Genomic DNA, 72,089 nt, shown 5'->3' with positions numbered 1-72,089 from the left:
TGAAACCAAGTATAATTCCAACGCAAGTTTCTCAGGTTGACATGAGGTCGAATACGGGAATTGTTGTTGTTTAGATGCGATACTAATGTGGTAAATGAAACCAGTTATCATAAAGAATAAATAATTGTTGGTTTGTGTAGAAAATGTAAATTGTGATGAAACGTAAAATACGTTAAAGTAAATTGCATTGATAAAATATATGTCTAAACTACTAATGATACAGGGTGAGGACTGGCTGTGAAGTTGTACAAAAGAATCTAATGAATGTGGTGGCAAGTCTTGTGAATGAATCAGAAAAAAGAATGAGTTGAGGGCAAGGACATCACAAGTTCATTAATCTTGTTAAGAACGCAACTAAGGTTCTGCTTTCCCTTGGCATATTACATCTTTTAGTGATCGGCCGCGTTCCCATATGTCTATGGTGAAACAGAGATGAATATAATGAACGTAATGTTATTTCCATCTCTGGAAATACTTCTCGCTTTAGTTAAAACATTCTTCCAACCTTCTCTCGATAGGCGGAATAACATCTTCACTTCTGCTCTCACAGGTGAAGATGTCGTCAAAACATGCTTTAGCTAAACTTGGCCGATTACCTTAACAAGGATTAACTCGCTCGCTTAATCCTTCCCCTTTACCCAGGGGATTAAGAACACATGATGGAGAAAATGGATGATAAATGTGTGGAAAGGAGTAGAGAGATGATAATGATGACGATAATGGTATTTAAATCTAAAGATCAGTGTTTGGTACATGATTTGTGAATGAAAGATTAAAGAAGATGAACATAGTAGATGAATTAAAGAATAGAAAAAAATATGGAAAGAGTGTCAATGTCTTGACATAGATCCCGATCGGAGACATTGTGCTTGCTGATGATGGAGTGGAAAGCTTCCCTCTCAGGCTTGGTTTCCAGATCGAAGTGACCTCTTGCACAGAGCTTCTGCTTCGAGAATTGGAAGAATTTCTTGCTCAGAGACTCACCTTTCAACCTTGTCTTGTCGTTCTCCCGGATTTTCTCTGTAAAGTCTCTTTAGACCAGCCTTCTTTGCAATGAATTCAAGGAAGCTATTTATAGACCTCGGCTCTTGTATTGGTAGTCCCTTTGTGTAATTCTGATAATTCCTGCCATGGCGTAATGGAAAAGTCCTCTTCTCCACGATCAATTTGTCAAAATCGTACAACCGAAAAGCTGTACACTTGTCAGAATCGCCCGCGAATTCGTTGCTCTTCACATCTTCGATCAAACGCTGCATGCGGTGTAATTTTTTTTATTACTGCATACGGTGGAAATGCGTTGATTGCTAGAATCCATGATTGATTGTTAGATGCGCTGCAATTGCGTTAATCTTTCTTCGTTCTTGATCGATTGGCGCATGCTGTGTTGATGCTTGTACATTTTGTCCTCGAGCAATTAACGCATGCTGTGACCGATTTCCATCAAAATAAAGACTTGGACATTCCATTTCGCCATCACAATGGGATTAGTGGGTGTGTTCATGACACTTTATAATTTTGATATTTCTAAGCCACTTATACTATCGACGCAACTTTTCCTTCTTTTTGCCGCATAATCTAAATAAAACAACATAAATAACTTGTATTTCTACAAGTTTTCATCCTACCTCGCTGAGGCATCATTGCAAACTAGAAGTCTTATCACTTAGGGTACTTGGAGACTGTTTTACTAAAACTAATTAGTTAAAATGTGGTTGAGCAAAGTCTTATAAAAGTTTGTTCGTGTTTCAGCAACAAGTTTTAAAATGGCTACAGCCACAATCGCTTTACTTAGCATCGAAAAACTTACTTGCGGCAACTATTCCAGTTGGAAACATATGATCACGACGATACTCATCCTCGAGGATTTGATGTTGGCCCTTACGGAGGTCTGTCCTCCTATTCTAGCTCCCAATGCCACTTAAAATGTACGGGAGGAATATGATGCGTTATTTTATTGAATGTAAATACGGATGATTTGCATTGATGGATTGCGTTGTGTACTCAAGTTTCCCCAGCGGAGTTCAAGTGTAAATTCCCCTGAGTTTCCTGGTAAGTCTAGGGTCGAACACAGGAACTTGTGAAAATAGTTGCATTGGTAATGTTTATGAAAATTTGTGGTAACCAAGTAAATAAATAAGTGTTTGGTGTTTATTTGCGTTGATGAAAATGAAGTAAGTAAAGGCGGTGGATTTGAGAAAGATAGTTGCGTTGATAGATGCAATGAGTATGTATTGAATGGGTTAAGAAGATCTTTAGCTAGCATTACTCGGGAATGCGTAAAACTATGTGATCATGCTACAACCATGCACAACAAGTCATTTCCCAATGTAAAAGCGATGCTCCTAAGTCTAGGACGCATGTGTTGAATGCAAAATGTCCATAGAGCTTATCCCTAAGTCTCTACTCTTATCCTATGCTTTGATGCAAAATGCATGAAAGTAAGGTGACTGCATACAATCATATCTTATCGCTAAGATACATGTGATGCGTTAATAAAAAATAGTGCTCATTCCTAAGCTCCCATCTCTCGTTTATGCGTTCTAATCTGGTCCTTCCAAACCTAGATTCTGACTTGACCTTCCCACATCTAGATCCTGTCCTTAGACTACCCTCCCGAGTATCTCTAATAGACGAATGAAGTATTCATATACAAGACAATCGCAAGAATGAAGATTCCCTCGTTATGCTAGCTAATTGCTTCTCAACCCATTCAACTAATTTAGCTACTCATGCGTGAACAATAGAAAGTGAACAGATATAGAGAAAGAAATTCCATTCTTATAAATAAGTTGAATACAAAATGACAATGGAAAGTGAAGGTAGAGAGCCTGGTAGCAATTCCTTGTTGATCGAGGCTTTTTACACTGAATCTCTATTCTAAACTAAAGATGTTCCCGCTTTCGCAGGCGTCGACCTTCTCTCTGTCTTGGAGCTTCCGGTGCTCTCCCAAGCTTACCGGAACGATCTACCGGCACACTTTCTTCCTCGTGTCCACCTTAAAATGAAAGAAAACTATGGACAGAAGCATGAACTCGTAAAGTGGTGAATTAATCGACTGCTTAACCCCTTCTCTGAAGAATGCACTTGGTATTTATAGAGCTTCCATGGTGAAAGGCGGCTTCTCTCTCCTGGTTGTTCAAATGGGACAGCTTTAATTCCTGACTGATGCGCCGGATAATTGTCACCGATAAAGCTGAATGTACTTTGTGACCATTATCGGCTGTCAACTTAATTTGGATACGACTGTCATCAGCTTTCTGTCCCATCGCTCTTAATTATCCTTTCATGTGCCCACCATGTTGCACTGACCAAGTTGCGACGATCCTTTTCGGGCGAATGTGCGCGAGCACGATCACCGCAAAGCCTTGCGGTGAAGTTGCGCTCGACCAATGAATTCCTATGATCGCAATCTTTGCATTGCATTAACGCATATTCTGCACAAAAATATAAAGATCAACTGTTCTAATGCATTGGACGCATGCGACCGCAATATTATAGATTTTATGCTTAATGGACGCAATTTATCATATTTCATCAACGCAATCCAACATTGTTTAAGAACTTAGCACTATGATAACGTGCATTTCTATCCATTATCAGCATACGAGCGATGGACACGGGCAAATGAGAAGGCCTGAGCCTATATCTTTGTCAGTCTGAGTGACTCGTTTGCCAGGAAGCATGGGCCTATGGTCTCAGCGCGTGAGATCATGGATTCCCTGCAGGTGATATTTGGACAACCGTCTGAACAGCTCATGCACGAGGCTCTGAAATACATCTTCAACTCCAAAATGGAGGAAGGCACCTCTGTTCGTGAACATGTGCTTAACATGATGGTCCACTTCAATGTGGCAGAGATGAATGGGTCTAGAATCGATGAGGCAATCAGGTTAGCATAATCCGGCATTCATTGCCGGAGACCTTCCTCCAGTTTGTTAGTAATGTGATTCTTAACAAAGTGGAATGTACCCTTATAACTCTCATCAACGAGTTGCAGACATACCAATCTTTACTAAAAAGTAAGGAGAGGAAAAGAGGTGAGGAATATGTTGCTTCATCTTCTAGGACGTTCCATCGAGGTTCGACCTCAGGAACGAAGTCTACACCTTCTACTTCTAACTCTGCAAAGGGGAAGAAGAAGAAAGGTGTTAAGGGGAAAGGGAAAGTACCTGTTACCTGCCAGCTGTCACCTCAAGAAGGCGTCCGCCGCCGGTTGAAAAAGGAAAATGTTTCCACTACAACCAAGGACATTGGAAGAGGAATTGTCCTTGCTGGCTGAAGGAAAGAAAGGCCGCCAAGGCTAAGGCCAAGGTAGACAAAGGTAAATATGATTTACTTATGTAGAACATGTTTAGTGGGGAATGATGATTCGACCTGGATAATTTATTCGGGCGCCACTAATCATGTTTATTCTTCTTTTTAGGGGATTAGATCCTGACGACAGTTGGAGGCTAGTGAGATGTCGATGCGAGTAGGCATCGGGTACGTCGTCTTAGTTGTGGTGGTGGGAGGCATCCAATTATCTTTACAGAATAGGTTTATATTTTTAAAAGATGTTTATATAGTTCCTGAACTTAAAAGGAACCTTATTTCTGTAAAGTGTCATACGCTTTCTTTTAATGTGGATAAAGTGTTTATTCATAAAGATGGTGTTAAAATTTGTACAGCTAAACTGGAAAACAACTTGTATGTGCTAAGATCGTTAGCCTTAAGTTCCCTCCATAACACAGAGTTGTTTAAATCTACCATAACTCAATCTAAACGTCAACGAATTTCTCCAAAATAAAATACCCAACTTTGGCACCTTCAATTAGGGCACATCAATCTCAATAGAATTGAGAGATTGATGAAGAATGACCTTCTAAAAGAGTTAAACGAAAATTATTTACCGGTGTGCGAATCATGCCTTGAGGTTAAGATGACTAAAAGACCTTTTACTGGAAAAGGTCATCGAGCCAAAGAGCATCTTGAGTTAGTACATTCTAACCTTTATGGTCCTATGAATGTGCGAGCCTGAGGTGGCTATGGGTATTTTATCAGTTTCACTGACAATTACTCTAGGTATGGGTATGTTTATCTAATGCAATGGAAGTCTGAATCCTTTGAAAAGTTCAAAGAGTTCAAGGCTAAGTTCCAAGACTATTTGATAGAACATGGAATCCTAACTCTCAGCACCGGGTACACCTCAGCAGAATGTTGTAGTAGAGAGGAGAAATAGAACCTTGTTGGACATGGTTCGTTTGATGATGAGTTACGCTTCCTTACTGGACTTATTTTGAGGCTTCACAGTGGAGATTGCGGTATACATACTCAACTTTGTTCCTTCCAAGAGTGTTACAAGAACACCTCTGGAGTTTTGGAATGGGCTTAAAGCTACTTTACGTAACTTCCGCAGTTGGGGTTGCCCGACACATGTGTTTGAGGCGAATCCTAAGAAGTTGGAACCACAGTCGAGGTTATGCCTCTTTGTAGGCTACCCCAAAGGTACACGAGGGGGTTATTTTTATGATCCATCAGAAAATAGGGTGTTTGTTTCCACAAACGCTACTTTCCTGGAGGAGGATCATATAAGAGAGCACAGTTCATGTAATAAAGTCGTGTTATGTGAGCTTTCCAACGAAACTACTGAAACTTCAACAAGAGTTGTTGAAGGGCCTGCATCATCAACAAGAGTTATTGATGATAGTTCATCTAGTAGGTCAGTTCCACTTTCAAAGTTGAGGGAACCTCGACGCAGTGGGAGGGTTGCGAACCTGCCCATTTTCTATCTGGGTTTCACGAAAATCCTTGCTATAGTAGCAGACGGCGTTGTTGAGGATCCATTGTCTTATTAGAAGGCAATGGACGATATAGAACGACATGAATTGGTCAAAGCCATGGATCTTGAGATGGAGTCGATGTACTTCAACTTAGTATGGGATCTTGTAGATCAGCTTGATGGGGTAAGACCTATAGGTTGTAAATGGATCTACAAGTGCAAATGGGGTGCTGATGGGAAGGTGCAAACCTTCAAGGCTCGACTTGTGGCAAACAGTTATACCCAGGTAGAAGGAGTCGACTATGAGGAGACTTTCTCGCCTATTTCCATGTTAAAGTCGATCCGCATCTTCCTGTCCATTGCAGCTTATTATAATTATGAGATCTAGAAAATGGATTTCAAGACAGACTTTTTGAATGGCAATCTTGAGGAGACCATTTACATGGTGCAACCCGAGGGATTCATTGCCCAAAGTCAAGAGAAAAAAGTATGCAAATTGAATCGGTCCATTTATAGGCTGAAACAGGCGTCTCGATCTTGAAACATTCGGTTTGATACTGCGATCAAATTGTATGGCTTTGACCAGAACGTTGATGAACCTTGTGTGTACAAGAAAATCATCAACAGTTCAGTAGTTTTCTTAGTGTTGTAGATATACTACTCATTGGGAATGATGTAGGTCTATTGACTGCAGTTAAGAACTGGCTAGCGACCCAATTCCAAATGAAAGATTTGGGAGAGACTCAGTTTGTTTTGGGAATACATGTCTTTTAGGATCATAAGAACAAAGTGCTAGCACTGTCTTAAGCATTGTACATTGACAAGATATTCTTCCTCATTCCTAATGAGTAGAATATCATCAACATACAACACCAGAAAAGCGACAGTTTTGTTAACGATTTTCTTGTATACACAGGGTTCGTCAACATTTTTTTTAAAGCCATAAGATTTGATCACAATGTCAAATCTCATATTCCAGGATCTAGAAGTTTGTTTCAATCCGTAAATGGATCGATTAAGTTTGTAAACCTTTTGCTATTGATCCTACTATATAAACCCTTCTGGTTGAGACATATAGATACTCTCTTCAAGATAACCATTAAAAAAAGTTGTCTTGACATCCATTTGTCATATTTCATAATCATAAAATGTAGCTATGGATAAGAGTATTCTAATTGACTTTATTATGGCAACTGGAGAGAAGGTTTCTTCATAATCTACCCCCTCTCTTTGGGTAAACCCTTTTACCACAAGTCTCGCTTTGTAGGTCTGTACCTTACCAAATTGGTCTCGTTTTCTCTTGTGTACATCCATTTGCAACCGATGGGTTTTACCCCTTCAGGTTGATCTACAAGATCCTAAACAGATTTGAAATACATAGATTCCATTTCAAGGTCCATAGATTTAATCCATTGGTCTTTATCTACATCATTCATTGCTTGGTTAAAAGACAATGGATTCTCTAAACCATCATCTGGTATAATGACTTGAGTTTCAGTTAAACCCATGTATCGATCAGGCTGTTGCACAACCTTCCCACTACGACGAGGTATTCTCAACTCTTGATAAGGAGTTTCAGTTAAACCCTTATCTTCATGAGGATCATAAAAGAAACCACCTTTTGTTTCATTTGGGTAGCCTACAAATAGGTACACTTTTGAACGGTGCTCCACATGTGTTGGACAACCTCAAATTCTGAAGTGACATAAATTTCCTTTACGTCATCTCTAGAGCTCGTAAAGCATTTCAGAAACACTTTTTGAGGGAACCATGTTCAAAATATACACCGCGGTCCCAACTGCATGTCCCCAAAAAAGAATTTGGTAACTGAGCGTAACTCATAATAGAACGAACCATGTCCAACAAGGTTCTGTTTCTCCTTTCTACCACACCATTTTGCTAAGTTGTGCCAAGGACTATGAATGAGTTGAGACTGAATTCCATGTTCTATCAAATAGTTTTGGATTGCAAGTCCATATACTCACCACCTCGACTCGATCGAAGCGTTTTAATCTTTTTACCTAATTGGTTTTCAACCCTAGCCTTATACTCTTTGAACTTTTCAAAAGTTTCAGACTTTCGGTGCATTAGGTAAACATGCCCATACCTCATCTATAAACCGAATGAAATACTCATAACCTCCTCTCGCTCTAACATTTGGAGGCCCACAAAGGTCTGAGTGAATCAACTCTAAGAGTTCTTTGGCTCTAAGACCTTTTCCAGAAAAAGATATTTTTGTCATTTTACCTTCAAGACAGGACTCACATGGTGGTAATGAATTGTCTTCCAACTTACTTAGATGACCCCTCTTAACCAATCTCTCAATCTTGTTGACATTTATGTGACCCAGTCTCCAGTGCCAAAGATAGGGATTTAGAAAAATCTTTCTTTTCTTATGAGTCTCAGCAGTTTTAAATATCTCTATGTTTAATAAGGCTTTAACCTCAATTGGTTTTAACATATACAAGTTATTTTCTAATTTTGCAGAGCAAATCTGTTTACTTCCTGTATTGATGAATACTTCATCATTTTCGAAATAATATAATTTTGTTCTAGCAAACAAGAGATAGATATTAGAAACCTTTTCATAGAAGGAATATAATATACATTTTTCAAATAAATGTACTTATCTCCTATGAATAACTTCATATCTCCCACTACTTTAGCTCAAATAATCTCCTCGGTCCCTACCTTAAAGATTGTTTCACCTTCTGTCAACTGTCTCCAGGAACTTGTTTCCTGTGAGATAGTACAACCATGATTAGCGGCACCTGAATCAATTATCCAGATTTTATCGTTTTCCATTAAACATGCTTCGATAATAAGTAAATCATATTTATCTTGTTGTTCGAATTCTGCACTCTCATCTACATAATTCAAAATTTCAGATGAGTTGGGAGATAGAGGACAATCCTCTGTTAAAACTCTTTTAGTGTAATCAACCGCTAGTAATTTGTTTGTTGATTTGATTTTACTATTATTTAATTCGAAAGTGAGTATTCTAGAAGAATTCGATATGCTGATAAAATTCAAACAAATTCTAATTAGAAAATTGTAACTAAATCCAAAATCAAGTTTTAGAAAAAAGTAATAATGTACCCATAACCATTATTTATTTGCAACGATACTTTAGTGAGTCAGAATATGTGCTACCGAGGGGCAGTCAGATACTCCTTCACTAAAGCAAACAATTTTGACCAAACACTATCTCTGGAATAACTCTTATTCTTATTGTCTCCAGAATAACTCTTATTTCTATAGTCGTTTAGTTATCATTTCGGTCAAGATATTTACTAACAATTAGTAATTCTTGTAAGTGTGACCCACCATTTTCAGATCTTATAGGACGGTATGAATATGCCTCCAAAATTGAAGACAATATCCAAGACGAAACTATAAGACCCTTTTCATCTTACTGAAGCCTGGGTTGTTCCGAATCCTATGTTACAACCCTTCGAGGGGATCATCGTGGTTAACGACTAGCTAGTTCTGCTTAAAAACGACAGCAGGCGCAACATAGGAATCTCACGATTCAAACTAATAGAGGAGACCGTAGGATATGTTGAAACATTTCCTTCACCCACTTACTATGGACTACTTCCCCTGTTCACCTTAGTATTGACTCATACATCCACTTTCCGAATGGAGATCACTTTTAGGGTGACACGAAGTGTCATATGAATCTCACAGTGTGAACTATGTGGAGACGTGGTAGTTGAAATCATACACTTGATTTCTATTCGAACAACTTCCCCTTATTCACCAGAATTTAGATTTAAGCTAAAAAAAAATACTTTCCGAATGGAGGTCACTTCCAAGGTGACACGAAGTACCGCTTAAATCCAGACTGTGAACTCTTAGGGATACGAGAGCTAAGAATAACATATCGTATATGTTATTAATCTCCCATTGAAGTTTTCTAATAACTTTATCATATAGAAGTTATTGACTACCACTGAAGTGTTCTATTGGGTAGATTTATACTTAGGTTCTTTTTGGCTAATAAAACAACCCTAAGTCTATGTTGTTTATACAAGTATAACTCTTATAATTGAATTTTTAACCTACGATGTCTAGGTGATAAACCCTTCTATTACCTCACATCACTCACGTATGCTCATAAAACCGGTTACCAACGCTCAATAATTCGGTCATAATCCCCAGATAGAAGGTGTTACGTAAACCGTCAACTTAAGTACCCCCAGCCTTAGATAGGATAATATACCCGTTGAGTTTGTAACCTGGGTTTTATAAGTTTTAACTATTAAAACAGGTGGTCAACCTACGTGAGCATGCAGCTGTTGTTTATGGATTTTAAACGTTTAACCCAATTTTATAACAACTTATAAAACTTTAGACATACTAAACATCCATAACATACATAAAGGCATTCAATATTTAAAATAACACTTATATTAAATACAAGAAACTCTAACATGCATACTATATATTATAGATTATAACATACTTTCAATGCATGTAACATGCTTCTTATGGTGGGATTTTAAATCTAAATGGCATACTGTATGCACATACAAGATTTCTGTAATTATAACATACATCAAATGCATAAATAATTAAACAAAGACTGATATGGCTTTAGTTTTGGCATAAACAAGCAAACAGAAGCCTAACTATTACAAAATGCTTTAAAAACCGTCTTTGAACCACTCGAACCGCTCCAAATCGAACCCAAGCATCTTGAACCGGACTGGATGATTCTGAACCGGACCAACAAAATCTGAACTGCAGCCAAAAACCCTTTGAGGGTTAACTGGATTGGACCTCGAGAAAATCGATCAAACCGGCTGCTCTCGGTCCAAACTCAAAATCTCGGTAAGGCTGATCATGTAATGCTGAAGGCTATCATCTAGCACTATCGCCTTGTGTTGTGAACAGGTACATGATTGCTTAGTGTCTTCTGTCTATCACATAGAGTAATAGTTTAGCTCTCGGGTAGAACTAAACAATTGCTTAATACCATTGCTTAGCACTTCATGTCATCATTTAGTGTCTGCCGTAGCTAAATGATCGCTTAGTTCTATCACATAAAACATCATCGCGTCGTTCAACGTCGTAGCTACACGATCGTTTAGTTCCATCGCATACAATTTGAATGCAACGCTTAGCGTTGCAGCTAGACGACCGCTTAGCGCTATCACTTAACACTTCATTGCATCGCTTAGCGAGCAGCTAGGCAATTGCTTAGTACTATCGCTTAGCACTTCATCGCATCGTTTAGCGCGCGTCGCAGCTACACAATTTTGTAGTGCCATCATATAGCACTTCCAACACATCGTTTAGATCCCATGCAAAAACTAAACGATCTCGTCTTGCTATCGTAGAGCATATCAACACATCATCTAGCTCCCGTAGGTACACGATCGCTTAGCGTCCAACATCACAATGATCAGCGCCCATTGCTATACGATCATCTAGCTTTTCTTCACATCGTGTAATGCCTGAAACGAGACGATCGTTTAGCAACTTAACCTTAACAACGATTTTGAGCAGAAGCTGAAAAACTAGTACAACAGCTCGACCATCTTCACTTGTTTCTTCAATTACATCTTAATTTCAACTCTAATGACTCCAAATAAATTACAGATTTTTGAGAACACCTATAAGCTCATCAAACAAGAGCCAATTACAAATTTAGATGAGAAATCAAAGAGAAATTAATATAAACATAACTTGTCTTACAGTGCATAAACTCAACTATGGGTCTATAGTGATTTGCCCTATAGTTAATGAATGAAGATTAATTTAATTAAAGAGTTTAATTAATTAATCTTGGATCATTGAAGCTTACAATCCATAGGCTCATAAGGTCCCTTGCTAGATCACCATGGACCAACACCGGGATCAAATATGTTGAAAGAAAATTTGAAATGATCAAATTTTATAAGGGAAAATATTAAACGTATTGGATACAATTAATTATATGATTTATTATAAAGTTTATTCGAATGAGATTCAAATTATAACTTTATAATATGAAGAATTAATTTATTTGAATATGATTCAAATAATTAATTATAGATCAAATAAATAATAAATGATTTAATTTGAATAAGATTCGAATTACATAGATGACGGGAGAATTAATTTATTTGAATCCGATTCAAATAATTAACTATTTAATTTGGATGAGATTCAAATTAAAGATCGTGTATAGAATAAATATTTAAATATAATTTAAAATATTTTAAACCATTTAATATGAGATATTATTTGGATAGATATTTATTAATAATATTATTAAATATTTAATTTAAAATCTTTATAGAAGGGTTGCCCAATAGGATTAGGAATAACCCATAGAGTTATATAAATAGGATCCTTGGGAACATTCATAAAATTTACTCTCTACAATAATAATCTCTACGATTACTCTTAAACTCTCTCTCTAGAGTCATATCAATGAAGACCTTGTGGAATTAGAAGAATTCAAGAAGGAGACTATCGGTTCGAGAAGAAATTTTTTGCTGCATTTATAGATCAACAAAAGTATGATGCTTAACTTTTTTTTTGATTATTTATATTTTTAATTTGTTCAAGAAATCAAAGATTGCGATCACATACTATTGCCAGAATTCCATGCCCTTCAATATTATACTTGAAAATTTGTTTAGAATGAATATTAATATACTACTGATATACTGACGATGTAGTCGAAATTAGTTATTAATGAGTATTGATACAATATAGATACACTCATTTATACTTTAAATAAATTTTGAATGAGTGTTTATAGACCACTAATTCAATAATAATATACTTGAAATTGAATTTTGAATAATGCTAATATATTACTAAACTATTGAATATACTTAATTACATTTTGAACATTTGAGTATTAATATACTATTGGTATGCCAATATTATACTAGAAGTGGATTTAGAATAAGTGTTGTCATACTATTGGTACACTAACAATATACTTGTAATTAATTTTTAATGATTACTAACATACTATAATCAATGTTCTATTTTAAATGAATTTTGAATGAGTGTTGATAAACTACTGACATACCAATGTTATACTTAGTTATCGTATTTTGAACACTTAGTTATCGTATTTTGAATGAATTATGATATACTTTTAATATACTAATGATCTACTTGAAATTCATTTTGAATTTGGCAGTAATATACAATTGAAATACGAATGTGATACTTTAAATATTATTATGAATGATATACTTCATATTTGACATATCAACCATATAATTTATATGGTTTTCTCTCTTTCTAAATCAAGTATATCAGTCTACCGATATACGATATATCAAATGCATATGTCATACAATTAATATACTAAATAAAATGTAACTTATATTCTCAAAATCATATAAAAAATTCAACAATAGAATAGATTAATTAATACAATCTATATTTAGTAGTCGACAAAATTAAAGCAATGAAGATATACCATCAAAATCAATTTTGAAAACATACACCATAATCTAAACCAGATCATTGAAATTGAAATAATCAAATGAAAATAAATCTATATCAAAACAAAACAAAAAATAAAATAACATAAAAAACAATATTCACCATAGTCGATCAAACAACACCCATCACAATACAATAAAGTCATGGTAAATAAGATGTTATGTAAAGTGTATTAGCTAATTGATATTCAAGTATATCAGTTAACTGATACATTAAAATATAAAGTATATCAAATATATTGTTGATTCACAAATGAGGGTAAAATCAAGATAATAAAAAGATGAAAATCAACCTTTTTTTATAATTTTAGACAATCATTGCTAAATTTGTAAATATCTTTATGTTTTTTCACTACCCATTACAACTTTTATTAGATTGTCTCTAAGGTTTAGAATTGTTAAAACTTGAGTAACATATATAAATATTCAAAATTTCTAATGTCATAAAAATCATGTAGCTATTGTAGAATGTTTGTTTTAGCATGTGAAAGATATGAGGATCGGTACCTTGCATCTTCAATTTTTTAAAATATATGTTTGTCCTTAATTTTAAATTTAATTATTAACACCTCGTTTGATAAATATTTGTTTAATTTTTTAAAATTTTAAAACTAAGCTTGTAATCACACTTTCATTTTTTGTTTACATCACATATGAATGATTAATTTTGTAATGAGGATGTAGTTTAGATGGTACATCACTCGCTTAGCATGCGAGAAGTACGGGGATCGATATCTTGTATCTCCAATTTTTTAAAATGTATGTTCTTAATTTTTAAATTTAATCATTAAAACCTCATTTGATAATCATGTTTTAATATACTTTCATTTACATTATATTCGAATTACTAATGCCATAAGGAAGATGTAGTTCAGATGGTAAAGTGCTCACTTATCATGCGGCATGCATGGGAATCGATAGCTTGCATCTCCAAGTTTATAAATATATGTTTGTTCTTGATTTTGAATTTAATTATTATGATCCCGTTTAACAAATATTTGTTTAATTTATTTTAAAACTAAGCTTGTAAATACTATTTTAACTTGGTTTTTTTTTTTTATTTGTAATCACTGCACTTAGTTATTATTAATATATTGGGGATGTAGCTCAGATGGTAGAGTGCTCGCTTAGCATGCGAGAGATATATGGGGATTGATACCCTGCATCTCCAACTATTTTCTTTTTGTTAATGATTTTTTTTAAGAAAAATTCATTGAGTCTCAAGGGCAACTGGACAAGTACATATTATTTTGAGCCAAAGAAACGACACAATTCGGAAAACTACACCAAACACCTAAAATTTTATAGCACCTAGCCCTCTTAGCAGCTTCATGAGCCACCAGATTTATCTTTCTACTAACATGAATAAAAGAAATAGAGATGAACTTAGATGCAATACAAAAAAATCTTCCAAGTCAAACATTCAATCTCACAATGAGGGATAGATTTCCTTGTAAGTAAATTGGCAGCTTCAAGACAGTCTGATTCAACAACTATATTAAAAAAACATAATTAGGGCTGTTCAAAAAAATCTGTTGACCCGAAAAAACCAATCAACCCAACCCAACTCGTGTGATTTGGGTTGGATTCAAATAAATGAAAATTTTATGGGTTGAGTTGGTTTATGGGTTCACCTAATATAACCTGAACCCACCCGAATTTATTATTAATTTTTTTTAAAAAATATATTTTTTGTTATTTATAACACAATCATTTATACATATATTGATTTTAATTTTATTTAATTACAATATTTTTTTAATAATTTATTTTTCAACCCTTAATAGTTTTATAAATTGAAGTTGAGTAATTAATCTTAATTCAATATATGAAAATAATTAAATTAGATTTTTACATTTTGCTTCTTTTTAAAACAAAATTTTAAATAAACGACCCGATTAACCCGAACTAACGCAATCCAAATATTTTGATTGGATTGGGTTGAATTCATTTTTTAATAAGGGTTATTTGAGTTGAAAAAATTTACTACTCGAACAATTGGTTAGGTCTAAAAGGTCCTTCAACCCAACCCAACCCATCAACACCAACACAAGTCTCAACAAGTCTGCAAATCGAATACCCTCAAGAATAACTAACTCTCATTTCAAGAGAAGAAGGATTAGAAACAAAATGAAGGCACTCCATGGCTAATGCTTTGATGTCCCTATAGAATCTCTGTAAACAATTCCCAAACCCGTAGACAAAGGATTTTGTTCCATGCCGAATCAACATTGATTTAATAATTGTTGAAAGTGAAGATTTTAAATAAACACTTCTATACCTTGTTACTTGGTTTGTGATCTACCATTTAGAAATGTTTTCAAAATACTATAATTTTGGGATTTCTTGTTTTTTCAAGAATCCTCCAAGAATTCTTCTGTGAGCAAAAGGAAAATTAGAAGCCTTTGTCTAGTCGTGACGATGCTTTGTTCTTGGATGAAACTAAAAAGATGGCCATTGAGGAACTGCTAAATGAGTGGGAAAAATTGAGTTTAACTGAAAAAGAAAAGGAGAGGTTGATAGATCACGATCGGGAGACAATGGATACGTGGTCATCTGGACCGTTGTTTGATGGGAAAGCTACTGGCCAGTTCAGTGATCGCAACGAATGCCTTGAAGAATGCGTTAGGAAGTGCATGGAGATCATTAGCAAATTTCAAAGTAGTAAATATAGGGAGAAATATGTTCATGTTTCACTTTGATTCTACGAAGGATAAAGATTGGGCGTTAAATGGAGGACCTTGGCTTTTTGATCGATTTTTTATTGTAATGGAGAACCTGAAGATTGATAGGAAGATCTCGGAGTATGGGTTTAATCAGGCCTACTTTTGGGTTCGAGCGTTGGATCTTCGGAATTTCAAAACAAGACGATGGAAATTCAAATAGGAAATGCAGTTGGAGAGTTCATTGATGTAGCCATTGATAAAAGAAGGTTTTTGTTTGGGTAAGAGCATGCGAATTAGTGTCTTGATAGACATTACCAAACCTTTGTGCAGGGGAGTCTTGATCAAAATGGAGAACTGTCCTCAAGGGAGTTGGGTTAGCCTATGTTATGAGAGGTTGTCTAAAATTTAGGATATACTGTTAAAAAACTGTCTGCATCAACTACCATCAAGATAATTGGGGAGATCAAGCTTTTCAATATGGTAATTGGCTGAAGTTTGATGGGAATTCGAAAGCAAAACAAAATATTCCGACCCCAGCAAATTGGGACCTAAAAAAATGATGAAGTTGTGAGGAAGAATACATTGAGAATTGTGAATCAGATATTTCATCCCCTAATAAAAGCTAGAGCAATTGATTCAACAAGATGATGGAAATGTAAGCGAAAACTTCATTGATTTAAACTTATCTTCATCTTGTGGGGAGGATCTATTTGCAGGGAAAGGGGATGACCAGAGTTCTCTTTCAATAGAAAAGGAAGCTGAAAGGTTTACTAATAGGGTGGATGATTATTCATCTCATGATCTTTTGAAGAATCCGAGTCCAGAAAAAACAAAAAAGAAAGAGTTGGAAGAGAAGAGAGAGAATCTTTTCTCCTAGTAAGTCTTCTGATTGTTCTATGGATGACAAAAAAAAAAGCAAGTTGGAAAGTGATGATTTGTTTGAACCAAAAAAGGGTAGAAAGAACAGTGGGGAGGAAGCTGAAGTTACTGCACATTCAATATTGGCAGAGGCTGTCTTTCAGCCCTGTTAGAGACTACAAGGGTTATTTGTTGAAATGCTTGGGGGCTGGGAAACCCAAAGCATCCAGATTAGTGTGCGATTTAATACACACAAATAATCCCCTGATTCTTTTCTTATCAGAAACCAATAGTGAAGCAATAATTGATAACTCTAAAAAAGAACTATTATTCCTAGCTTAATTCGTGATTGTTATTGGACTTTATGTATTTATTTTTCTATTTTTATGGGTATCGAGCAACCATGAGGTAGAATTGGCAATTTGAAACTAAACGAGGTTAATTTGAAGCGATCTGGGCTTCAAAGAAGTTAAAAAGACATAAATGCCCCTGTTAGAGCGTTACATCGCTCATGGTTTGCCTTGGCCTGACGCTTGCCCAATGCTGAAGGACAGAATGGGTAGCGTTGCAATGCTCACCCTGAGTTTCACGATGCTACGATGTTGAAGATGGAGAAACCCTCACGCGCGCAAGTGAGCATCAGCCTAGCGTTGGACTTTTGTGCCTGACGCTCAAGACAAGCTGCATCAGCGTTGTAATGCTCGTTCCAGCGTTGTGATGTTGTCCCTTTTTCTATAAATACTACTCTACAATTTTTAGGTAAAGATATGTTGAATTTCAATGGTGGCTAAGGAGAGGCCGAGTTTTCTTCTTCCTCTTTATGTTTCTAGTATCATTAGGCTAGTTTTTAGTTTAATTTTGGATTGTGAGCACGAATTGGATTGTACCTTATGGGATTTGTCCATGAGTCGATGAGGTAATTTTCTTTCTAGTTCTTGGATTAAGGATTTGGTGTAACTCTTGAGTTTTCTGCCAAATTTGATGTTATAATTCAGAATTATGTTTTTTTTTAAAATCTCAATTGAATTATATTTGCATTCATGTGTTGGATTGATGCCCCTATCATGATTGCAATTCCATGCTAGTTAATTTCAAGCTCACGTTTTCTCGTAGTTCGTCTATGCTTGAATTTATCCCAGTAGCAATAATTGAACGTGTATGTTTAGGTTTACAGGCTGACCTGAATCATAGTATTTCATGTTTAATTTAAATTTGAAGAATGTTTGGTTAATTGGACATGACTTTTCTTAACAGTTAATCGACATAATTGAATCATAAATCCTAATGCATATGTTTCTAGTTCTTTATGGCCGCTAAGAATCCAATTGAATCTAGGAGCATGTAGATTAGTTAAGGCACGATCTTTCCAGCCTTAATCATTAATTAGGATTCTTGATGATTTCGATTTAATTGACTGTTGACCTTTATAGAGATTAGCCAAATTGCATCAATTGGGTAGTTATGCACGCATAGTTCGTTGACATAGTCAATTGGAGAAAATGATGATTGAAATTACGTGGGATGTTTACTTGATCTGAGAACTAAATGAACCCATTACAACTTCATTTATCCCTTGCAATTTATTTTCCTGCATGTTTGCAAATTAATCAAAAACCAAAACCCCGTTTTACTGTTTTCCTCAGTCAATTTAGCTTAAAAGAAATTAATTCAACGTTACTATGTGGTTTGACCCTGCAGTTACCACTGTTGCTATGTTTCAGTAGTAATAGGAGTAGTACAATTTTTATAAATTTTCTTTCATTTCATAGTCCTTTTCGGGAATTAAACGATACCGTTGAACAAAAATGGATCTGTTGCTAGGGAAACATGCCAATTAATATCTTTTAGTTAGAATTGACTGTTAAACCTTAAAAACCCAAAAATATATTTTTTTTTTCTTGCGTCTATTTGTTTTTCCATGACAGATAACATGAACATCTATTATGCACTTCAAGTGGAACAACGAAGAACACAGGAGGTAAGTGAGATTAGTGAGCTTAGAAGTCAAATATCTGAACTAACCTCTATTGTTCAAGTTATAGCTACTGTACAAATATAATTTTCGCGTGGACCTGAGCGTGAATATTATCCTCCTTGGGAGATTCCTACCCAAACTCCATTGTCGATGCCATCTCCGTCTGCCAATACAGGTATTTCTGTAAAGGATATAATTAGGGAATTTTCTAATCGATCTAGTGATTTTGTGCAGGAACACCCCTACGGTTATCAAGAACCCCTGAGTTTTAAGCAGGATAACTTCTATTCCAAACATGAAGTTAGAGCTGAGCTTTAAAATCTGAGTAACCGTATTGCTCAGATTACTGAATCAGTTAGGAGACTTGAGGAGTCTTGGGAACAATCATTCTCTGAGAGTGTCGAGTTGAGCAATAGAGATACTTATATCGATGATTCCATTGAGCAGCTGGTTCCTCGAATTTCTAATCAAGGTAAGACGTTGGATTTCTTAATGTGTGAACTTGCTAATGTTTTTCTGAGTGTGAGTAGGAGTCTACTGAGTCTCACCTAGAGACCCAAGCCACCGTTCCATTGGAAAACCATCCAGAGCGTTCCTTTGTCTATGGCACTGAGGCTGATAACTTGTAGAAATACAAGTTTATATCGTTTTATTTAGATTATGCGGCAAAAAGAAGGAAAAGTTACGTTGACAGTATAGAAATTGGCTTAGAAATACGAAAATTATAAAGTATCGTGAGCACACCCGCTAACCCCATTGCGATGGCAAAAATGGAATGTCCAAGTTTTTGTTTTACAGGAAACAGGTCATCGGATGCGACAATCGCTCGAGGACAAAAAGAACAACGCATTATCACAGCATGCGACAATCATTTAAGAACAAAGAAAGAACAACACAATTGCAGCGCATGCAACGATCGATCATGGACTCAAGTGATCAACGCATTTCCACCGCATGCGGCAATCGATAGAAGATCAAAACAATTACACCGCATGCGGCGATCGATCAAAGATGTGAAGAGCAACGCATTCACAAGGACTTTTGACAGTGTACAACTTTTCTGTTGTACGATTCTGACAAATTGATCGTGAAGCAGAGCGGACATTTCCACTTTGCCATGGCAGGAATTATCAGATTCTTAGAGTGGGACCACTAATACAAAAGAAGCCAAGGTTTATAAATAGCTTCATCAAATTCAATGAGAGGGAGGCTAGTCTGAAAAGACAATTTAGAGAAAATCTGAGAGAACGACGAGACAAGACTGAGAGGTAAGTCTTTGAGCAAGAAATTATTTCCATTCTCGAAGAAGAAGCTCTGTGCGAAAGGTCACTTCTACCTGGAAAGCAAGCCTGAGAGGGAAGCTTTCCACCCCATTTCTTCCACACACTGGCAAACACACCATCTCTGATCGTATTTGTTCTTTCATACGCTGGAAAGACATTGACACTCTTTCCGTATTTGTTTATATTTTTCATTCATCTACTGTGTTCATCTATCTATAATTTTTCATTCACTATCTGTAACAAACGCTGATCTTTAGATTTAAATATCATTATCGTAATCATTGTCATTTCTTTGTTATTCTCCACACTTTCATCATCCATTTTCTTCATCATGTGTAACTAATCCCCTGGGTAAAGGGGAAGGATTAAGCAAGTGAGTTAATCCTTGTTAAGAAAATTGGCTGAGTTTAGGTAAAGCATGCTCGACGACATCTTCATCTGTGAGAGCAGAAGTGAAGATGTTATTCCGCTTATCGAAAGAAGGTTGGAAGAATGCGTTAACTAAAGCGAGAAGTATTTCGAGAGATGGAAACAACCTTGCGTTTGTTACGTTCATCTCTGTTTCACCATAGACATATGGGAACCCGGCCGATCACTGAAAGGTGTAATACGCCAAGGGAAAGCGGAACCTTAGTTGCGTCCTTAATAAGATTAATGAACTTGCGATGTCCTTGCCCTCAACTCATTCTTTTTCTGATTCATTCACAAGACTTACCACCGCATTCATTAGATTCTTTTGCATAACTTCACAGCCAGTCCTCAACCTGTATATTAATAGTTTCTTAATTTATCTTTCACCGCAATTTACTTTATCACATCTTATTTTTCAGCGCATTTTATTCTTTACCGCAATTTACTTTTCATCACAGTTTACTTTTACCGCATTTTACGTTTTCGCAAAACCAATTCATTATTCTTTATGTTTAACCGGTTGCATATACCACAAAAGTATCGTATTAATCACAAAAATCCCCGTGTTCGACCTCAGATCATTCTAAGAAACTTGCGTTGGAATTATACTTGGTTCCAACTTAAGAAAACTTGTGATACGCACTACACGAATGCATACTACAAAGCATTTAAGCATCATTGCATACATTTAGAACATAGTATCGCATATTATCATAAATCATAGCGCATAAGCAACTTGAGTCAACTCATCAAACCATCAATTTCATTTATTATTACAAGTTTCTGGCGCCGTTGCCGGGGACAAAAACTTGAGTCATAGCACATCATCATTTCAATTCAAGAGGTTCTTGGATGTTCTTCGATAGCTACATATCAACATTCCCTTAGTAGAAGCGTTGGAACAAATGCCGAGCTATGTGAAGTTCCTCAAGGATATACTTGCCAGCAAGAGGAAGATCGGGGAAAATGAAACTGTCGCACTAACGTATGAATATAGTACGCTCTTCCAGAACAACATCCCCAAGAAAATGAAAGATCCAGGGAGCTTCACATTGCCATGCTCAATAGGGGGTAAAGAAGTCGGAAATGCACTCTGTAACTTAGGGGCAGGTATAAATCTGATGCCCTTATCTATCTTCAAGAAGTTAAACATCGACAACGCAAGACCCACCGCAATTACGTTGCAGTTGGCTGATAGATCAATAACGCATCCAGAAGGCAAGATAGAAGACGTACTTATGCAAGTGGATAAATTCATCTATTCCTGCTGACTTTATTATATTGGATTACGAAGTTGACATTGAGGTGCTGATCATATTGTCACCCGTTTATCGGAACAGGGCGAGCGCCGATTGACATTCAAAAAGGAGAACTCACCATAAGAGTCGACAATCAGCAAGCAAAGTTTAACGTTCTCAATGCGTTGAAATACCCATATGATATGGAAAACTGCCAGTATATTGGAGAGTTGTAGGAAGAACAATGGCACAAGTTTCGAGAAGAATCGGAGGAAGAAGACTTTGAGGTTGGCGCAATGTTGGAGGAGAATTGTGCCACAATACAGATTGACCCAGATTTTGAAACAATAAAGTTATCTGAATGATCAACACAGCGAACTAAGCCATCTTTTGAAGAACCACCCATGTTGGAGTTGAAGGCGCTACCAGTGCACCTCAAATATATTTATTTAGGAGGCAACAATACTCTACCAGTTATAATCTTTGCCTTACTGAGAAAAGAAAAAGAGGAAGCACTTATTTAGATCCTCAAGAAATATGCGAAAGCCTTAGGATGGACCTTAGTGGACATTCGAGGGATCAGTCCCTCGTATTGCATGCACACGACCCGTCTTGAAGAGGGAAAAACAGGATCCATAGAGAGGCAGCGCCGTCTGAACCCTACCATAAGGGAGGTTGTCAAGAAAGAGATTGTGAAGTGGCTTGATGCAGGCATCATTTACCTCATATCTGATAGCAGTTGGGTAAGCCAAGTACAATGTGTTCCAAAGAAAGGGGGAATGACAATCATCACTAATAGCAAAAATGAATTAATTCCTACCAGAACAACCACGGGGTGGAGAATATGCATGGATTACCGCAAGCTAAATTTGGCCACAAAGAAGGACCATTTTCCACTCTTGTTTATTGATCAAATGTTGGATCGGCTTGCAGGGAATGGATTCTTTTGCTTTATTGACGGCTATTCAGGGTATAACCAGATCACGATTGTGCTGGAAGACCAGGACAAAACAACTTTCACGTGCCCATTTGACACATTTGCATTCCGTCGCATACCATTTGGACTCTGTAACACACTAAGCACATTCCAAAGGTGTATGATGGCCATTTTCTCAGATTTCCCGAAGGAGTCTATCGAGGTGTTCATGGATTACTTTTTGGTTTTTGGAAACACCTATAACTCTTGTTTATCAAATCTGGAAATTTTTTTGAAGAGATGCGTTGAAACAAATTTGGTTCTGAACTGGGAGAAATGCCATTTTATGGTAGAAGAAGGAATAGTGCTAGGTCACAAGATATCAAAGGTAGGGTTGGAAGTTGATCAAGCAAAAATTGATGCAATATCCAAGTTACCACCACCAGTCAATGTGAAAGTACTTAGGAGTTTTCTGGGACATGAGGGGTTCTATCGAAGATTCATCTGCAACTTTTCTTAGATCGCAACACCTCTATGTGCGCTCCTCAAGATTGACCATGAATATGATTTTAATGACGCATGCGCCGAAGCGTTCCACACGCTGAAAAATGCGCTCATCACCGCACCTTTTTTTGTTGCGCTCGATTGGACGCAACCATTTGCGTTGATGTGTGACGCAAGTGGATATGCAGTAGGCGCAACCTTGAGCCAGCAAAAAGACAAGATTTTGCATCCTATCTATTATGCCAGTAAGACGCTGAATGATTCACAGGAAAATTATACAACCACAGAAAAAGAAATGCTTGCAGTGTTTGCCCTGGAGAAATTTCAGCAGTACCTGATTGGATCAAATGTAGTGGTGTATATTGATCATTCTACGATCAAGTACCTCATGATGAAAAAGGACGCAAAACCAAGATTGATTAGGTCGGTATTACTCCTGCAAGAATTTGATCTAGAAATCAAAGACCAGAAGGGCACTGAGAACCAAGTCGCAGATCATTTATCACGATTAGAAAATTATGAGGTTCAGAAGAAAGAGAAAGAGATTGAAGAGAGATTCCCTGACGAGCAACTTATGACGGTATGCGTTAATGTCCCGTGGTTTGAGGATATTGTAAACTTCATAGTTTGCGGCCAAGTACCCGAAGACTATTCATACTAGCAAAAGAAGAAGCTGAGACACAAAGTCAAGTTTTATTTCTGGGATGACCCATTCTTGTATCGACTCGGACCCGATGATATTCTGCGTCGATGCATTCCTGAGCATAAAACCAAGCACATTTTAGAACTTTGTCATGAGTCCCCTTATGGAGGACATTTTGGGGGGCAGAGGACTACCACAAAAGTTCTACAGAGCAGCTATTTTTGGCCAATGCTATTTAAGGACGCCCACGCCCATGTTGTGCAATGCAACAGATGCCAGAGAACAGGGAACATGTCCAGACGGGATGAAATGCCTTTGACTTCGATCTTAGAAATTGAACTGTTTGATGTATAAGGAATCGACTTCATGGGCCCATTTTCGCCTTCAGAGGGTCATCAATATATTTTGGTTGTGGTTGATTATGTTTCAAAGTGGGTTGAGGCCATCGCATGCGCTAAAAACGATGCGGCCACGGTGGCGAAATTTCTCAAGAAAAACATCTTCACACGATATGGAACGCCCCGTGCCTTAATTAGCGATGAAGGCACAATTTTATCAGTCGCATCATCACCAACCTATTGATCAAATTTAATGTCAGCCATAGAGTTGCAACTGCATATCACCCACAAAGCAATGGGCAATCAGAAATCTCCAACAGAGAAATTAAGACCATCTTGGAGAAGGTAGTCAGTACCTCCAGGAAAGATTGGTCACCCAAGCTTGATGAAGCACTATGGGCATACAGGATTGCCTTCAAAACTCCAATCGGTATGTCCCCATATGCCCTGGTCTTCGGAAAAACTTGCCATATTCCTCTCGAGTTGAAACACAAGGCAATGTGGGCAATTAAAAAGCTGAATTTTGATCTGTGAAGTGTGGGGGAAGTCCGGAAGTTGCAGATGAACGAGCTGGTCGAGTGGCAAATGAATGCCTACAAAAATGCCAAACTTTATAAATAGTGAACTAGAAATGGCATGACGACTGCATAAGCAAGAGGACATTCTTCGTGGGTCAACAGGTACTTTTATTTAACGCACGTTTGTGATTATTTCCAGGAAAGTTAAAGTCCCGCTGGTCTAGGCCATTCCGTATCAAGACTATCTTTCCCCATGGCGCAGTGGAGCTAACAACCGAGGATGGAAACAGTGCATTTAAAGTCAATGGTTAATGAATTAAGCCCTACTATGGGGGCAATGTGGAACGACGCATGGAGACCATCGACTTAGGCAAGCAAGATTGATCGCTTGTGGGGATGCGATTGTGGTAACCCTGAAGAACCTTTTCAATCAGCATCCCTAACACTATCTTTATTGCTTTCTTTACTGCTTTCTTTACTACTTTATCATTGCGTTATTTAAATCAGTTTATTGCTTTCGTAAGTTAGTTTTCCTGTTTACTAGAATTTACTTCTACTTCAATTCCAGTTGCGTTAATTTTATCACTAGTTGAATTATTTTCTTTCCAGCCTTAGTTTGCGTTGAGCTCAAAATTTCTATGAATGAACATTAAAAAAAAATGAACACCGCAACATCTTATCAATTTAGTTTTGGGATAAGCGTTGCGATGTTGGTGATACCATAAATAACATTCGGTATGCATTGTGACGGCGGGTGTATCTTGCGCTAATAGATACACTTTGCACCCATCTTCCGAAAATGCATTGCGTTGACAGATGAGTTGCACGCGTATGTACACTACGCCCTTCCTCCGCAAATATGCACTATGTCAATGGTTGTGTTGCGCTGGTAGAAATACCGTGTGCCCGTCCTCCAGAAATGTATTGCGCTGAGGGGTGTGTTGGACTAATGCATACGTTGGGCCCGTCCTCCATAAATATGCATTTGCGGTAACGGATGCATTGTGTTAAACATTTAACATTGTGTCTGCCGATTAAATGAAATAAAGTAAAAAAATTTGATAAAATTATCGCGGAAAGGGTAGTCGAATCGCTTCAGCTTAAAAATTTGATAAAATCTTCGCGGAAAGGGTAGTTGAATCGCTTCAGCTTCCGAGGGAATTATGACTTAGCAGACGAAAGGACGTCATTTCTGCTAAATCATAATGGGAGGGGCGCGCGACAAGCTTTTTGGAATATCGAAGCCTGCCACGCAGCGATTGCGTTAGGCCCATCAAGGCCCAACCTATAAATCACGCCTTCTTCAACCGAGGAGCTCATTTGCATCTCTTCGCGAAAGAAAAAACCCTAAAGAAATTCTCTCTACATACCATCCCTTCCGAGATTCTTCCTAAGACAAAAAATTTTCCAACTTCTTTCACTTCATTGAAAAAAATGGCTGGACAATATTCACATTCTTCTTCCCAACCATCGTTCCCTTCCCAAGCCCTCTTCACCACCGGGAGACTGCTTTCCTCGCTGTAAGCTGCCGCCTCGTTGCCCAGCCTAAGCCTTCCCCAAGAATCGCCGAAAAACCCCAGCGAAAAACCTCTGTAGCTGGGAAGCGAACATTTTTAATGTCGGTTACTTGACGTGACCTGTCCTCTGTCAAGGCACAAAGAAATTCTTATATATCTATGGTCTCTTCTTAGACGAGCCGATATGGCCTGGTAAAGCCATAAGGGTTCTCATCTTTTGGAAAAAACTAAACAAGTCGAATTTGAAATTTTTTATTTTATTTAAAAAAGAAAAAAAGAAAGAATCAAAAGACTCAAGGACTGTCTCTGCAGAAAATAAAGACTCTGACTCAACTGACTCGACTAACTCGCAAGGTAAAGATGAGCAAAGTTCAAAAATTAAAGAAATACCATGACAAAGAACAGATCATGGCTTGGGAGCCTCTAACTCTTTTACCTGACACTCCTCAAAGTAAAGTTCAGACTCATACTTAACCTCACCAACTTGTTTTGGACACGACATGGGATAAACATCGTCATCTTAATCAGTCCAAGGAAATCCCTTAATAAGGTTGGCCTCGATGCTATAGACAAAGGAACGCTCTGGATGGTTTTCCAATGGAACGGGGGCTTGGGTCTCTAGGTGAGACTCAATAGACTCCTACTCACACTCAGAAAAACATTAGCAAGTTCACACATTAAGGAATCCAACGTCTTACCTTGATTAGAAATTTGAGGAACGAGCTGCTCAATGGAATCATCGATACAAGTATCTCTATTGCTCAACTCGACACTCTCAGAGAATGATTGTTCCCAAGACTCCTCAAGTCTTCTAACTGATTCAGTAATCTGAGCAATGCGGTTACTTAGATTTTGAAGCCCAACTCTAACTTCATGTTTGGAATAGAAGTTATCCTGCTTGAAACTTAGGGGTTCTTGATAACCGTAGGGGCGTTCCTACACAAAATCACTAGATCGATTAGAAAATTCCCTAACTATATCCTTTATAGAAATACCTATATTAGCAGATGGAGATGGCATCGACAACGGAGTTTGGGTAGGCATCTCCCAAGGAGGATAGTATTCGCGCTTAGGTCCACGCAAAAATTATATTTGTGCAGTGGCTATAACTTGAACAATAGAGGTTAGTTCAGATATTTGACTTCTAAGCTCACTAATCTCACTTACCTTTTGTGTTCTTCGTTGTTCCACTTGAAGTGCATAATAGATGTTCATGTTATCTGCCAGGGAAAAACAAGTAGACACAAGAAAAGAAAAAATATATTTTTGGGTTTTTAAGGTTTAACAGTCAATTCTAACTAAAAGATATTAATTGGCATGCTTCCCTAGCAGCAGACCCATTTTTGTTCAACCTCTTACGGTATCGTTTAATTCCCGAAAAGGACTATGAAACAAAAGAAAATTTATAAAAATTGTACTACTCCTATTACTACTGAAACATAGCAACAGTGGTAGGTGCAAGGTCAAACCAGAGAGAAACGTTGAATTAATTTCTTTTAAGCTAAATTTGACTGAGGAAAACAGTAAAAACGAGGTTTTGGCTTTTGATTAATTTGCAAACATGCAGGAAAATAAATTAGGGATAACTATAAGTTGTAATTGGTTCATCTAGTTCTCAGATCAAGTAAACATTCGATTAACTGTTAAGAAAAGCCATGTCCAATTAACCAAAATTCTTCAAATTTAAATTAAACATGCAATACAAAGATTTAGGTCAGCCTGTAAACCTAAACATACACGTTCAATTATTGCTATTGGGGTAAATTCAAGCATAGACGAACTACGAGGAAACGTGTGAGCTTGAAATTAACTAGCATAGAATTGCAATCATGAAAGGGGCATCAATCCAACACACAAATGCAAATGTAATTCAATTGAGACTTAAAAAAAAAGATAATTCTGAATTATAACATCAAATTTGGCAGAAAACTCAAGAGTTACACCGAATTCTTAATCTAAGAACTAGATAGAAAATTACCTCATCGACTCATAGACAAATCCCATAAGGTACAATCCAATCCGTGCTCACAATCCAAAATTAGACTAAAAACTAGCCTAATAATACTGGAAACATAGAGGAAGAAGAAAACTCGTCCTCTCCTTAGCCTCCATTGAAATTCAACATATCTTTACCTAAAAATCGAAGAGAAGTATTTATAGAAACAGGGACAGCGTCACAACGCCAGAACGAGCGTTGCAACGCTGATGCAGCTGGTCTTGAGCGTCAGGCACAGAAGTCCAACACTAGGCTAACGCTCACTTGCGCGCGTGAGGGTTTCTCCATCTTCAACATCGTAGCATCGTGAAACTTAGGGTGAGCATTGCAACGCTACCCATTCTGTCCTTCAGCATTGGGTGAGCGTCAGGCCAAGGAAAACCATGAGCGATGTAACGCTTTAACAGGGGCATTTATGTCTTTTTAACTTCTTTGAAGCCCAGATGCTCAAAGCAACTCCAAATCGCTTCAAATTAACCCCGTTTAGTTTTAAATCGCCAATTCTACCTCATGGTTGCTCAGTACCAAAAAAAAGAAAAATAAACATATAAAATCCAATAACAAACTCGAATTAAACTTGGATTTTGTGCATTTTGGGATTTCTTCATTTGAAGTGAGTTTTTAGCAATTAATTCTTCATTTGTTCATATATTTGCTGATTGGTATGAAATTTCTTGATTTTCATGACTGTCTTGCTTAATATGAATGGGTTTGAAGATTTGTGAATTGTTGATATTGAATATGTGAATAAGTTGTTTGGGATTTTTTGTGTGCTGGTGGATTTGTGTTCAATTGTTGAAAATTTGGTGTGATTTTGGGTAGGAATTGAAAGGCGTGGTTAAATTTTTCCTTGGTGAACCAAATTATCCGACCTTTCATTTAGAAAAACTTTTCAATGGGTCCTAGGAGAGTAGGAAGGTAATGCGTTATTTTATGATGCAATTGTGGATGATATGCGATGATGAAATTACGTTGAGCAGTCAAGTTTTCTCAATGGAATCCAAGTGTAAACCCTACTGAGTTCCTGGTAAGTCTAGGGTCGAACTCAGGGACTTGGGAACATAATCTGCGGTGGCAATTTTTATGAAAACTTTGCGGTAACCGGTAACTCAAATTATTGTTGGTTTGTTTGTTGATTGCGATAATGAAAAATAAACAAATGCGGAGGATTTGAGAAAAGTCAGTTGTGTGATAGATGCACCGAATATGCAAATGAATAGGTTGAGAAGGTCTTTAGCTAGCGTTACTTGGGAATGCGTCAAACTATGTGATCATGCTACAACCATGCACAGCAAGTCATTTTCCAATGCAAATGCGATGCTCCTAAGTCTAGAACGCATGTGTTGAATGTAAAAGTGTGCATAGAGCTTATTCCTAGGTCTCTACTATTTTCCTATGCGATGATGCAAAATGCATAAAGGCAAGGTGACCGCATACAATCATATCCTATCTCTAGGATACATGCGATGTGTTAATAGCAAATAGTGCTTATTTTTAAGCTTCTATCTCTTGATTATGCATTCTAATCTGACTCTCCCGAGCCTAGATTCTGACCTGACCTTCCCAAGCTTAGATCCTGTCCTTAGACTACTCTCCCAAGTATCTTTAATGAACAAACGAAGCATACATAATACAAGATAATCACATAGAATGAAGATTCCTAGTTGTGCTAGTTAAATGCTCCTCAACTCATTTAACAGATTTAGTTACTCATGCATAAATAACAGGGAGTGAACATATATATGAAGTAAATTCCATTTCGATAAATGAGTTTGAGTACAAAATAACAATGGAAGATAAAGGTAGAGAGCCTGGTAACAATTCCTTGCTGACCGAGGCTTTTACATTGTCAATCTCTATTCGGTTCAAAAGATATTCCTGCCTCTGCAGGCGTCGACCCTCTCTCTGTTCCTGAAGCTTCCGACACTCTCCCAAGCTTACCAGAACGATATGCTGGCACAACCTCCTTCTCTTGCATCTGCCTTAAAATAAAAGAAAATCTAAGAACAAGCCTAAACTATGAACATACTTGTGAACTCGTAAGATGGTGAACCCCTTTTCTGAAGGATGCCTTTGGTATTTATAGAACTTCCAGGGTGAAAGGCAGCTTCTCTCTCATGACTACACAGATGGGATGGCTTTAATTCTCTGACTGATGCGCCGAATATTTGTCACTGAAAAGCTAAATGTACTTTTTATCGTTAGCGGCTGTCAACTTAATTTGGATTCGATTGTCATTAGCTTTCTGTCTGATTGTGATTAATTACGCCTTTCACCCAGATGCGCCCACCATGTTGTGTCGACCAAGTTGCGACGATCTTTCTTGAGAAAATGTTTGCGAATGCGATCACTGCAAAGCCTTGCGATAATGCTGCGCTTGACCAATGATTTCCTATGATCAAAATTTCTGCCTTGCGTCAATGCATATTGTACATAAAAATACAAAAATCAACTATTCCTATGCGATGAACGCAAGTGACTGCAATATTATGAATTTGATGCTTTTTGGACATAATTTAACAGGTTTTATCAATGCAAACCAACATTGTTTAAGAACTTAGCACTATGATAACATGCATTTCTGTCTGTTATCAGAAGGAGAGATGCTAGCATTAGCGAGAGTGGGAAAACCCTGAACTAGTCTTTGAGTACCCTAGGTTTAGATCGCAAGGGGCCTTAGATTGTTATCACTACGTTGTTTCCACTAGGAAACTTGTCTTTGAGAGAGCCTTATCCCTAAAGCCCGACTTTTACCCATCACTGCAGCCATACAATAGAAGGGGTGGAAATCTTTGGTAGCCCATCCTGGCGTGGCAGTAGTCCCATTAGTTAGGGAGTTCTACGCCAACATCGACAAAGGGAGGGACTTTTCATTGGTGAGAGGTATTAAGGTCTCATTTTCATTGTCCCACATTAATGAAGTCTATGATTTAAGAGACTTTAATGATGAGTACAGTGGTTCTATTCTTAGTAGTTCTCCAATGAAAAGATAATAGAGGCCTTGTGTGGTTTGGGAGTTCAGTGGGCTAGGTCTAGAGGGGTAGCTGTGAGGTTTAGAGGGATGAACATGTCTGTCTCTAGCTAAATCTGGCAATCTTTTGTGTGTTCTAGATTAATGCCAGTTTTATGCCTCATGGATGTCACTAAGGATCATACCAAACTCTTGTACTATTTAGTCCAAGGGATGTCTATCAACGTTGGTCGAGTCATTAGGGCTTTGTGGGCAGTGTTCCACTACAGCTAGCTTAGGGCACCCTAGCTTTATTACCAAGTTGCGTCATAGGTCTGGGGTGGAGATTCCTGACAACGAGGAGAGGATGGGGTATCAAGCCACCATTTGTAGGTCATCGATTGCCGCCTTCCATGGGCGAGGTGCAGAGGAGCATAGTTCTGATGATGACGGAGAGGATGAGGATGTTCCCGTCATCGTCATGGGATTTGGCTAGTTTTTATTTAATTTTGGATTGTGAGCATGAATTGGATTGTACCTCATGGGATTTATCTATGAGTCGATGAGGTAATTTTCTATCTAGTTCTTGGATTAAGGATTTGATGTAACTCTTGAGTTTTCTGCTCAATTTGATGTTATAATTCAGAATTATGTTTTTTTTTTTTAAATCTCAATCGAATTATATTTGCATTTGTGTGTTGGATTGATGCCCCTATCATGATTGTAATTTTCTACTAGTTAATTTTAAGCTGGCACGTTTCCTCGTAGTTCGTCTATGCTTGAATTTACCCCGGTAGCAACAATTGAACGTGTATGTTTAGGTTTACAAGCTGACCTTGAATCTTTGCATTGCATTTTTAATTTAGATTTGAAGAATGTTTGGTTAATTGAACATGGCTTTTCCTGACCGTTAATCGACATAGTTGAATCCAAATCCTAATGCATGTGTTTCTAGTTATGACCGTTAAGAATCCAATTGAATCTAGGAGCATGTAGATTAGTTAGAGACGGCCTTTTCGGCCTTAATTATTAGTTAAGGCGCTTGATTGATTTCGATTTAATTGACTGTCAACCTAGAGATTAGTTAAATTGCATCATTGGGTAGTTATGCACGCCTAATTCGGTGACATAATCAATTGGCAGAAAATGATGATTGAAATTACGTTGAATGTTTACTTGATCCGAGAACTAGATGAACAAATTACGGCTTACATTTATCTCTTACAATTTATTTTCCTACATGTTTTCAAATTAATCAAAAACAGAACCCCGTTTTTACTGATTTACTCAGTCAAATTTAGTTTAAAAGAAATTATTTCAACGCTTCTTTGTAGTTCGACCCCTCACTTACCACTGTGCTACGTTTCAGTAGTAATAAAAGTAGTGTGATTTTTACAAATTTTTTTTATTTTGTTTCGTAGTCCTTTTCGGGAATTAAATGATACCATAAGAGGCCAAACAGTAACAAAGAGAATGGAAGTTTCTTGCAAGTTTGATGGATGTTTCACAGTGAGAATTGAAGGGTAAAAAAGAGGTCTTTGTTTGTTATGGAAATATGAAGTGAGGGTGGATGTTGTTTATTCTCTTAGAGTCACATTGATTCTTGGGTGAAATAGAATGAGATGAAGTGGAGATTCATTAGGATTTATCGATTCCTAGAAAACTGTAAGAAGAAAATAGGAGTTTTGGATTCCTAGAAAACCATAAGAAGAAACTAACTTGGAATTTGCTAAGAAACTTGTTCAAAGATGTGCATGAGTCTTGGATGATTGGTGTTGACCTAAATGAAATAACGTAGTGTTCAGAGAAGTATGGTGGCTTCCAGAAAGAGAACGTGGTGCTGGAAATTTTCAGAGAAGTGGTTGATGAATGTAAATTGCTGGATGTAGGTTATAATGGCCCTATTTTACTTGGAATGGCAATATAAGAGGAATTAGAGTATGAGAGAGACTTGATTGTTTCCTTTGTTCTGAAGCTTTTGAGCATTTGTTTTGTAGGAAATCAGACATCTTGATTGGTTATTTTTTGACCATCGTCCTATTGTTCTTGATAGTACTACTAAAGCTATCTTTTCTTTTAAAAGAGGCAGTAAACCTTTTAAATTTGAGGATTTCTGGGTAAGAAATCATGAATGTAAAGAGATTATTTCAAATGTTGGGGATTGGAATAAGTTCCAGAATAACAATTATCTAACTTATAATTTGAAACAGTGTTCTATCAAGCTAAAACCATGGGGAAGACTTTTACTCCATAAAAGATGGGAAAAGATTTCTATATGCAAAGCTGCTCTTAAAGATGAATATGAAAAGTTTCCTCAGGTGGATTTTGAGCAAATTCATTTACTTGAATTGGAGTTGGATTGCTTGTTGGAGGAGGATGAAATTTATTGAAAGCAACGCTTGCGTGAAGATTGGTTAAAATGGGGAGATAGGAATTCAAAATGGTTCCACGAAAAAGCAACGCAATGGAAAAAGGTAAATGAAATTCTTGGAATCCAAGATAAAAATGGTGTATGGTTTGTAGATGATTCTGTAGTTGCTAATGATTTTTGTTAGCCATTTAAGTGAAATTTTATCCTCCTCTAGTCCTGAAGAAGACGAATTGAGATGACCATTGGTAATATTAATCCTTGTGTCACCGAGGAGATGAATATAAAATTCACTATCCATACACTAGAATGGAAGGTAGAAATTGCTTTAGAACTGACGTTTCCCACAAAGGTGTTGCTGGATATAGTGTATGCCCCAGTTTATTGTATTGTGTACTTTATTTGTATTGTACTTTATATTGTACAGCTCACTAGCTTTAGGATAAGTGAGAGATTGTTGGGGTTGGTGCTCTAAATCTCGTGGTTCTCATAGTTTGTAAATTTTGTATATGAATTATTTGTTTAATTAAATAAGGTATTATTTTATTTGACATTTAGATTGCATTAACTCAAACCAATAAACTAAGATCCGAAGTTATTTTATGCAATTTAAACATGTATGTGGTTGACATACAGGTGGATCATGTTTAAATAATAACCTAAATGGTCTATAGTGTATGGATAAGGTTGAGTGTCTTATTCTGGTGACATTACGAATATGACCCACTTTGTAATTGTTTCAAAAGCTGCAAAGTGTTACAAATGATGTGATCCTAATCGCTCATGCGGAGATTTGCGAGTGGCGGGTATCTAATCCATGCCATGAAATGCATGATTTTGAACTTCTATTTGTGTACTTTTACTATGGAAAAAGGGATTCATTCATGTGTTCTTCTCTAATTTTAGTCATAATCTGTTAACTAAGCTCACTAGGTGATAATTATGCTTAAAAGATGTTATTTGCTGATTTGGTGCTGATTTGATGAATTTTGGAAGGTTTTTTTTTACTGTTTCTACAGATTTTCTATCTATGCATTTGCAACAATAAAGTAATGCGCCCACATCAATGAGCCCTAAATTCCCAAAATTCGATGCAGTCGAAAGTGGTTGCGATTTTCATGATCTAATCAGTTTGGTAGCTCCACTTTTTCCTAAAAAATGTTTAGAGCATGAAATCCAGTCCTCCTCAACTGTTTTGAAGCCTATAAAAGTGATGGAAGCCCTTCTTTTCACGACATCAACTCGCCTTAGCCGAAATCATCACCATTATTCACATTCTACCCATTTTATAGCAGCCTCTTGGGTCTTTTCTCAGTGTTTCAAGTCAGTAGCCTTAAGAAAAAAAGTTCATCTATGAAGGAAATCGAACACGAGGATTTTCATGAGCATCGGAAAGATCATTCCATATTACAATCGTATATGAACTTTATAATTACAATCACAAATGGAAACATGTGGTTATGCAAAATACATAAATTACAGCATGCTATAGATCAAGGACAAGAGTAACACACTTTTATCGACTCATCTTCAAGCTCCTTGATCACGAACGCTCATTCACAACAACACAGCAACACACACGAACACTCGCCTAACACGACAGCTACACTACACGATCACTGTGCACTCGAGCTCAGCGATCGCCAAGGTCACGAACACCCGGAGCACCACGAATGGCCTCCATAGAACCTTGATAGTGTGAGTTGAGTATGACACCACCAAGAAGGTTACCTTGGTATTCTCGGTGTGAAAATCCAGAGGGTGGGCTTTGTGCAAACTTGGTTTGAGGTAGAAAAATGGAGAAACCACAATCGTGTAAACGATTGAGCAAGTGAGAGATGGAAGAACCTATCGTATAGGTCGATGTGCAATCGTTTAGGAAAAACTAAGCGATCGTCTGGCAAAAGCTATGCAATCGTTTAGCTCATCGCTTAGCTGAGTGTCTATCGCCTAAGAACACTCCATGATCGTTTAGCTAACTCCAAGCTGTCGCTTAGTAAATCTCATTTACTTGACAACTCTCTGTGAGAATTTTCCGAGATTGGAAATCTCAAAACAACATTGTTTTCAAAACTTACTAAAATTAGGAAAATATTTTTTCTTTTATCTCACAGTTACCATGAAACCACCAATAACCTCATACTCAATTGGTTATTAGAGAAAAAGAGATAATTATCCAATAATTAATATCATTATAAATATAAATGATAACCAACTTATCATACTATATTTATAACTTATAGTTTTAATATTTCATCTCATGAAACATACAAACCATAGCTCTTTGTCTATTCCATGGCACTTAATGTAAATCTCATTTACATTAATCCTCCACTTGATGTATCTCATACACCATACCGACTATATCATATATAATCAAATTACCTCTTGTTAATTTGAACATTTCAAATCAACATCAAGAACTGATCCTCAACTTGAATCCATTGAGCTACCAAGGGGACTTTATGGACCTGTAGCTCGAAGCTCGAACGGTACGTGAATAACTGACTAAACTCTTTAGTCATGGGATCCACCATCCGTTAATTGCCAGGCACTCTACTAAAGACTGATAGCTGAACTCTCTATACCATAGATATATTATGTGTTCATCTTAACCAATCAACAATGCGACAACCCTTCACAGATCACTCGTAATTACAGCTCGGCCAATAACCATTATGCCCCTGTAGTTACATTTAATTCCTTTAGTACCACTGATCCCTCTAATGAATATAAGTCATACTCCTACTATGGCTGAGTCCTCTCTTTCAAAGAGAAGATGTGGCCATTATGTTCAAGCTCCAGAATCATCCCTTAAGGGAGCTCTCTACTTACCCCTGCTTCGGGGAAGGAGTGAATTCCATCTTGTGTATTGAGTTCCCAGCTCCCAAATCAAACAAGTCCCTAAAAAAGATAGGCATGCTGAGTTGGCAATCTGGCGACTCTCACCCATACTAATCAAAGAACCGCCCTCAAAGCCAAAAGTTCCCAAAACACTTAGGATTGAGGTCGTGTCACCTATGGTCGTTTAGGTGAGATGTAAGTCTCTAGTATCAATGGCGTTATATACAGAGTCTAGTCATCTCGTGGTCTGGTCTTATACAAACTCTTTATATAGGACACCCCCGCTCGCATGTATCCACATAAATGATCAGGATCTACCATCTGTAGTAGTTTATAACACTTGCAAACCTCTACAAAGTGAGCCGTATCCATAGTGTTATCAGGATCAGATATCCAACCTTAATCCTTATACTACAGACTTATTTATGTTATCACTTAAGGCATGATCCACTTGTATATCACATATACATGCTTAAGTTTACATAAGATAATCATGGAGCTTTGTTTATTGGATATGAGTAAATGCCAGAATGAAATAACAGTTATTTTATTCATAAAACAATGTGTATAATTACAAACAACGAGACTCCGGGAGAATTAGAATACCAATCCCAACAATCTGAGGCATAGCAACTCTAGTTTATCACATCCCACAAAAGTGCACATTGAGGGGCAATTTCACCTTGAAAAAGAGGGAATCTACCTACGGAAAGACTTAAGGCTTGAGGATTCATCCTAAATTCATTTGAGTTGTATTTTTCCAGCTTTCATTTTCCATTTAATTCTTGTACTTATTTTATTTTATTTCTCCCAATCAAACTCCATATTGTATTTACGATTCTTGATTTAATAAAGTTCATTATTCATCAATTATCATGAGCTAAATCTCTCTAGGGGTTTGACAATGTATATGCCCTAAGATTTTTATGGCTTAAGTAATGTTACGCTCAACTTGATTTTATGCATTTTCTTTGTTGAATTTAAAACTAGCATTCTTAAATTAAATTGGCCACTTAATTTAATAATATAGTGAAGCTCTAGTGTTGAGAAGGCTAGGGTGGAGTTCACAAAGGGAAATGGGACCAAGAGCCTAGGCATAGGAGAGTCAATCCCCTTAGGAATAAGGGACACTGTAGGGTAAAGAAACCAATGTTTAATTAATCTAAGATTCAACTACCCATGGAAACATTAGAAAGTAGCTACTTAGAACTCCCAAAGGAACTTGACCAAGATCGAATAGGTATAGATTTCTACTTATGCATATTTCACTGTCATGGTGTGATGTGGTAGCATCACTTTTGGCATAGAGTTTGAAAGGTCGAAAAGTTGTTACCCCCTATTCGATTACCACTATTTGCTATTTTTAATCTAAAATTCTCAACTATTCAAAACTCAATTTGCCTTTGGTTACCTATGGTCACATTTAATTATAGTCATAAGCAAATTAAATTTAGAACTAGTCTTATGGGTTCGACTCTTGGAATACTCCAAGGTTCATTACTTCTTCGACAGTGTATGCTCGTACGTAAACCTAACTTATCCATATATTATTGTTATTCATACATTTGGTCGATCAAGTTTTTGTTTCCGTTACTGGGGCATTTAAAATATGCATATCTAGGTCAAGATAACACATTATCGGTAATCATTGATGTTGAATTAACAGAACAACATGAGCAATTGTTGCTGAAAATTCTAGGTAGACATAAGCAAGCAATTGGATAGACAATAGCTTACATCAGAGAGATTAGTTCTACATTTTGCATGCATCCAATCAACCTAGAAGAAGGGGCAAAGAATTTTGTTGAGAATTAGAGATGGTTAAATCCGAACATGAAAGAAGTTGTACGCAAAGAAATCATAAAGTGGTTAAACGCCAGGGTGATCTATCCTATTACTGATAGCTCATGGGTTAGTCCAGTTCAATGCGTGCCCAAGAAAGGGGGCATAACCATAGTAACCAACGAGAAGAATGATCTGATCTCGACAAGAACAGTGATTGGGTGGAGCTAGCTCAAACATTTTTTAATAAATATTTTCCTCCTACCAAGTCTTGTAAATTGAGGTATGAAATTGTTTCTTTTTCTCAACAACTTGATGAACAGTTATTTAAACATTGGGAGAGTTACAAAGATCTCCTTAGAAAGTACCCATAACATGGATATCCTAATTGGTTACAAATATAATTCTTCTATGATGGGTTGAATGATAACCCTAAATCCAATCTAGATGCTACCACTGGATGGTCTCTTTTCTCTAAAATTGCTATAAAAACTTACACTATTTTAGAAGACACGACCACTACAAGCTATAATTGGACAAGTGATAGAGCTTCTACCAATAAAATGAATGGATTGACAACACTCTTAGGCTGACGCACATTTTCTTCATCGCACGCCAACAGGCCATCCTTACCACATGCATCCATGAAGCTGACCTAACCTCAAGATGGGCTTAGCTATCGCATAGCTCCATCGTAAGGACCTAGCCTCGTCCTTCTCATGCATTCAACTAACTTCGAATCACTTGGTTGTTGCACACCCTACCATCTCTAGCACATGGCAAGGACTCGACCACCATTTACTAACACATAACCTCAAAGAATCCTTTGTGGTCGCATACTTCATGCGTCCACAAGCCTTAACGCCTTTCTCCTCCCCCTTAACCAACGATCTTAACTCCTCCAATGACAAGGTCATTAGCTCTCAAGCCTCCCCACCACATGGTATCAATGCATGGTTCCCATACTTAGTCAAATTTTTGTCTTCTTAACCCAACTTAACCACAACTTATGTTTTAGCCCTTACAGTCAAATTTTCTACACTTAAGGCATTTTCCTTCACTTTTATTCCTCTTTAACCTTCCTTATTATCCAAGTTTTAACCTAACTTACTTAAGGGAGATTCGAGGGTTTACACTAAGTGGCATGCTTAGAGGCTATAAAGATGAGTTAGTACGCCAACTATCACTTTATGGAAGCATTAAGGACATGCAACTTTAGTATAAAAGGAAGATGTAGTTGAAGAAGCTCGGTTTGGGCATTTTGGAAGTGTTGAGGATGAAGAGTTATTGTCGAATTGACACCTGAGCATTGAAGAAGTTGAACCCAGGCTACCGGAAGAAGATTTTCGTGAAAATTGAGCTGAAGAGTGAATAATTTATTTAAGTGTTCAAGAGTCTAGGCCACACAGATGAGTTGTAAAACTTGGTGAATTTCGGGCTTATAAGGAAGTATTAGAGGCTAAGGTTTTAAGGTAAGCTAGTTAAGACATTTAGAATTAAGTTCTTGGAAGAAAATTTCATGAGATTACATCTGGAATTAGAGTTATTTAAGTTGAAATTAAAATTTGGAAGTTTGGTTGGATGAATAAGCAGGCAGCTGCATACAGAGAACAAGCAAGTAGCTGACTAGCCGATGATATGCGATGATGCGTGTGAGCATTAACAAAGTATTCATAGTCGAAGTGCATTGAGTGCATCACATAGTGGACGTTCATCGCATAGGCTAAAAAAGGTGTTCCAGTGCTTATCCAAGCACCGTGGGAAAGGGTTGCCATTTTTTAGCCAAGTTATAAGGTAAAATGGCTAAGGGTACTTGATGCGATGAGAGGGGTTAGGATGCGATGAACTTAGTCATGATGCAAAGAAATTGCTAGTTATGTGATGAAGTTAAGTTTATGTGTTAAGCTCAAAAGGGAGCTAATTATACTGACCAAGAGACCTTTCCTTATTTCAGGGCAGACGTAAGTAGGAGAGACTTACAGACCCTTGAATAAATAGTTTAAAAAAATGAGTGACAAGTTTTAATAAATGTTTCCTAATGATTAGTTTTGCATATGATTTCTAATGCATAAACAATTCAACATGCAGTTTTAAAACCATGATTTCTACAATGCATGCTTTATTCATTTCTTGGATGCATGACCTATGCTTTTAAATAAATGAGATTTCATATGTGAATCTAGCATGCGATTTTAGTAAGTTCATGCCTATGATTTATACTTAATATCTTCAAGGCACCATGCGATGATATGAATTAATGAAGTATAGTTAACTCACATGATGTTTTCTGTTATTACATTTGTAAGATGGTTTAAATGTTTTAGTGCTTTGTATAAGCCCTACTCCAATGTTGGTACTGAAAGTATAGTAAGGTACCTAGATTTCAATTATGCTAGAGATCCTTGAGACTGAAGGTATGGTAAGGTGGTCATAACCTAATCCAACTTTATGTGCACGTGTGACACATGTTATCGACGTTGATAAGATCGAGCAAAAAGGATCTCTCTCAACTAAGGTCATTAGGGATTGAGCAAAAGGGTTATCCCATATGTATATTCCGTTTTCTTTTAGGGTTTAGCATATGGCATGATTTTATGTTTCTAGTTTTATTTCCAAACCCTGAAAATGGTTATTTGAATGTTTTATGAGAAACCATGTTTATGTTATTTATGTTGTAAGTATGTTTTATTTTAAATGGTCACTCACTGGACATTTTAAGCTCAATCTTTTAAATGTTTTCCCTCCCTAGGTAGCGGTCGACGTCTTGAGGCCTAGCAGGTTCTATCGATCAGTTGCATCTCAAAGAACTTAAAGTTTAGGTGGCTCATCACATCTTTGTAAATTTGGGTCTTATGTTCATAACTATGGGAAGTTAGAGTAGACTTTTGAGGATGTTGAACATAAACTTACTGGACCCTAACCTAGGAGATATACGAATGAATATTCCACTATATAAGCATCTGTGTGCTTATATTTAATTACGAGATAATAGTCTGTTGTAGGATATAAATTGTTTATCAGGTACCAAGAGCCTCAGTTCATGCAAGTATATCAGTAATAATTGTCATAAAAGGGTTGGCAATTGTTGTTGTCACATTTCTTCTCGGGTTAGAGGGTAATGCGGGAAGGGATGCAACACAAGGTTTGGCTCCGATCATGCAGAGGTCTTCAACATATCCAAGAGATATTTGGTTTGGTTAATAAAAAAACCATTTGAAAGATAATGTTTTTCCAATCCAAGGAAATACTTGAGTTTTCCCAAGTCAAAAATCTGAAACTCAGAAGCCAATGTTATCTTGAAAGAAGCGATATAAGATACGCTAGTTCTAATAAGAATAATGTCATCTACATATAGGAGTAGATATGTAATAGATGACCCAATACACCGAACGAAAAGTGAAAAGTCAGCTGAGGAGATAGCAAAGTCAAGTGTGTACAAGTAAGATATGAACCTGTCATATCATGCACGCGACACTTGTTTTAAACCGTACAAGCTCTTGTGAAGTAAACATACATGATCTGGATATGATTTATCAATAAATCCAACAGGTTAAGACATATACAACCTCCTGTAATTGACCATGGAGAAATACATTCTTTATATCTAGTTGATACAAAGGCAATTTGTATTGAGTAGCAAGAGAAAATAATGCGAATAGTGGGTTTCTTAACAACGGGGCTAAAAGTTTCACCAAAGTCGAAACCCTCAATTTGGTGATAACCTTTAGCAACCAAGCAAGCTTTGTAACGTGAGATAATTCTATAAGAGTTGTACTTCATGCAATAGACCCACTTACAACCAATGACATTCATACCGCAGACCAAGGTACCAAGGACCAAGTACTTTGTGAAGGAACTTGATTTATAAGATCCATGAGTGGAAGCAGATCCTTTAAATTCCATTTTAACTGAAAACAAATATTTACAGCAAAGATACAGATTATGCATCTTAACAAAAATTACAGCATGCTTTTGAATAAAAAATAGAGTTAAGAGATTATACCTTTGAGGAACTTCTTCACGTAAATCTCTCAAACTATCACGAACTCTTCGAACAGTCACGAACCCCTCGAACAACAAGAAAACTTGAACCAAAAAGGGAAGACACTATGACTTATTATCCTTAGTATTCTCAGGGTGAGAACCAGAAGTGGTGGGTTCTGACTATTTTGGTTAGGAGGGAGTTTGTGAGTTTAGAGGGGAAGACGATTGAGAAAGTGCAATATCGTATAGCAAGATTCTTCAATCGTGTAAATCTTAAGCTCTCTCGTATAGGCTCTGCAATTTCATGAAGATTGTCTTTGGAAAAATAAAATAAAATTTTATTTATTCCATTTTGCCATAAAAACCAACTAACCTCCCATTAAGGTGGTTAGAGAGAAAAAATGGTTAGTTATCCAAATAATTAGTAATATAAATAAATATGATAACCAACTTATCATATTATATTTATAATCTATAGTTTTAGTATTGCATCATATACAATATAAACTATAGTTATTTTTCTCTATTTTATGACATTTTATATAAATTATATTTATATTAAATTTAATAACTATGAATCTTCTTCATAGAAATATATTTGAATCATATTCAAATATTTATTTCTCCAATTAAACTATAATGTATCAAATACATTATGTCAATTATATCATATATAATTAAATTCCCTCTTATTAATTTGAACCATTAAAATTAACCAAAAACTGATTCTCAACTAAATCCTTTTGAGCTACCAAGGGGACCTTACGGACTTGTAGCTTGAAGCTCCAATGGTACGTGACTAACTCTTTAATACTAACTCTTTAATTACATTATCCACCATCTGTTAACTGTCGGGCACTCCACTAAAGACTGACAGTTGCACTATTCGCACTACATATATATTTCTATGTCAATTGGATATAACCAATCAACAGTACGATGACCCTTCACAAATTGCTCGTAAGTACAACTGGACAAAATTACAGTTTTACCCCTGTAGTTACCTTTAACTCCTTAAGTACCACTGATCCCTCTAATGAACAATAGATCATAGTCTCACTATGATTAAACCTCTCTCAAGCCAGGAGAGGGTGTGGCGCCGCATTGTTCAAGACTTGAATCAGCCCTTTAATTTATTTACTTACCCCCGCTTTGGGGAGAAGTGAATTTCATCTTATGTAGTTGAGTTTTTAGCTCCCCAATCAGACGAATCCCCAAAATGGTAGGCTTGTTGAGTCGGCGATCTGGTCACTCTCACCCATACAAATTAAAGGACTGCCCTCATAGGCAGGAGTTCACAACTCACTTAGGATTAAGATCATGTTACTTATGGTCATCTTAGTGAAATGAAAGTCTCAATTATGAACGGTGTTATATAATGAGACTAAACATTTTGTGGTCCGATCTTATACAAACTCTTTTGTATAGAATATCCCCGCTCACATATCTAATACATGAATGATCAGGATCAGATCATTTGTAGCACTTTATAACATTTGTAACACCTACAAAGTGGGTCATACTCGTAGTGTCATCAGGATAAGATACCCATCTTTATCCATATACTACAGACCATTTAGGTTATCACTTAAACATGATCCATCTGTACGTCTCCACATACATGTTTAAGTTACAATGATAGCCGTGGATGTTAGTTTATTGGTTTATGGTTAATGAAACTAAAATATCATATATTTCATAGATAAAGTGAATAAAATATCATATATTATTAATCACATACAAGTTTGTTCATACAAGGTTTACAAACTATAAGACCCTACGAAATTTAGGGCATCAACCCCAACACTTTGTTGTTGTAAAGCCATGAATTCATTCGACATTGCAGAATGCCACTCAAGATATTTAGAAGCTTCTAAATAACTTGTTGGATTAGTGGGGACAAACATAATAACATTAAAATTCAAAATTTGAGGTTTAACAATACCAGATTTAGACCATGTCTACATACGATGGACATTGGTCAGATGTTATGTTAATGAAGAGGGATCGCCACTTGTTGGCTCTGAAGATGGAGGTGTTAGGGCAGGAAGATTATCTAGTAGAGATGAAGAGTTTGTTGGTGAGGATGGAGTAAGTATTGGTGGAAGGTTAGGTATAGTAGCTGGTGGTGATGAAAGGATTGTTGGTTAAGGTGCAAGTGTAAGAGGGTCAAGAGTAGGTAAAGATAGTGAACTGTAAGGGGAAATGGGCAACAGTGGAACATTACAAAGACTAGTAGATTGAGTAGAGAAAGAAAATGTTGTTTCATGAAAAATAACATGACGTGAGACAATTGATTTTTGTGTTAGTGGATTAAAGCAAATATAACCTTTAAAGTCTAAAGTGTAACCAAGGAAAACATGTTGAGAATTTTTAGGTTGAAGTTTATGTGAATTATATGGTTTTAATAAAGAATAACATGCACACCCAAAAACCTTAGATGTAGCAAATCAGAAGTATATCCAAACAATTTTTCAAACAGTGACATCATATTGAGAGATGAAGTTGGCATTCTATTAATTAATAAAATAGCAATGGAGAAAGTGTAAGGCCAAAATTCAAGAGGGACAGATGAATGAAATAATAGAGACATAATAGTTTCAACAATATGTCTATACTTTCGTTCAGCTGTCCCATTCTACTTGGGAGTATATGAGCAGGATTTTTGGTTAATATGCCTTTAGTAGAAAATATGGAAGAAACTAAAGAATTACAAAATTCACCACCACCATTAGATCGAAAAACTTTTAGGCAAATAGAAAGCAAGTTTTCAATAAAAGGAACAAATTTATGAAATATAGCACTGACATCCAACTTATAGAACATAGGAAACAACCTAGGTAAATTTGCTAAAAACATCAATAAAGCTTTATTAGATAAAAAAGGAGATGGTTCCCAAACATCACTATGCACAAGTTCTAAAGGATTAAAAGAAAGTGTGACATAGGAAACGATAATTTTGTCATTTTTGCTCTTAAACAACTAGGAAACTGACATGTAGATAAATAATTAATAGTGAACAAACCAAAGAGACGAAGGGAACTACGCAAGACTTTGGGCAAGGGATGGCCTAAATGATGATGCCACATATCACACTCTTGTTTTGCTACAAGTCTGCAATTTTTGGGAGGCACAAAAGAGGAGAGAATGGATGACTAGTAAGGAATGTGATACATGCCAGTGACACATTGATCTGTATACAATGGACGACCCGTCTTTTTATCCTGAATGGTTAAAAAGTCGGAATAAAAAATGAAATGATAACTATTATCAATACAAAATTTACTAACAGATAGAAGACTAGAGGCTAAATAAAAAAAGTGATGTATTTTAGAAAGATGAAAATCACGTATAGGGGTGGGAAGAATACCATTACCAGTATATGTAATGTTCAAAGGTTGTCTATTGCCAAAAATAATTGTCTCTTCACCATTGTAATTGCTGGATAAGTTAAGGTTGCTAAGTTCATTGGTCAGATGAGCTTTGGACCCACTATCAGATAACCACACAATATTAGAAGAAGGAAGTGAATTGCGGCATGGAGTTTATCGTCATTGCATCCCAATTGGGATGGAGGATAGCGTTCTTGATAAGAAAAGTTCATCCAATTGTAGCAATCAATGGCACTGTGGCCATATTTAAAGCATATTTGACATTAAATTTGCCCAGTATTTGAGTCGATTGAGGGCCCATGACTAAGAGGTAGAGAATATTGATTAAAGAAAGGCCCAAGTGAAGAATTATGGCCATTGAAAAAGTTTGGTGGTCCGAATGAGCCTTGAGAAGGCTCAAATCCATTTAATCGGTTTGAGCCACAACCATGCCCCTTATAGTTGTCGAAAGTGGGTTGTTGACTTGTAAGAAAATTAAGGTTAAAATTAGAGGAGTGTGGTGCTTGTTAATTTCCACAATTCCCTTGTCGATTTCCAGAATACTTGATGACAACCGATTTTCGACATTGGTTCGTTGACCAGATTCAAGTGAGCAATAAAATTCTCCTCAACGGTGAGCAACACATTGAGCTCTTCAAGTGTAATCAATATATTACGAGTTCAAAGAGAGGCGTGGGAATGAGCTGTAATCGAGTGGCAAGCCATTTAGAATGTGGAGAAGCGTATCTTCATCATCAATAGTGATCGAGGCTGCGGCTAACCGATCAACGATGTCCTTGACACACCGTGTGTATTGCTTAACGGATTTGGTAGATGATTTTTTCACTCTAGAGTTTTGAACAAAGATCCAAAATACTTGTACGAGTTTTGGAAGAACAATGCCGTTTGAGAGATAGCCAGAGTTCCCGATCAGTAGATACTAAGGTTACATGAGAGAAAATGAAAGCGGATAGGATGGCATTGATGAAAGTAATGAGGGTTTGATCGCAATAGGTCCATGGGAGGTATTTGGGATTGGGTTCTCTTTAGGCAGGAGGTTTGGTGGAGGTAGAGGTGTTTGGGGAGGCGGAAGGAAGGAAGGAATTGGTTTTGTTGGGGTGTGGATCCATCAATGTGACCAAATAGGGCATGAGCTTTCCATATGACAGATAGTGAGTTAAGAAGGAAAATAGATAGTGAGATGCAGGTGTTTGAAGAGAGGAGGAAGCCATTTCGGGGAGGGAGGGAGGATAATAGAAAAGGTGATATTTGTCAACCGCTTTGATACTAAGGTGAATAGTGAGTTAAGAAGGAATTTTTTGTATATTTCAGGTTGAATTCAATAAGGATACAACAACCCAAATTATAGAGGCAAAGAATCGGAATGAGTGAAGATAGAATTAAATTTGTTACAACAGAAATTACTAACATAATATGTACAACAAACTTGGACTGAAGACCAAGTAAGGGAGATCTGATAACCTTTAGGTAAGAAGGTCATGTCAATTATCATTAAAATAAGGTCATTTTTTACCATAAGTAAAATTAGAGTTGATAATGGGGCAGGGTGGATTCGGCTGCATCCCCCATCCCCGTGGGGCATTTTAATCCCCGTCCCCATCCCATTCTTTGTTTTGGGGGGTCGAGGTCGGGGACTCTCCATTTGGGATCAGGTCCCTGCGGGAAAAAATTTCTCGTCTTCTATTTTTTAAAATTTTTTATTTAAAATCAATTAAATTTTTATTTATAGTGAAATTTTAAATATTTAAGGTAACAAGTGGGTATTATTATTATTTTATTTATTTAAATTAATAATAAAGAAACATTTTAGCATTTCATTATATTAAATTTAATAAAAAAATTAAAATTAATTAAATTATGAAATAAAATTTAAAAAAAGTAAAAATAATTAAAGAACATATATATATTAAAAAATAATAAAAAAATATTCGGGACGGTGTTGGGGTCGAGGTTGGGCAAGGATACTCTCCCCGTCCTCAATTCGGGGACTTGTTTTGTGTCCTCTTTTGACCCATCCTCGATCAAATTGGCGAGGATCCGACCCTATGGGATTTTTGCCCACCGTAAGTAAAACACAAATTAATTTAGAAAACATATTGTCGTGTTTAAAATCTAAAGTGTATTATTATAACCAAATTTATGTAACATAATTTTATAATATATTTTTCATTTTTCATATAAACCGTGTTTAATATTAATTATTTATATAATTGAATGTATAGTCTTCCGACGGTGTCCGATATCGACAAATGAAGCGAGCCGTATCAAAAAAATGCTCGAAAACCAGTGAAGCCGAAGAAGGAGAAGAAGAACATTTAAATTCTGGCCTCCTTCACTGCGCTCACCTCGTCCTTCCATGGCTGACCTCGCTCGAGCTCGCAAGCATCTCTCTCTCCTGCAAATTCCTCAATGCCACATCCAAATCCATCACTCTTCGCCGGATTCTCGACGCTTCCAGATCCCTCGAGAAAATTCCCATCCCATTCCATAATCCAATCGACGATCGCCCCTACGCCTTCTTCCTCTACACCCCCACGGTCATTATCTCCAACCACCATTTCGAGCGCCAATGCTGGGGCTCAATTTCCGATTTCCAATCGAGCCATGTCGAGAGCGAATCGATGAATTTGGTCGATGATTGGGTTAGCGGTGTATTTGGATGCGATTGTGAAAATTGCGGGGATTTTGAGTTCCAATGCTCCTGTTCGAGCTTGGATGGGTTGGTGGATGTTGCTAGCGAGTGTGGACCGCGATGTTCTTGTGGGCTGGAGTGTGAAAATCGGTTGACCCAGAGAGGAATTTCTGTTCGATTGAAGATTTTGAGAGATGAGAAGAAAGGATGGGGTTTGTTCGCTGACGAGCTGATTCAAGAAGGGACGTTCGTTTGTGAGTATGCAGGTATTTCCCTTTGATGTTCATGTTGTGGAATTTGTTATGATTTTGCATAGTTGCTCTGCTCATTCTGCCTTATTCTGGTTGAGTGGCTGAATTTATTTTGAATATTACAGTTCAAGATTGTATGCCTTCAATTCTACTCAGACTAAGTAAGAACTAAATTCTCTTGTACCAATGTAAGTGCGAGACTTCATTGTTGAAGTCCTGAACTGATGTTCATTAAATACTCATTTACTTTGCAGATATTGAAGAAGTGAATTTCATTTTGGAAGTTTTTGTACGTTCCATTGGCTTTTTAGTGAATCAGTGTTCTTTGTCCAACTATGAAGTGAACTAAATAAATCTCACTTAAGCTAATAAACGAATAATGTCTCATTGATTGAATCTTGAACTAATATTTAAGAAAACTACTCATTTACGTTTTGTGTACATGGAATAAGTTAATTTCATTTTGTAAAATATATTGAGTTTTTACTTTGTTAAGGAATGAAGGCCCAGAATAGTAAGTATACTGGAAGTCTACAAACTCCAGTGATTCTGAAATAAATGCATTTTCTGTAGTGATTCATAATAAGGATATAAGATTTGTGGAGAAGCATGCGTGATAAAGATACTCCTTCATGAGAATGTTCTGGCTTTCAAAATCCATTGATTTGTTTACGAGCGTAACCAATAAAGGGCAAACGAATAGATGAGTTATTTGCTTCTGGGAAAAATATGTAGATGATGTTTGTTGGTCAGTATATCAGATTTTTGGTTCATGTAAATGAGCTGGTGTTTAAATGAAGGGTATTTTATGACTGAAAAAAGTCCAAGAGATATATTGTATGTAAGCTCTTAGAGAACACTCCATGTAATTGAAATTATGTTCTTTTTCGTGTTGAAGATCTCTAAACTTGATGCGACTGAATTTTGCATCCAAAAGGTGAACTTTTGACCACCAGAGAAGCAAGAAAGAGGCAGAAAATATATGATGTGCATGCTAAAGGCGGGCGGTTTGCTTCATCTCTTCTCGTTGTCAGAGAGCATCTTCCATCTGGAAATGCATGTTTGCGAATGAACATTGATGCGACCTGGATTGGGAACGTTGCACGGTTCATAAATCACTCTTGTGATGGAGGTAATCTAGCAACAAGATTGGTGAGAAGCACAGGTGTTATGTTGCCTCGCCTTTGTTTCTATGCTTCACGAAGCATATCAAAAGATGAAGAGCTTACCTTTAGTTATGGCGATATCAGATTAAAGCATGAAGGTTTGAAATGCTTCTGTGGTAGTTCTTGCTGTTTGGGAACTTTGCCTTCAGAAAATACATAATTTCATGAGCGAGGAATAGAATGGGAATCGGAAGTAAAGGAATTGAAGTACTTTGTATCATTTCTCCTCCTATTTTATACTTCATTTTAGATTGGATGAATGTGACAAATAACAATGTTATTTATTTGACTAATTATGCCTAGTAATTATAGCTCACTGGACAGAGATTTCGATTACCATCCAAAAAGTTTATGGATCGATCGGTACCTTCAAAATCGTTGGCTCGAAGATTATGCGTAGTAACTCCATGCTTTTTAAGTAGATGTATAGTTGAGTTGCTCGAATTCGACAATATCTATATTCTATCCAAATTGAACTGATCCCTACTGTTTAGTATTATACTTTAGAAACTGAATCTGTCTGATTGACAACGATACTTCAAACCGATTGGATTGACTAGATTAATTAGTTTTTATCTCTTTTTCCTTCCTCTTTCATACTGCACAGTTGCATCCCTGCTGTTAAAGTTGAAAATTTTAATTCCATTGGTTTTCGTTGCCTCCTAAATTGATTCTGTCTTATAGTTAGCAGGAAAACTGATGGAAAATCACTTCCATATTATTCATCTCCAAGCCTGATTCTACAGGCATTGGGTTGTCGATTGAAAATGAAGGTAAAAGAGTCTTAATTGGCGAATATGGCCGGCAACTGGCTATTTTCCTCGTCTTCCTCATCTTCGATCGGTCGGTGAGGGAGATGAAGAGGCTCTAGGTGATGGGAAGATGGGGCAGTCTCGGTCGGAAGGTCATAATTGGAAGCAAAACTACTCAAATTGATTGCATTATGAGCAGAGGTAGAGGCGGAGACAGAGATGGAGGAGTTGTTAGAGTAAGCTGGCTGCAACGCTCCGACTTGGGATGGCTGTGAGTTTTGAATTGCAGCTGCAAATGCCAACCTGCTGGTTATCAATTGAGCTTGAACCGCCGCAAGCTCCGCCTGTAGAGAGGCCACCTGAAATATATAAACCAAATGTTACAAACAAAGGTGATTATCAATGAGATAGTATAGCATTAGTTCTGAAATTCGACGCTTTTTGTTATTTAATCTCTAAAGTTTTAGTTTTTATGTCTAACATAGTAAGCTAAATTAGCGGGGCATTAGATAAATATAGAGTTTCATCGAGAGTTGTAATTCATTTATCTTTTAAAAATTGTGGTCTTCACTAGTTAAAACACCTATGTTTATTTTATTTGAAAATTGAACATTGTTATATATTTTTTTAATTTTGATATGTAGAATGAAGAAATTAAACATTTGACTTCAAAGCCAATAAAATAAGCTATCAGTACATTTTCAACCATTTTTTAGTACAAAATAAATTTTCAATGGTTGTTAATTGTATTTTGATAAAAAAAATATTAGATCTTAATATATAAAAATCCATATTATATTTCCTACCTTCTTTACCTTGAGAGTGTAAGAATTTAAAACTTTTATAATTATATATCGTATTGAAACATAATTGTAAAAGAAAAAAATTAATTAGATAAGTCTCTTTTTTGTTCTGAAAGTGCAAATAGATCTCATTAGTGGAACTCAAAAACATCAATATTTAGCCCCCAACGTTTCTTTATGCTATTAAATTTGGTCAGTAATTAGTCCCATACATTCCTTTCTTTTACCAAAATACTACTACTACTAATAATAATAATAAAAAAAATTTATTGGACGATTGTATGCTTGGACAGCTTCAGTCACCCCAGGAAGTATTCTAGTTTTCTTCTTAAAATTATATGATAAAATCTGTTTGAAAAAATATATATCTATTTCCTAACCAATAAAATTTGTTAAAAAAACTACAAATTGGAAGATAAGGAGCAAAGAAAAAATAAACCTGTTGTTGTAGGGCAAGGACAGTAGAGACACAGCCATAGACAGGGTCGGATAGTCTGGCCTGAGCCTCATAAGAAATAGTAACAACAGCGTCATTTCGGCGGCTGACTGGAATATGCAGCAGCAGTTTCGACACGTTGCTAGCTCCAAAGACCTTATGCACAGCGGCAAAGCGGGCAGCGCCTTGATCGGAGGCGAAATGTGGTGCAAAGATACAACCATCGACACATTTTCTTCTAAGAAATTTGCATGCACCACAAGGAGCCGAGGCAGTGACCGTGGCAGTGGCGGAGTCGGGGTCTCTATTGGCGGCGGATGCACGCTTATTCCCAAGGGGTTTCCGGCGAGAGAATTGGTCGGCGTCGGCCATATCATATGCATGGGAAGGGAGAAAAGGGGTGTTAGGGGGATTATATTATATTGGTTGAGTTAATAAGAATAATAATTAATAATAACCTTTTTTCAAAAAAAGAAAAAAATGGATATTAAAGTGAAGAGATAAAGAGAAGGGGCAGGCATTAGTCTCGTGAGAGAGGTTGGAGAAAATGAGGAGGTTTTTGTTTCAATAATAATTAAGCTTCTAGAGGGGAAAAAGAGACGTTATGAATTATGGAAGGGGTAGGGGTTGGTGAAAGGGGAGTGAAAGGTGGTGTGAGATGCACGTGCAAAGGGAGTGACTTACTTTCTCTCTCTTTCTAGGTTTAGTTTCCTTAAGGGCAATGGTGATTAATGAAATGACCACTACATTTGTGCCGTCCTTGACGTGTGGGATCATCAACTTTGTGGTCTTTTTTGTCCTTAGCTCAACAACGTATTGAAATGAAAGGATTCAAAACATCTAAATCTCTTAATTATTTTGTTTGGATGACCTAAAATTTGGATGATTAATATTCATACGTTTGGTCTTAGTCGTTTTTAAAAACGATAAATAATGACTATTTGTCATTGTCAGAACACAACGTTTAATTATCTATATTGTGCATTGCACATCATTAATGAAGTTCAGAGCATGAGTGTGAAGGAGTGAAAAAGAGCGTGAGTGGGAGAGCGAGGGGAATGTAAGTGCAAGAAAAGTGAGAGTGAGTAGAGGAAGTGAAGGAAGAAGCTAAACCATATTATTTAGAGTACTGTTGTATTGAATTAGTTGAGTATGAGTATGAGTTCGATTGAAGGAGGGAGGAAGAGTCCTAGGAAGTGAGAGCGTTATTGTATGTATGGCTTTAATTTCACACATTAAAATCGTGAGGGGCAATATGAATAATTCACACGCCTTAGTGTGTTCTGACAATGACAAAGAGTTCATACTTCATTATTTTTAAAAGGTTGGACAAACGACATTACGACTACAAAATTAAGGTCATCCATACAAAAAAAACTCTTAATCTCTTAGTCAAGACGGTCCAACATGAACTATAACTCTGTGGTAATTGACATTTATTATTTTTCTTGAAGTCGAAGGTTCTGATTTCGATAACTCATATTTCCACTTTACTAATTAAAAGAAAAATATAGGTAAAAGTTATATTATGTCCTTAAACTAATTGAGATTCCCTCAAGCATTGACTACTTTGTAAACTAAATAAAGTTATATCTTATAAAAATTTAAAAGTTGAGGATCTTATTAGACACATGATTAAAAGTTTAAAAGAAGATCACCAGATATACAAACTTCTAATTTAACAATTCTTTTTATAATGTCTTGTTACAAATTTTCATTCAGCTAGTATGGATACGTGGGCTAGTATTGAAGGTTTTGATGAAGAGAACTTTTCAAAATCGTTTAGTATTTCTTTAAATTTGAGACTATATGTATTATTTTTGGACTAATTTTTGGTGTAAAAAAGTTGGTTTTCATTGGTATTATTAGAGTAATTTCGGATCAAAGGGTATAACTGACATTTAGAAATGACAAAGTCAAGAAGAAACGTGATATAAGCCAAAAATAGAAACTGAAGACCAAAATGGGCCAAAGGCCCAAGCTAACATGCTCGGCTGCGGCCAAGCCAAGGTTGAGGCGAAGGTCAAGCCTTGCCAAATGGCTAAATGCATGCCCAATCCGAGAGATCGTTTTGGGCCCAAGATATGGCACAAATAAGATGCTCGGCCCAAGTCGGGACGATCCTAACCAAATATAAAATCGGGCCCACCTCTTGGCTCAGTAGATAATCTAATTATCCTAAGATATTCTGAAATCCTAATTGACGACGTCAACTTTCTATATAAACACACCATGATTCATGTATTTTAAACTTTTGATTTTTTCTCCATTCTATAACTCTCTTACTGACTTAGACATCAAAATCCTTTTTCTTTGTCGTTATCACGTGGAGGTCAAGTACATTTTTCCTTGACTAACATTTGGCATAAACAAGTATAATTGTTATTATAAAGTGTGGTTTATTATTTAAAGCATTTTCTAACTCTTCAGATTTAATTGTTCTTAATTTCTTTATAGCTATGAAGAGATTTTAAGGCTGTTATATTATTGAATAATATTTTTCATTCTAAAAAGTATTTATTGTTTTGGTCTTTTGAGGTCAGAGTTCAATGTCTCATCTCCCTAATTTTGTACTAAACAAATCCTATTTTCTCAATTCTTTCTGATGCTTTTTTTTTTTTAAGTGGGAAAGATGGGTATTATAAGAGATTGCTTAGCATTTAGATCAATTCATGGACCGTGATAGAATTTTGGTTTTTGATCGTAAGTTATTGGATGTGTTTAAGCCTTGATCATGAAGTTGATAATTATTCCAGGAATTAAAATTGAGAATAGTTGGATATCTATGGAGTAAAGCAGTGATACAACTGTGTTTTGATTATTGTTATTTAGCAAAATATTTAACAGCATGCTTGTTATTATGTGAGATTTTGTTGAAATTGTTATTGTATATATTAAATTGTTGTTTAAAGTGGAAGTATTGTTTTCTTTCTTGAATATTTTTCAAGAGTATTTTGATTGTCAAATTTTTGTTCGGAAGACTGTATGTCTATTTGTGTAGAGGCCTAATTTAGAACAGATAAAAATTTGTTCCAACTGAAATCTACATGTGGGAAGCAACATTTCTACGTCGTTTGACATTTCATTAAAATAAATAGACTACTCTAGTTATGCTTCATTTCACTCTTTTTGGTGGCGGATACATTATAACGATCTGACTCCCTAGGATTTGTACTAGGTCATTACTATACACACATTCACCTCAAAATGATACTTTTCATAAATTGGCAAAAATCAAGTAAATGTCATATAATAATTAATTGTTATTAAAAATAAAATCTAAAATTCATTTAACAGGTACTCTTAAGAGAATTAAACATCTTTAGAAAACATCATCTAAAACAATTAAAAGTGCAAAAACTAAATATTCTCTAAATTCAAAAACTGACTAAGTTTAAAATCATGAAAACATAAAAAAGACAGGAGCGAAAGCATTTGACTAGTTCCAGTGGCTTAATCACAGATTCTGCCTATCCTTCACCGGAGTGTTCTTACCTTTACCTGAAAAAGAAACATGATAAAGAATGAGTATAAAATACTCAGTAAGTAGCCCCACCACCGGGGTCGATATAAGCATTTATGTCCTATAAATATACAATCTAGCGGGACATGCATAAACCTCTACTTTCTCATAGATGACCATCTATTGAATAATTTAACCCCACCTACCGTAGGTGAGATGTACCCACAACATCTGGTGAAATTCTAAGGGAGATCACTAACCTCTAGTGAAGTCCCAAAGAAGACACTAACCAATGGTGGATCCCGAAGTAGACACTAACCCCTAGTCAATCTCGAAGGATATACAAACCTCCAATGAAATCTCGAAGAAGATCACTAACCTCTGGTGAAATATCAAAGGAGATCATTGGTGAAGTCTTGAAAGAGATCACTAACCTCTGGCTAATCCTGAAGGAGACACTAACCTCTGGTAAATCCCCAAGGATACCCAAATCTCTTATGAAGTCCCAAAGGAGATCACTAACCCTGGTGAAATCTCAAAGGAGATCAATAATCTCTGGTGAATCTTGAATGAGACACTAACCTCTGGTGAATTCCAAAGGAGACACAAACCTCTGGTGAATTCCAAAGGAGACACAAACCTCTGGTGGATACATGACTACAGGTAGGGGCAACTATCACTAACGTATACATGATGCATCATATAACAAAGTCTCACACATAAAACATAACATAAAGCTCATATATCTTCATACATGTCAAATAAGATATAAATTATACTCATACATTCTTGTAAAATATCTTATAAAACAAGATCATATCCATACTTATGACATACTTCAAACAGGACAGTCATATGTTTATATCCTCTCTAATCAGGCATCATAATTCATACAGACTTAGAACCATCAAAATTATCTTTAGTTTTATCTTCCAGCACGAAGGCGGTTCAAGTAGTAGGATGAATTTAAGTTCAAGTAGCTAGCAATTTAACTTTGTAAAACCTTGAATCCCAATAAGCGGTTTTACCAGAAACCATTCCAAACTTCAAAATAAAACCATATCCATCGATAAACTGCCAAAATCACTCTTCTAATTCCAGACAGCAACGTAAAACTTTCAAATCTCAAACCCCAAATGACAAATTGGTGACAGAAGCGATCAACGACGACAGGCAACGGTCATTGGTGTCACAGAGGCAGTGATAGACGACTAGAAGAACAACGATGCTAAAGAGGGGCGTCGACAATGACTGGGCTCAATGCTCGCGACTTGCGTGCAGATATGATGGGTTTGGATGGAAAAGAGAGACCTAAAAGAAGAAGAATCACCGCGAACGAGCGTTGAAGTGAGACGAGGCTTAGGGTTAAAGACGGTGGTGTTGTACGGCGGCTTGGCAGTGACAGAGACAGTGGACGAAAACGAGCGACAGCAGTTGACTTGAGGTCATGGCTACATTGTTCTCACAAGGAAGAAAAACAGAAATGAGAGGGTCACACGTACGTGAAGAAGAGGGGTTTTTTTTTTGTATGGATGGCCTCATTTGGGAGGCCCAAATGAAAAATAGTCTCCTATAGAGAAAGTAATGGAAAGTGGTCTTCTGCTTACGTCATAAGCATATGATTTTACCGATTCGCCCCTGAGATGCACCCTTTGCACCTGCCAATACGAATTTACTCATTCCTTGATGGCTCATCATATGTTCCTCGATGTACGGTCACACGTTCCTCGATGCACTGTCACATGTTCCTCGATGCACAATCAATCGATACCACGTGTCGATTGCAGCCGTATCGAGTGACCATGAAGCTGGATTTTGAGTGATTGTGCATCGAGGAACGTGTGATGAGCCATCAAGGATCGAGAAAAATTATATTGGCAGGTGTGAGGGGTGCATCTCAGGGACGAATCGGTAAAATCACATGATTATGACGTAAGCAGAAGGCCACTTTTCATTACTTTCTCTACAGAAGGCCATTTTCATTTGGGCCTCATAAATGAGGCCATCCGTACAAAAAATCTGAAGAAGGGAGGGAGGAATTTCCTTTTTTTTTTTTTTTTTTTTACTCAATTAATTGAACCATAACCAATATATATATAATAAACAAACCCCCTTTCCTTTTCCTTTTCCTTTTCCAATTCCAAATTCAAAATCTTTTCAAAATTAAACTCTCAAATTCTTTTGGGAAATAAATTTAAATCAATTATTCTATAAAATTAATTTAAATTCATTATCTTCTCTAAATTATAAATAATTTCTAAACCTTCCAAATTTAATTTAATTTCACAATTGAATTAAGATTTGAAATAAATCCAACTTCTCCTTAAATTAAATTTAAATTCTCAAATCCCTCATCGAAACAAAATTCAAGATTAAATTATCCTTGTACAATAATCCAATTTAACCTAAAAAATTCAAAATAACCCTAAAATATTTCAAGATAATTAAACTTAAATTACCTAAAATTTTGAGATGTCACATTCTTCCCTCCTCAAGAATCGTCCTTGAAAGTTTATTCATGAAAAATCTCTAGGTACTGGACTTTCATCACATCCTCCCTTCCCATGTTGCCTCCTCGAACTAGTGATTCTGCCATAAAACTTTCACTAGTGCTATCTCTCTGTTGCATAAAGTCTTCACCTCCCTGCTTAAAGTCAAACATGCTTCTCCTCATAACTTAAGTTCTCATTCAGCTGTAATGGTTCAAAGTCCACCACATCGAATGGATCTGTCATATACTTTCTTAACAATGAAACGTGAAAAAAATTGTGAGTTGTAGAGAGAGGTGGCAATGTCAACTGATAAGCCACAGGACCAATTCGCTCCAAAACCTCGAAAGGCCCAATAATTTGTGGACTTTGTTTCCCCTTTCTACGAACCTCAGAACACTTTTCAAAGGTGCTACTTTCAAAAACACATAGTCACCAGTTTTAAACTTCAAGTCTTTACACTTAATATCGGCGTAACTTTGCTATCTACTTTGAGTTGTTTGAATACATGCTTTGATCTTCTATATTGCCTCATTCGTGATCTGCACTAACTCAGGTCCTAGCAACTTCCATTCACTAATCTTATCCCAACATACAGAAGATCTACAACTCTTCCTACACAGGGCCTCAAACAACGATATGCCAATGGTAGCTCGATAACTGTTATTATATGCAAACTCCATCAAATTCAGGTGAGAGTCCCAACTCCCTGAAAACTCCAATGCACAAACGCGCAACATATCTTCCAATATTTGATTCAAATTCTTTGTTTGACCATCAATATATAGGTGGAAAGTTGTACTGAAATCTAAAAATGAGTATCCAATGTTGATTGGAGACTCTTCCAAAAACTAAAAGTAAAGTGAGGGTCTTTGTCAGAAACAACAGATATTGACACTCCATGCAACCTCACCACTTCTTTCATGTATAACCGTACCCACTTATTCACCGAAAAAGTAGATTTTCCTAGAACGAAATGTAATAGCTTAGTGAGCCTGTCTACTACAATTTGAATCACCATAAGGCCCTTTGCTATTTGAGGAAACCCCATAATGAAATTCACAGACATATTCTTCCACTTCTATTCTGGTACACTCAAGGGCTGCAACAAACCTGTTGGCTTTTGTTTCAGAGCTTTCATTTGCTACACACTAAGCACTTACTGACAAACTCCACTCTTTTTTCATGTCATTTCATTAAAAACAACATTTCAAGTCCTGGTACATCTTGGCACTGCTAGGATGTATCAAAATAGGGAACTATGAGCTTCTAATAATAATTTGTTCTTAAGGTCATTGTCTGTAGGTATGCACAAGCATCCTTGATAAAGAAGACCGTTATCTGAAGATAGTGAGTCCTCACCACCCTGTCATGACTCTACCTTGTGAAATTTCTCAACAAGGTAAGGATAGCCTTGTGCACTAATAATCTTCTATCTTATGGTCGGTTACATCGTCAGTTGTGCCAATTATGCAATGAATTCCCCCACTGCTACTACAATTTCATCCCATTCCGATCCTTGCATAGATGAGTTTGGTAATCAGGGTTGTTAAATGGGTTGTCTTTCTACTTAGAGCATCTGCCACTACATTTGTCTCGCCTGGATGATACAGAATTTCACAATCATAATCCTTTACTAACTCTAGCCTTCTGCGTTGTCTCATATTTAACTCCTTCTGAATGAAGAAGTATTTTAAGCTCTTCTGGTCGGTGAAAATCTATATCTTCTCTCCATATAAATAATGTCTAAAAATCTTTAAGGCTAAAACAACTATTGCCAACTCATAATCATGTGTAGAATAGTTTCGTTCATGATTCTTCAACTGACGAGAGGCATAAGAAACTACTTTGCCCTGCTACATTAGCACATCCCTATCCTTTCTTGGAGGCTCCATTGTAAATAACGAAACTTCTCGACCCATCTTCTCTCTATTTGCTTAAGATCCTGAAAACTGTCTTCACGAGCCTTACTCCAAACAAAGGAAGCTCCTTTTCTGGTCAACTGAATCAAAGGAATGGCTATGCGAGAGAAATCCTTCACAATAGACGATAATAGCCAGCTAACTACCTCAATCTTTGCAGGGTTAACAGATACTTCTTCCTTTAACACCACATGTTCTTAAAAGAACACTTGCCTAAACCAAAACTCACATATAGAAAACTTGGTATGTAACTTATTTGCCTTCAGAGTCTCCAAAACTTTTCGTAAATACTCATCGTGTTCTGCCTCTGTCTTGGACTAAACCAAGATATCATCTATAAAAACTAGGAATTCTTTGAACACCCTATTCATCAGATCCATAAATACTGCAGAAGCATTAGTCAAACTAAATGACATTACAATGTACTCATGATGTCCATATCTCGAACGAAATGTTGTCTTAGGTATATTGTTGTTCTTAATCCTCAACTGATGGCAACCTGACCGAAGATCAGTCTTGGTGATAGAGTAAAGATGCATAAAACGGAAGCTAATATAATCATTAAGTACTCTAATTACACTTAATTTGAGTACAAAGCATGCTGAAAAACAAATTTTAACAAAAAGAGGATTTCAATATATATACCTTTGAAGATTCACTTCAAAACCTTGTAATCTCCATTCTTCAAATCTCCAATAGACAACCAAGAGGATCTTCTCCACTATTCTCAGCCTTGGATTGAGTGGTGGAAACCTTAAATTGAGAGCAATTAGAGATAGGATTGAAGAGGATTTTTAGAGTAAGTAAAAATAAGAATTTCTTTTGAAAATTCATATTGCATGAACCTCAATCTTCTAAAAACTAAAGTATTTATCAAGTTAATTCATGCAAACACTTACTAATCTAGCTAATTGATACTTCAATTAGCATTTAGATAGTGAGCAAGGTGTTAAAATGTGGAAAAATCTACTAAGAAATTGAAATTAGGGTAAACCCACTTTCAACATTTAAAAATCATTTTAATTTTATTTTAAAATCTAATTAAATTTACTTTAAATTAATTTAGACAAAAACTAAAATTCAATCCTAAAAATAAATTTTATAAATTAAAAATGATTTAGTTAAATAAATAAACATATTTAATTAATTAAATAATAATTTAATATCAAATATTAAATTAATAAAATACCTAGTTCAAACATGAACCCAACTTATTAATAAATATTTAAATTATTATTTAAATATTTTGAACTCTCCAATTTTGTTTAGTTTTCAACAAAACTAAACGTTAATTATATCGAATATAATTATCTAAACCCTAAATTGAAACTTAAACATTTCAAATTCCAAACTCTAATCTCGAATTGGAATGTTTCAAATTCGCTCAATATTCTAATCCAAGGTTTAATCTTTTACAAGCTAGTAGAGGGACCTTATGGACCTACAAATCATGAGCTCCTACGTTTTGAGATTAATCGGTTAAACTCTTTAATCCGAATTAATCAATATCCGTTAACCACCGAGACACACCACTATAGCTCGATGGTTGCACTATCCTCATTGTAGATATAATTTTGTCCATTTGATTTAACCATAATCAGTAAGCCGATCATTCACAGGTCGTTCGTATTTAAAGCTAGGCCAAAATTACCATTTTACCCCTGTAAATACATCTTGCTCTTTAAATCACCACTGATCCTTTATTGAACAATTGGTTTATAGTCCAACTAACAAACCTTATCCCTTTCTACCATGAGAGGGTAGGGCCCCCTATGTTCAAGACTAGGAATCAATACTTAAGGGAACAACCTATCTACTAACCCTAAAATGGGTAGGAGTGAATTCCATTTTACAGAACTATGTCTCCAGCTATCTATCCAGTCCTATCCCCAAAAAGGGAGGCTTATTGAGCAATGTTGTTGAACTACTCTCGCCTATACAGATCAAAGGATAATTTCGAATAAACAGGAGTTCATATATAGCTCAGAATTAATATCAAGTTATCCTAGGTCATCAAATTAAAATAATCAGTTTTAATAGTAAATGGTAGTTATAAAGAAAAGTGTCTACTTCATGGTTCGGTCTTATGCAAACATCTTTTGCATAGGATGCCTCCACTTGCATGTCTCTACATGAACGATTTTTGGATCATATCGTTTGTATTAATATACAAAGTGGGTCGCATCCGTAGTGTCCCTAGGACGAGGTACCCAATCTCATCCATATACTTATAGACCTTTTAGGCTATATACTTGATCCTCTTTTAGGTCTCTATATAAAGTTAAAGTATTCATACTATAGCCTTGGGTTCATTTATTGGATTTTATAACAGAATGCAATAATACTTTTATTGATAAAATAGAATATGTTTCTAAAATTACGAACTGCGAGTCTTAGGACATTCCCAACAACTTCACACTTAGACTAAAACTTCAGTGGGTTACAGATATATACAAATCTACAATGTTGATACAATAAACTAGAGCATTATTATACCCTTGACTTATCCCACTTGCCCTAGATTTAGGAAGCTCGTAGTCTCAATCCGACCAAGTGACCCTTGAACACTTTAGCCATGAGGGCCTTCGTAAATGAATTAGCAAGATTATCCTCAGAGGCTATTTTCGTGACAATCACGTCTCCTCTATGTACTATCTCCCTGATGAGATGGTACTTTCACTCGATGTGTTTTTCGCATTTGTGACTCCTAGGTTCCTTTGATTTAGCAATTACTCCACTATTATCACAATACAGGGTGATCGGCAGATGCATATTTAGAACCACTTCCGAGTCTGTCAAGGATTTTCTGAGCCATACTGCTTCTTTGGCTGCTTCACATGCAGCTACATATTCAGCTTCCATCGTGGAATCAACAATACAACTCTGTTTAGTGCTTCTCCACACTATAGCTCCTCCATTTAGAGTGAATTTTGATCTTGAAGTAGATTTCCTAGAATCTACATCAGTTTGAAAATCAGAATCAGTGTATCCCGTAAGGATCTAATCCTTAAGACCATACACGAGCATATAGTCCCTCGTTCTCCAAAAATACTTGAGGATGTTCATAACATCAATCCAATGGTTATGTCCAGGGTTGGACTGAAACCTGCTGATGATTCTAACTGCAAAGCATATGTGGGGACGTGTACATAACATAGCGTACATCAAGCTCTCGACTGCTGATGCTTAAGGAATTCTTTTCATTTCCTTAATTTCTTGAGGTGTTTTAGGACATTGTTCTTTACACAAATGAATTTCGTGTCTTAAAGGTAGCATACCTTTTTTGGAATTTTGTATGTTATATCTTGACAACATTTTGTTAATATAAGATGCTTGAGATAGTGCTAGCGTTCTGTTTTTACGATTTTGAATAATTTGGATTCCAAGAACATATCATGTATCTCCTAAATCTTTCATTATCCTTTCTCATTCCCAATAAGCAGGATATCATCAACATAATGGACCAAGAAAACTACAGCCTTGTTGACTATTTTCTTGTAAACACAAGACTCGTCAACATTCTGTTCAAAGCCATAAGATTTGATTGCAATGTCAAACCTTATATTCCAGGATCGAGATGCCTATTTTAATCCATAAATGGATCTATTAAGCTTGCAAACTTTTTGCTTCTGACCCTGATCAATAAACCCTTTTGGTTGAGACATGTAAATACTTTCATCAAGATGACCATTCAAAAAGGTTTCTTGACATCCATTTTCCAGATTTCATAATCATAAAAAGCAGCAATAGATAAAAGTATTCTGATAGATTTAATCATGGAAATAGGAGAGAAGGTTTCTTTATAGTCTACCCGCTCTTTTTAGGTAAAATCTTTTGCTACGAGTCTGGCTTTGTAGGTTTGCACCTTACTAGTTTGATCTAACTTTCTCTTGTAGATCCACTTGCAACCAATAAGTTTTACCCCATCTGGTTGATCTACAAAATCCCAAATAGAATTGAAATACATCGACTCTATTTCTAGGTCCATGGCTTTTATCCACTAATCTCTATCCACATCTTCCATTACTTGTATGATGACATGAGTTTTTGTTAAACGCATATAGCGGTCAGGCTATTGAACAACCCTCCCACCACATCGACGCATTCTCAATTCATGAAAAGGATGTGATGGAGTAACAACTCTTGTTGAAAGACAAGTTTGATCAACAACTTTTGTTGATTTATCTGTAGATTCTCTAGACATCTCATCTAATACTAGTTTACTACGAGTTTGATGATTTCTAAGTGATCTTCCTCTAAGAATGTAGCATTTGTTGATATAAATACCTTATCTTCTTAAGGATCATAAAATAGACTACCTTTTGTTTCTTTAAAGTATCCTACAAATAGCCATATCTTTGAACGTCGTTCCAACATCTTAGAGTTTTTCACAAACATGTGTGCCGAGCATCTCCAAATTCTGAAGTGACATAAACTACCTTTACGTCCTCTCCATAACTCATACGGTATTTCTGAAACACTTTTTCAGGAACCATGTTCAGTATATGTACAATAGCTTGTACTGTATACCCCCAAAAGGACTGAGGTATCTGGGTATAACTCATTATTGAACGAACCATGTCTAACAAGGTTCGATTTCTCCTTTCTGCTACACCATTCTGTTATTGTGTACCAGGTGTTGTGAGTTGGGATTGAATTCCATGTTCTACTAAATAGTTATGGAATTGCAAACCCATATGCTCACCACCCCGATCTGATCGAAGGGTTTTTATCCTTTTACCTAATAGGTTCTCACCCTTAGTCTTTGGATGCATTAGGTAAATATAGCCATATCTAGAATAATATGGTATAATGCATTAGGTAATATTCAGATCCTCCTCGAGCTTTAATATTCATCGGATCACAAAGGTATAAATGTATAAGTTTTAAAGGTTCTTTGGCTCTAAGACTTTTTTTGAAAAAGATCTTATAGTCATTTTTCCCTCAAGACATGATTCACATGGAAGTAAAGACATTTCTTCTAACTGATTTAGATGACCATTTTTTTACCAATCTCTCAATCCTATTGAGATTTATGTGACCAAGTCTTAAGTGCCAAAGATAGGCGTTAGGAGAAATCTTTCTTTTCTTATTTTGAGTTTCTGTCATTTTAAATATCTCTATATTTAAAATAGCTTTTGCCTCAATTGGTTTTAACACATACAAGTTATTTTCAAGTTTAGTTGTATACACTTGAACACCTTTTGAACTAATAAACATTTCATGTACATCAAAAGTGACTTCATACATATGTTCCAACAAACAAGATATAAAGATTAAGTTCCTTTTCATTTTAGGTACATAATATACATTTTCTAGTAAAATGTAGGAATGTCCAAAACATAACTTGATGTCTCCCATTCCTTCTGCTAAAATGACATCATCTGTTCCCATCTTAAAAGTCATTATGTTTTATGATAGCTACTTTCAAGAACTAGTTTCTTGAAAGAAAGTGCAAATATGATTAACGGCGCTTGAATCCAGTATCTAGGTTAAGTGAGAACTTTCCACTAAACATATTTATATTATAAATAAATAGAATTTACCTTGGTTTGCCTTCTCGATTTTCTTCTTCGTAAGATACTTAGGGCAATTGTGTTCCCAATGTCTGTCGACACTATAATGGAAACATTTACCATTTGTAACTTTCGTCTTGCTCTTAGTAGCAAGAGCTTGTTTCTTCCCTTTTCTCTTTTTCTTCATTTGGATACTCTTATCCTTTGAAGGTCCAGACTTCTTTTCAGAGGGTTTTGAACTAGATGAGGCACGCTTTTGAAATTTCCTCTGGGAAAATACATTTGCTTCCCCTTCTTTATTTTTAATTAAAGATTGATGAGTCTAGAGTTCATTCAGGAGAGTTGTCAAGTTGTAATCAATCTTATTCATTATTGCATTTGTAAAAAAGGTTAGAAAACTCTTCGGAAGTAATTCCATTATCATACTCACTTGACTCCTCTCGTCTATGACAGACCCGTTTGCTTTCTCTATATTAAAGTGAGCCATCATATCCAAGACATGTTCTCTAATAAAGGTCCCCTCTTTCATACCCAAGTTGTAAACGTATTTGATAGCATCATGTCATCCTGATGAGGACGGCTGTCAAATATCCTTGTAACAACTCCATGATCTCTTTAGTAGTGACCATGGTTTCATGCTTTTTGGTAAGCACATCAAATATGCTTGCCAAAATATAGCTCTGGCTTTTTCATTAGCTCGAACCCATCTATCATAGATCTCCCGAACATTTCAAGTTGTATTAGGATTGGAAAAGGAGGACATTCCTCTATTAAAATGAATCTCAAGTCACCAACTACCAGTATTGTGTTTATGGTGACTTCCAATTTGAATAACCCTCTCCATTGAACTTATCGAAGGCTAAGAGTTATATAATCGAGTTTGACATGTTGAAACATAAACAAATTCTATGAGAAAATTGCATCTAAATCCAATTTTAGAAAAAGTAATAAAGTGCCCATATTTCTTTATTTATTTGCAATGATACTTTAGTGAGTCAAAATAGATACTACCGAGGGGCAGTAAAATACTCCTTCACTAAAGCAAGACATTCTTGACCAAATATTATATCCAGAATAACTCTTATTCCTATAGTCATTTAGTTATCGTTATCGATCAAGAATTTACTAATACTTAGTAACTCTTGTAAGTGTGACCCTCCATTTTCAGATTTCATAGAACGGTATGAATATTCCAATCGAAACTAAGAAACCCTATCCTTTCTGAAGTTTGGGTTGTTTTGAATCCTATGTTATAACCCTCCGAGAGGTCGCTGATGACTAAAAATTAGATTACCAAATCGTCAAGGACTTGATAACTAAAATTAGATGAATGCAATATGCGATGCATGTTCTTAATGCATGCGTTGATTATCATGCGTTGGAATGAACTATACGTTAACGAATGTATGCGATGACCATGCATTCCTGTCATAAGTTTTCTTGCGCTCACGCCAAGTATAACGCGAACACAAGTTTCTCGGGTGATCTGAGGTCGAACTCGGGGACTTGTAGCTAGACGTATGCAGTAATGTGTATGCGGCGATTGAATAAAAGAATGATGGAAGGGTTTTTATGCTAACACTACTTCTATTCTTAACTAATAGACAACACAATAAGAAGTATGAATGAGAGGTAGAGACACAACAACTGTTGATGCGTAGCAAATGGATGGGAAAAATAGATAAAATGTGAAGATGTCTTCATCGCAACCCTTAAAAGTGACCACAAGGGCAACCTCAGCCAACGCAAGCTACGCGATCATGCTACACACACTAGAGCCTAATTTAAGACGCATGCGATGTATATGCAAAAGGGTCGAGATGACTGCATACAGCCACCATATCCTACGTTTTGGACACAGTCATTGTCCTTTCCGTAGGATGCATACGCTGTATAATAGCAAACGGAGATTATTCCTAAATCTCCATTCTTGCTTATACAAACCTAATCTAGCTCTCTCGAGCATCGATTCTAACCTAGCTCTCTGAAGTTTTAGGTTCTTTCTTTAGACTCTCTCTCAAGTAGATCTAAAGATGTGATGGACTGATAACGAGCAGAAATGCACGTTATTACAATACTAAGTTATTAAACAATGCAGGTTTACGTTGATAAAATATATAAGATTGCGTCCAAAAAGAATTAAGTTCATGACATTACGATCGCATGCATTCATCACATAAAAACAGTTAATTTCTGTATTTTTGTGTAGAATATGCATTGACGCAAGGCGAAAATACGATCACGAGAAATCAACGGTTGAACGCATCGTTACTACAAGGCTTTGCGGTGATTTGCGCTCGTAAGTATCTGCTCAAGAAGGATTGCCGCATAGAGCCGGCACAACTTGGTGGGCACATCTAGGTGAAAAGCATAATTAATCACAATGGGATAGAAAGCTAATGACAGTCAAATCCGAATTAAGTTGACAAGCCGTTAACGATAGCAAGTACACTCAGCTTTTCGGTGACAAATATTTGGCCCATCAGAAAGAGAATTAAAGTCATCCCATCAGTGCAATCATAAGAGAAAAGACGGCTTTCACCCCGAAGCTCTATAAATACCAAAGGCAACCTTCAGAAAAGGAGTTCGGATAGTTAGAGAAATTTCCTTTAGATAGAATAGCCTTGTTCTTAGTTTTTCTTTTATTTTAAGGTGGAAGTGAAAGAAGCGAGATTGTGCAAAGAGATCGTTCCGGTGAACTTGGAAGAGTGTCGGAAGCATCGAGATCAATGAGAGGGCCAGCTTCTGTAAAAGTAGGAATATCTTTTGAACAGAATAGAGTTGACAGTGTAAAAACCTTGGGAAGCAAGGGATTGCTATCAGGCTATTGTCATTTTTTACTTAAACTTATCTATAGAAATGGAATTTACTTCTTTATATCTGTTCACTCTCTGTTTATTACGCATGAGTAGCTAAATCTGTCGAATGGGTTGAGAAGTACTTATTTAGCATAACTGGGGATCTTCATTCTATGCAGTTATCTTGTATTATGTATGCTTCATTCGTCCATTAGGGATACTTGGGAGGGTAGTCTAAGGATAGAATCTAGGCTTAGAAAAGTCAGGTTAAAATCTAGGCTCGGGAGAGTCAGATTAGAACACATAATCAAGAGATAGAAGCTTAGAAATAAGCACTGTTTGCTATTAACGCATCACATGCATCCTAGAGATAGGATATGATTGTGTGCGGTCACCTTGTCTTTGCGTGCATCTTGCATCATCGCATAGGAAAAGAGTAGAGACTTAGAAATAAGCTCTATGGACATTATTGCATTCAACACAGGCATCCTAGAACTTGGAGCACCGCATTTGCATTGGAAAATGATTTGTTGTCGCATGAGTGTAGCATGATCGTATAGTTTGACGCATTCCTGGGAAACGCTAGCTAAAGACCTTCTCAACCTGTTCCTCTGCATACTCAGTGTATCTACCGCATAATCAACCTTTTCTCCAATCTGTCGCATATATTTATTTTATACCGCAAACAACAACCCAAAACAACTATATGATTATTTGGTTACCGCAAAGTCTTATTAGAAATTATCACTGCATACTGTTTACCCTAGTCCCTGAGTTCGACCCTGGACTTACCAGGAAACTCAATGGGGTTTATACTTGGATTATGTTGAGAAAACTTGTTGCTTAATGCATTTCCATCACCGCATTCCCTTCCATAATTTCATCACATAAAATAACGCATCATGGATGCATACATAAGACTAGGTAACCACATAAACTTGGCTGATGTAAGACTATTCCTATCTTTAGTGAACAATAACTTACATTGTTTGATGCGTCCAACCACTTACCCTCCCGGGCAATTAGTTGTTGCTGACTTTACTTATAGACAAGTGTTGCGTCTGCCTATAGACAGACGTTGCTACAGCTTCGCACTAAGCAAATAAGGTTTTCTCACACACTCACGCAACTCACACCTCTCGGTGGTTTGCTACATGCTTCATATCTCTAATCCACATGACTAAGTATGCGATACTCTAGCAATCTCACTAAGTGATCCAATGAAAGTTAAGGATGCTAAGTAAAGAAAGATGAAGGTGGAATCGAAGGAAACATAGAAATGCATTAGACACATAATGTATTAATTCTTTAATCCCAAAATGTAATACAAAACAATATAAGAAAAGAAGAGAAAATGAAAGGACCAGCTGGAAGCAATGTCTTGCTTCCAGCAGATGTGTTTTAAGGCTGCTGGTGGTGCCATGGAAGGGTGGTGGAACTGATTCTCTTAAGATCTAGCTCCGGTCGAAGGCTCCGGTCGTCACTCGGAATGGATGAAGGAGATGAAGAACTCTCAAGCTTTTCTTCTAACGCATTCGTCTGGATCACAAGGATCCACCCTAAGGCGAACCTCAGGCGAAAACCTTGGATTCCTTGAAACTATGCTCGACGGCTTCTATTTATAGAGCTTGGATCGCCAACAGCATTTATGGATTGCTCTGATTCTGACATTCGCGGTGAGTTAGTCCTTTTCTTAATCTCTGCTACTAACGGCGTGGTAGGTGAAATGCCAACATCATCTTTTTATTTTCCCGAGATATGCGTCGATGCGTTCATTCCACCAACCTTGTATTGATCCCTCTATTATGCGTTATCGTGTAGCCGCAATCATGCAGTGACCGCATCCGCTTAATACCGCAACTTCTACACGATGACCGCATTTGCTTAATATCGCAACTCCTATAGGATGGATGCATGCGGCTGATCACCGCAACACCCATGTGTTGATCGTATGCATTCGCCTTTGTGATGAAGAGTTTCTCCGCATGCGGTCGTCTATGCGGTAGCCCGGCCTCCGCATTTGCGTCCACTTCCTGTGTTAGCTACAATAGACAATTGAACGCGTAAAAACGCATAATAATGGGTTAGTCGAGATTCTCAATGCTGAATACCGAAAACTCATTTTGTCATGAATTCCTAACATAATTGCCGCATATTTTGCTTAATAGCCTTCATAATTCTAAATAAAAGGCCTAAGAAGACATGCATTTCTGCATGTCATCAGTCGCTGTAACAACGACTAGCTAGTGCCGCCTAAAAACAATAGCAAACGCAACATATGAATCTCACGGTTCAAACTAATGGAAGAGACTGTAGGATATGTTGATACATTTCCTGCACCCACTTACTATGAACTACTTCCCCTATTCACCTTGTTATTGACCCATGCAAACACTTTCCGAATGGAATAGTTGCGGTAAAGGAGATACAAAATCGAGCATGGATCTCATGGTATGAACTCTTAAGGGCGTATTTGATAGCTGTAAAAAAGAGTTATTATTCCTAGCTTAATTTTGGCTCGTTATCAAATTTTACGTGGTTATTTCGCTATTTTGTAGGTACTGAGAAAGCAAGAGGTAGAATTGGCAATTTGGAGCTAACCAGGGTTAATTTGAAGAAATTTGGAGGTGATTTGAGCATCCGGGCTTCAAAAGAGTCCAAAAAACCAAAGTGCGCCTGCTTCAGTATCACAACACTAGTGGTTTGGCTTGGCCTAATGATCGCCCAACGCTGTAAGACAAAATCAGTAGCGTTGCAACGCTACCTATTAGCATTTTGCAATGTTACGAGCTTTGACGGACGAGGAGACCGCCCTGACGCTCATGATCAGCTGCCTCAGCATTGCAATGCTAGTTCTAGCGTTGTGACGCTGTCCCATTTTCTATAAATAACCTCCTTCGATTTTAGGTCAATTCATGCTAACTTTTGAGGGCTGAATTGATGGAGGCCGAAGTTAATCTTCATTCTTCTTCCTTTCCCTTCAGAATTTAGTGTCTTTAGGTTAGTTCTTTTTGTTTTTGGTTGTAATCGACGGATTGGATGTGTATCTCGGATTTGTCTATAAATTAAGAGATAACTTCTATCTAATTTATTTGAGCAAGAGCCCTATGTTGATTTTCTTGAAGGTTTTCTAATTAATTTAACTGAATTGTTGTGAACTCTTTAGGATGATTTGATTGAATCTTAATGGATTTTTATAAATTGATCAAACAAATTAGTTTATTGAAATTCTTGTTTGCAATATCTCCATAGCCTATGAGTATATTGATTGATTTAGTTGCGCATGTTAGAAACACCTGTGTAAAGTCTAGACTTTTTCTGACCAAATGCATGTATGCCCTAATATAATATTTTTCAAATATATCATACTATAAGATATGGCTTTTCCGGCTTGTAGTATATCTCAATAATTGAACCCTTTCGTAATGCAATTCAGTTTTAACTTGTATGTCACTAAGAAGGAAGAGTTGTAAATTGAATTAGGGCTAATTTGGTTTAATATCGAATTTGACAAATTGGGTTATTAAATTTTCTAATAGGTTGAGGGGTTAACAGATTAAGTGTAATTAATTGATGCCTAATGAAAGAAATTGCATAAGAAACACTCTTGTTCTAGAAATTAGATAGACTCCTATTCTAGATTGCATTTACCTTTTTTATTTTAATTTCATGCTTATATCTCTTCTACACAAAACCCCCTATTTACCGCTCTAGTTAGAAAATTAACTTAACAAAACAAATCAGGCTTCTCTGTGGATCGACTCAGACTTACCATTGTTGTTACGTTTCAGTAGTAATAGAATTAGTACGGTATATACAAATTTTCTTTTGATCAAGTTTGAAGCTTATTAACGACAAAAGTTTCAAGCCTGTCAGGATGTGAGAGCTAAAAATAATATAGTGTATATTTTATTAATCTTCCACTGAAGTGTTCTAATTATTTAAGTATCTCTTGTACTTAGGTATATTTCAGCTAAAAAGCATCCTAAATCTATGTGGTTTATCCAAGTATTATATTTGGATTTAATCTACAATATCTAAGAGATATAACCATTTTGTTACCGCACACCGCTCATGCATGCTCATAAAATCAGTTAACAACACTCAGCAATTCGGCTAAAATCCCCATATAGGAAGTTGTACGTAAATCGTCAACTTAAATACCTCCCGCCTTAGAAAGGATTATAGACCGATTGAGTTTGTAACCGTGTTTTATAAGATAACGACCTATTTTAACTATTAAACAAGTTATTAAACCTAAGTGAACATACATTTTATCTTTATTATAGATTTTAAAAGTCTAATTCATTTTATAACTCTTACAAAATTATAGACAAGTTATAACATTCACATATTATATTAAACCTATGAAACCCTAATCATGCATACTTTATACATTTAACCAATTTATAACATATATTAATGTATGAAAATGCTTTTCAATGGTGGGATTTTAATCT

General features: G+C 36.4%; 2 protein-coding genes and 1 non-coding gene across 3 annotated transcripts; 1 reads left to right on the top strand and 2 right to left on the bottom strand.

The window, feature by feature from the left end:
- Window positions 1-38,300: 38,300 nt before the first annotated feature.
- Window positions 38,301-38,408, bottom strand: LOC150032968 (small nucleolar RNA R71). The gene has a single exon (XR_016524935.1). It is a non-coding gene; the product is annotated as a small nucleolar RNA R71 (small nucleolar RNA).
- A 9,182-nt stretch (window positions 38,409-47,590) lies between these two features.
- On the top strand, window positions 47,591-49,825 carry SDG20 (SET domain protein 20). Its single transcript, XM_039050319.2, has 2 exons — window positions 47,591-48,299; window positions 49,222-49,825. The coding sequence occupies exons 1-2, from the start codon at window positions 47,651-47,653 to the stop codon at window positions 49,608-49,610; spliced, it is 1,038 nt and encodes a 345-aa protein (XP_038906247.2). The 5' UTR covers window positions 47,591-47,650; the 3' UTR covers window positions 49,611-49,825.
- Window positions 49,826-50,134: 309 nt separating this feature from the next.
- On the bottom strand, window positions 50,135-51,941 carry LBD20 (LOB domain-containing protein 20). The gene is made up of 2 exons (XM_039050321.2): window positions 51,445-51,941; window positions 50,135-50,561 (listed from the first exon to the last, which is right to left on the bottom strand). Exons 1-2 carry the CDS (start codon window positions 51,811-51,813, stop codon window positions 50,235-50,237), a joined length of 696 nt encoding a protein of 231 aa, XP_038906249.2. The 5' UTR covers window positions 51,814-51,941; the 3' UTR covers window positions 50,135-50,234.
- Window positions 51,942-72,089: the final 20,148 nt, after the last annotated feature.

This window comes from Benincasa hispida, chromosome 11, assembly GCF_027475165.1.
Source record: "Benincasa hispida cultivar pf3 chromosome 11, pf3_genome.v1.1, whole genome shotgun sequence".
Lineage (NCBI taxonomy): Eukaryota > Viridiplantae > Streptophyta > Magnoliopsida > Cucurbitales > Cucurbitaceae > Benincasa > Benincasa hispida.
This window is presented reverse-complemented; position numbering and strand designations above follow the sequence as displayed.

Excerpts from the sequence above, each read along its gene's own strand:
- SDG20 (XM_039050319.2), top strand. The coding sequence starts at position 47,651 with ATGAAGCGAGCCGTATCAAAAAAATGCTCGAAAACCAGTGAAGCCGAA. Across the intron at positions 48,300-49,221 it reads GTTCGTTTGTGAGTATGCAG|GTGAACTTTTGACCACCAGA; the intron begins GTATTTCCCTTT and ends TGCATCCAAAAG.
- LBD20 (XM_039050321.2), bottom strand. The coding sequence starts at position 51,813 with ATGGCCGACGCCGACCAATTCTCTCGCCGGAAACCCCTTGGGAATAAG. Across the intron at positions 50,562-51,444 it reads TCCTTGCCCTACAACAACAG|GTGGCCTCTCTACAGGCGGA; the intron begins GTTTATTTTTTC and ends TATATATTTCAG.